At 37.5% G+C, this 72089-nt stretch overlaps 1 protein-coding gene and 1 non-coding gene across 2 annotated transcripts; one reads left to right on the top strand and one right to left on the bottom strand.

Annotated features, from left to right (window-relative positions):
- The first annotated feature begins 43915 nt into the window (after positions 1-43915).
- Positions 43916-43989, top strand: Trnaa-agc (transfer RNA alanine (anticodon AGC)). The gene has a single exon. It is a non-coding gene; the product is annotated as a tRNA-Ala (tRNA).
- Positions 43990-60576: 16587 nt separating this feature from the next.
- Positions 60577-66276, bottom strand: LOC139710265 (uncharacterized). The gene has a single exon (XM_071622197.1). The coding sequence runs from the start codon at positions 66274-66276 to the stop codon at positions 60577-60579; it is 5700 nt and encodes a 1899-aa protein (XP_071478298.1).
- Positions 66277-72089: the final 5813 nt, after the last annotated feature.

The following is a 72089-nucleotide window of genomic DNA, read 5'->3' as shown; positions in this document are numbered from 1 at the left end:
ATGACTTTTGCACATAAAAAAGTGACAGAAACTTAGAATGTACACGCAAATCTAGTTCGGAACACCGCTTGATATAGTCAATCACCACATAGAATGCAAGCCGTATATGTGAGATGAACAAAAGCGCGAGAAACGCTTTGATTGTACCGCGGGATTAGCGATTTATCGATCGGTTTTGGCGGTTTTGTTTGTTGAACAGAATATGCGAAGTTGGCACGCCGTCGACTGAGCCGGACGTGCGAACGTGGCACATAAAGAGTTAAACTGGGGTCCTTTGCAGTTTTATCATGTTGATGTCATGATTTCATTGGAGGGTCCCATAAAAACTTTGCTTCTCTTACTATAGTGGGACCCTCCATTTTCATTGCCAATCCTTAATTAAGTTGTATTAAATGCATCGTATGAATAAAAATGTTTCATCATCTCTTTCTCATTTTCACATGTTCTTTGTTAAATCATGGTTTTTCTTTTGAAATTATGAGAAATATTGTCTGCTTATACACAGTATATAATTTTTCTGCTTGCTTCATGGAAATGAAAAAAAAAATGAATCTTGAATCAATGCGATGTGTAGGCCCTTCGTATCGATGTATATCAGTGTATACTAGCTTGTAAAGCAAATACATTTAGAACAAAAATAGCATAAATATGTTATATACTCTATATTCTTATGTCATGCTTTGTTTTCAATGGAACCTTCTATGCTGTGTTGTTCCAGGTATTTCTATAGGTATATAAAATCTTATTTATGCAGTCATCGTTTTTATGTCGCACAATCTGTTATAAAAAAAATGTACATAATAGGTGGAGTATAATGCAACTAAGTAGTTTTCTTCTGTAATATGCCAATCACATTAGACTTATATCATCATCATTGTACCACTTTTTGAAATTCTGTATGCTGTACCAGATGTTGGTTTCTCTGTTTCAATCGATGACACTTTCCTTGTGTTCAATATCAAATCTTATTATTATAGATAATCTACGATTTTAAAAATCCGTGTAATTTGAATGATTTCGAACGATTTTATCATGGATACTACAGAAGACACTCTTCTAGACATCGTTTTTTAGTGCATACTCAGAGAGAAACCAAAAATAACACTTAATTACCACCTACAGTTAAGGCTTGTACCGTAGCATTGTGGTTGTTGCAATTGTTCTTATCTGTTTCATTGTAAGACATTCGGAAGGGCTTTTCTTCTGAATCATGCCTTTAAGTCTTGAAATATTATATTATAAGTAAACACAATCTTGGAATATTATAATAACATTGTTATATATATTTTTTTTGTATTAAAACGCAGACACAATCTAGGTGTATACAATAAAATTGTTGTAGATTTCCTTGTATTAGAAAGTAGGTAAGATCCAAAGACCTGGGTTAATGCCTAATCGAGTGTTATATAGAATGACCAGAGAATCATACAACATTTGATCCATTTGATATTTATACACAACTCATTATCACGCATGTTAATCTTTAAACTGAGTGAGTAGCTGAAGAGGTTATACTTGTTAGCCAAGCAGTTGTTCTGGTAATTTATTTCAAGTTATATAGAGTAAATGTTTTGTCATCTCGATATTTTCAATTGGAAAATGAGGCTGCGGCACTCAGGGAAAGGAAAAAAATAAGAGACTTTTCTCGACATTTGCATTAATTGCCGGTACATCATTCGTATGTATTTCCCGTTAAGCTTTGGGACGTTAATCTTCAACCCAGTCACTGTTCGTTAATAGCTTAGTCATATTTACTTGTTCAATTTGGATGTTTTCAGCTTCTCGCTTCCCTTAATGGTGTCCTGAATCCCGCTATCCCATTCTGCTGGTTTCGAATCTCAGATTTCAGGGCAACATTGAGAAGTTGGTGTTCCAGATGCAAGAGAAAAAAAAAAGATAAACAAAAAAACCCAGTCAGGAACAAACACCGAACTAACCAATACACTTTGAAAATAGTGCATCGAAGCCAACCCCTGTTCGGAAGGTATTTCTGAAAATATTCGTGAATAAAATAGGGGTCCTTGTTGGTTTATATATAGAGGTCATGATTTCATCATAGCGATATGTAGGCCCTCCTTATTTATATACATCAGTATGAAATACTAGCCTTGAGATAAAATACATTGAGAGCAAAACTAACATAAAGAATGTACTATTATATTTACATTATTTTCTTGTTTACTTTGTTTTCAACGGAACTTTCTAAGCTGTGTTGATCCAGGTACTTCTATGGGTTTAGAACATCATTTACATAGCCATTGACGCATCACTGTTTATGAATGGTGTATTTTTTCTTTCTTTATGAAGCAATAAATTTGGCAATGTTCTTTTAAAGTATGACAATCGCATTAGACTTAATGCATGTATGCCTGCAAACCGTGTAGGAGATGCAATATCATTGTCATCAATATGAATTTGTGCATAAATGATATGAAATTATTGATAATTGTTAATATATTGTCATGTATCATTATGTATAATATCAATTTTTTTTAATTTTCGCATGTGATGAAATCATCACCTTACATAAATATTGTAAATGCAGTAATATAACATGCAAATGTCGAAGAATTTCATATAGATGTAAAGCACCACTGGAAGCCGTGCACCAATAAACAGGGAATCTTCAAATTGTAGATCATCGCTAAATGTCCCCGAAAAGAAAAAAGTACATCAAAGGGAGACATGTAGAATGGTTGCCCATAAAATTATTATGAAATAGAGAAAAAAAAGGAGAAGTGATGAGAGGGAGAGGGAAAGAAAGATAGAGAGAGACAGAGAGAGAGAGAGACAGAGAGAGAGTGATCGAGCAGCTTATATATTCTAGGAATCCCTACCCCTACGCCTGTCAGCCAGTAACCAAGCACGTTTGGTATAATTGTACTGACTGACGTAATATCGCGTTAATGATGCTAAAACCACAAACCCTTGGACGTTACTCTTTTCTTTAATCTTGTTTCTTCTTTCTCGACATGAGGAAAACGATTTAGAAATAACCATTGACGAAATTAGGACCTATAAGAGAGAAAGCAGAACAAAAATTCCTATGGATATTTAAAACACTTTTTGGTTGGATTACAGCTTATCTATTATGTGTAACTCTATTTTAAAGTGTGATGATAAAACAGACTGTGAATGTGGAAACATTGGACTAAGAAATAATAATGATAATGGTAATGAAAATAGTAATGATAATAATAATGCCGAATAAAATAGTGAAGATAAGAATACATTTTAAGAAGTGGTATGTAATTACAATATCAATGATAATTTTGCTCGTATCTTCAGAAAGAAAGAAACGTTCTGTCATATAAATAACAATTTGTAGAATTAGCAAGACACAAATGTGTATTTCTAATTTCTTTTTGCAATTATATGTCAATGAAATGGAGCATTAGAATAGATTAAAAGAAAACAAAAGAAACACCCAGAAGATTGTCTCCTGCGTTTTCTTCCAGTGAAATATATTGAATTATACAAATGTGTATGTATATCATTAAAAAAAAAATGCAAACACGTGTCTGATACCATGTCAAATTTAAGAAGGATGTGGAAAATGTATTAGATATCATAATATCATAGCGCTTGAAGAGGGCTCGTGCCTGATGAGAGTGTTTAATTTCCTGAAAGGATTGGCAGGCACCAACTGGTGAGTACCCAAAGATTGAAAGACAGATTACATTTCAAACTAAATCAATATGTATCTCTGTCGTCAACGAAACCAAACCCGTTAGATAGCGGCGGAAAGTGTTAAACGAATTTCTTTTCAAAGAAAAGGGACATTGAAAGTGATACAATTCCGTGAAATTCAAGTAATGATATCCAACTACATGTTGGGTAAACGTAAGACCATTCACCTCCATTCACCCAGGGTAAATCGTTTTGTGTAGCAAAAAACTGTACTTGAAATAAATATATCTAAGTTCTTTGAAATGGGTAACAAAATCTGTTGTGTTAAAACGAGAGGAAGAAATACTGTTAATTTTTGGAATGACTTGTAAACATGCATCATAGAACCAAACTATGTGTATCTCGCCACAATTTTATGTATATCTTAGTAATCTGTGTAAAAGGGTCAATCTAGTCAATCTACCGTATAAAAGTATTTCCATCTATACGTGATGTTGTATAAAGAGCAAAGATAAAATAAATAGAACATCATTTTTTCCCTATTTCTACGATTTTACTTTGTCCTTCAGGACTTTTGGCTTCTTTTATTTTGCTTGCTTTGACTGCGAATAAGAATTATTAACATGACATCTTTACTTCCTGAGAGTATTTTACGCAATCCTCACTTTAATATTGAAAAAAAAAGCATGATAGTACCATACCGATGAAGATTAGCGTTTGCCAATGTAGTAATCAAAACGTCAGCTTTAATCCATTCCTTGTGTTCTCAGTGTGACGTTTTACATTCTGGTTTGAGTACAACATCATCTTTGCCGTGGAGACTAAACATACGTAAAATCACCTAAAACAGATATCATTTTGGTTACGATTTCCGACAGAAATTCTTATCCGTATGCTTCCAATACTTTTGTTAAAGGAAAGAAATGCTACGCGTACATTTGTAACATTTTCCCTGAGAACTATTTATCAGTGCCTGCAAGCATTTGTGCTTTATACGCCCCTACAAAATATATATATATATCTCCCTCCCTCTCTCTCTCTGTTTCTTTTTCTGTTTTTCTTTAATGACTCTTAAGTCACTCTTTATATTCTTCTTTAATAGAATAAAAAGGACGATGCTATTCCGTAATAGAATAGCAATGTTTAAAAAAATGATTTTTTTTCACTCCTGCGTGAAATTTCGATTTTCATTTGTCAGCAAGGTCAAGAGCCAATCAAATGACCTGTAATATGGTATGTGATACATTAAAGACTTAACATCCCTTTTACATGATTTCTTTTTAAATAAAACGTTATGTCATATTCATAACTATTTGTGACCGTGCACCTCAAAACGAACATAAAGTCGCACACACTGATTTTGCGTGAGGACTGAAAATAAGTGAAATGGGTCAACCTAGCCGAACTTGACTTTTTCATATTTTCTGAAAGAGCGGGTCTACTTTTACATTATGCTTAAATTTGGTATCATAAAACGGGCAGGAAAGTGTTTTTTTTTTTTTACTTTGCCTTTCAGGACTTTTTGTCTTCTTTTATTTTGCTTGCTTTGACTGCGAATAAGAATTAGTAACATGCCATTTTTATTTCTCGAGAGTTCTTTAGCAATCCTCACTTTACAATTGAAAAAAAAAACATTATTGTACCAGCTACCGACGAAGCTTAGCAGTTTCCAATAGAGTAATAAAAACGTCGGCTTTAATAATCCGATGATCCATTCGTTGTGTTTGATATAAGGTTTTACATTCTGGTTTGTGTACAACATCATCTTTGCCGTGGAGACTAAACACACGTAAAATCACTTAAAACAGATATCATGTTGTTTACGATTTCTGAAGGAAATTTTTATCCTTATGCTTCCATTGCTTTTCTTAAAGGAAAGAAATGCGATGCATACATTAGTATTATTTTCCCTGAAAACTATATCAGTGTCTGTAAGCAGTTGTGCTTTATAGGCCCCAAGAGGTGATAAATATCTCCCTCCCCTCTCTCTGTTTCTTCTTCTGTCTTTCTTTAATGGCTCTTAAGTCACTTTTTACATTCCTCTCTAATACAATAAAAAGGACGATGTTATTCCGTGATAGAAAAACAATGTTAAAAAAAGTTTTCACACATTTCGATTTCGATTTTCATTTGTCAGCAAGGTGAGGAGTCAATCAAATGACCTGTAATATGGTGTGTGATACATTAAAGATATATCATCTCTTTTACATGCATTTTTTTTTGGGGGGGGGGAATGAAACTTTCTGTCATATACATATTTTAACTATTTGTAAAATTAGCAAAACACAAATGTATATTTTTCATCGATGACTACCTTTGTTCTTTCAAATTTGAAAATCAAAGTAGACTTTATAGACAATACACGTAAGGTTATATAGAGAGCAATGAGAGTGTTACTTTTCCTTCTTTCTACAATTTGATTTCGTCCTTCAGGATTTTCTGTTTTCTTTTATTTAGCTTGCTTCGACTGTGAATAGGAAGGCTTAACATGCCATTTTTATATCCTAAAAGCTCTTTACTTTTTTCTTTTTTTTTTTACATTTGGAAAGTATGATGGTACTAGCTGCTGTCGGCGAAGCTTAGCGTTTGCCAATAGACTGATAAAAACCTCAGGTTTGATAACGCTATGATCCATTCGTTGTATTCAATGTGAAGTTTTACATTCTGGTTTATGTACAACAGCATCTCTGCCGTAGAAACCAAACATCTCGTTATTTACAATAGCAGAAAGATAAATCCTATTACCTATGTTTCCAACGCTTTTGATAATGAAGCAAATGCAATGCGTACATTTGTATCACTTCACAGAGAAATATACACTTGTATATCAGTGTCTGTAATCAGTTGTGTTTATCATAGGCCCCTAGAGATGATAGCGCTCTCTCTCTCTCTCTCTCTGTTTCTCCTTCTTTCTTCCTTTAGTAACCCTTAAAACACTATTCACATTCTTCTCTAATAAAAAAAAAGGACGACAATATTGCGTGAAAGAAAAACATGATTTTGATAACGGGTGTTTTCACTCATGCATGCAATTTCCATTTTATTTGTCAGCCAGACTGATAGCCAATTAAATTACCTCTAATATGGTATGTGATCATTAACAAAGGAGAAAGGTTTGCGGTGACACCATGTGTATGTAACCGTGTCCTTAACGGTGTCCTTAACCGGATCGTTGCTTGACAAAAGAAGAGCACAGAAAGAGGAGAATTGAAGAGGGAAGCGACATATATAGGGGTCGTAAGGAGGGCAAAACGTGAAAAGTGGGGGACAGTAATGGGCTGGAAGTTGAAGTTGCACTAGTGGAGACGGTAGAGAAGGAACAGAGAGAGTGGTAAGGAAGAACAGAGTGAGAATCAAATAAGTTGATCGGACATCGTTAGGAGGAGAAAGATGAAATGGAAGGGACACTGTTAGGAGAAAGATAAGAAATGGAAGGGAAGAGGAAGAGGGAGAAGATGCACGTTGGAAAATCATGGAGATGGGAGAGAGAAGTGAAGATTCATGAAACCAAGAGAAGAACGAAGTCGGCGAACAATGTGGACTATATGGAATGCGGAATCAATGGAGGAAGGATGAATAATCCCGCGAAGGAAAGGTAAGTCGAGGAGAGATAAGACTATGTTGAGAGAAGGGAGAGAGAGATGAGGAGGGGGAGAGAAAACAAAGAGAAGAAAAAGAAAAAAATGAATGAAGGTCAAGAAAGTAAAGGAGAGGGGGCTTGGGTGGATCCTAGAAATAAATGCTGCAGAGGAGATTTTTTTTTTCTCCATTGATTTCGCGTTCTTCTCTTGGTGTCATGAATCTTCACTTCTCTCCGCGCAAACCTTGAAGCAACACGTGATCATTGACATTTAGTCGTATTCTTTGAGAAGTATGAACTTGTTTTATTTCCCAGTGCTGAAGGCATACATACAGACATGGATTGTTTTGATTTCTATTCTCCCTATCGAATTGCTTCAAAATGCCTTATTTTCACCACTATCATCAAACATAATGAAAAGTATCAATGTGCAGTATATTCATACATCATACCGCATTTTTTTTTTTTTTGCAAATTCATCGGCTGTACATTTCTAAACTGAAAACCTGTCAAAAAAACTTTTTACTAACCAAGGATATATACACCAACATTAATACATTGTACAATGAAATAAGTTGTCGTAATGATGCTTCTGGCATGTCTGGAAAGAGGGATTAAGAAAGCGAAAAGGGACCATTGAGAGTGTATCAAAACATAGACATGTGAGATACGATGCTAGCTGTTAACATGCATATGCTGATTGTAGAGAATGATACTAATAGTCGCCCCTAATCGGAATCTTAAGGAGGAGTGTAAACCACATTTCAGATGTATTTCCGGCGTCCAGTAAAACAATACACAGAATATTTCCATAAGAAACGTTTAGCTATAGCACATCAAAAGCTGACAGAAATTCAACGGCGGATAAAAGAAAACACGTGTTTTATTAATGACAGTATGGGAGTTCGGTCGATCGTATGTACCTTGTTTCTCAAATTAAATCGAGATCAATTATATTGGTGAGACAAATTCAACAAAACTAATGGCAAAGAGCTATGCAAAAGCGTAGCATAAAAAATGTGGTAAAACATGTATAGTTACATAATATAAGGAATAATAAGGAATTGCTTCACAATGCCTTATTTTTACCACTATCAACAAACGTAATGAAAAGTACCAATGTGCAGTATGTACATACGTCATACAGCATGTTTTTTTTTTTTTTCAATTTCATCCGCTACGCAGTTCTAATTGTCAATTGCAAGTGATAAGCACAAAACTCAAACCTTTAAGTAACCAATGATACACACACTGGCATTAAAACAATGAAATACGTTGTAATGATGCTTCTGGCATGTCTGCAAAGAGGGATAAAGAAAGCGAAAAGGGAACATTGAGCGTGTATCAAAACATAGACATATGAGATTGTACGACGATAGCGGTTAAAATGCACGTTTTGCTTGTAGAGAATAATACTAATAGTCTCCCCTAATCGGATTCTAAAGAAGGAGTCTAAACCACATTTTGGATGTATTTCCGGCGTCCAGTAAAACAATACACAGAACACTTTCCTAACGTTTAGCTATAGCACATCAAAAGCTGACAGAAATTCAACGGCGGATAAAAGAAAACACGTGTTTTATTCATGAAGGTATGGGCGTTCGATCGATCGATCGTATTTACCTTGCTTCTCAAATGAAATCGAGATCAATTACATTGGTGTGACAAATTCAACAAAACTAATGGCAAAGAGCAATACAAAAGTGCAGTTTATACTACATCCATAACAAATGTTGTAAAACATGTATAGTTACATATAATACAGATAAGGCAGTACATTTTGGTTCAGTACGGGAGCAGGGGACCGGCAGCATAAGCATAGCTTGATTAGGCTGATTACCTCATTTGAAAATCTGGCTCACGTTTGTTTCTCAAAAAAGAATACACCCACACCCACACATCAGTTTTATTTCTTTTCTACTAATTACAATAATAATATGATAAAGATGGGGAAAAAGATGTGAGTGAGTACTGCGCGAGAGCAGTCCGTGGTTGAATGTTTTTGATGAAATTCACTTCCACCGACATTCACAGTGATGAGGTTGTCATTTTTTTTTATATTTACATATTGTATAGTTTTACAAGCCAATCAAAGCCTTTTGTACATTCCATTTTTCATCATGTCAGGTGAATTGTGTAATTTGTGCTGATTGTATAGTACATGTATCAATACTTTATGTCGTCGTTTGTTTGTTTTGCACGCTAGTCTTAAATGTGTTTTCGTTTTTGTCGAACGATGAAAATAAATAAAATGAAATGAGGTACAATGAAATGTTTATTCCACTGCTTGCAGCAGGAACCTAAAAAAAGCTATTAACACGTAATGAAATCTAGGTGAAAACTGGCGAAGGATACACGGGATACCATCATATTAATTTTATGTTAAAACTGGAAATGTCGTACATGATTGTTATTGCAAATGAATTTAACGACATTTTGTTGTTGTTGTTATTGTTGTTGTTTCTTGATTTTTTTTCAACCAATAACAAGAACAGAAAGCAGGTGGGGTGACTTAGATCAGTCAGAAGTGCGTATGCCTCACTATTCAAAGGACCCCGCTTCGATTCCCGAATCCAATTGAGCAATGTTGTGTGCAAACATACCGTCTCTTCTTGTAAGAGACAAAACACTCTGTCCCTTGGATAGGACATAAATGGGAGGTCCCGTGTGTGAGTGAGTCACGACGTATGCACGTAAAACATCCCGCTTCATTTATTGATCGCAAAAAGCAGGGTGTCTAGCCCGGTGAGGTGGACACAGGTCTCGCCTTGCATTAAACTGGATCCCATGGAAGACCAGCTTTTACAGCTGAATATGAACTATTCAGCCATCTTCTCAGATAGAAATGAAACAAACAGAAGGGGAAAATGGGTGTCACCCTAAAAAAGTTGTAACGGTATGTGCCTGTTCATACTCAACAAGTATTTTAATCACACCTGTATTCTTTATTGTGATTACCCGCAGACAATATTTTGTCTGTAACGGAAGTCGGATTGGTTTGAAATGTGGTAAGCCTCTTCTGATATTACAAAGGGACGGCATGTGTAAATTCCAACACCAGTTATTTAGAAATCATTATCTATAAAGCAAAACAGTTTGAGATTGATACGTATGAGCTGATACCTTAGATACAATTGATGTTAAAAAAAGGTCTCAGAAACAAACAACGAACTTTGGAAACAAAGAAAGATAAGGACATCGATTATTCATTTTAGAGGAATGGGCAGCTCATCCTATAACAATAATATGCGGCCGAGCATGACAAAACCAACAAAGAGTCGCAAGCACTGACTTTGTGTCTGGAGTTAATATAGGTGAAAAAAGTCAATCTTAGACAATATTTTGAGCTTTTTTTTCTGAAAGAGCATGTCAATATGCTGAAGTTTGGAGTTCAAGTTCAAGTTCCTCTCTGATACCTTTAGGAAGATCAAAGAATAAAGATACTACTTTTAAAGTTGACATTTACCATGGACAGTATGTGTTCATAAAGTGTGTTAAATAATAATTTAAGCAGTTAATCCCTTCATTGTTGTTGCTCCGGTGTTTACATCTTGTTATTTTAATCATTCATTGCATAGCCAGCACGAATTGGTAAAGATAATTGCGCTTGAATAGACTCTGCTTTAGAGCCTCTTTTCTAAGTTTACACTTTTGCGGAGTGTGTGCTTTCTTTCAAATATTTCGATAGGTTAGGAGAGTCCGTTTGAATTCAATAATACATCAGTTCAAAGTTTAAAGTCTGCATACTCTTCCAGAATCCGCTCCTAGCTAGAAACCCATATCTTATTATGTTTTGTTCGTTTTGTGATGCAGTCTCATGCTATAAAGCGGAAAAAAAAAACCGAAATATCTCCGTATTATTTATTATGAAACTGACCGATTATAACACAATTACAACAGATGCTTGTAGTTTCTATAGAGACCTGATTATGTAATAATCATTTCCTGTTCTTATTTTTCTTCAGGGTGCGGAAATATGATTGTCATTAAAATATTGTACATTAACATCTCCTTGTTGATGTCGCTGTGCATGCGAGCAATGAGTTTAATCCAGAAGTTGGCATTAAGTGCCTTCAGATCGTTGCTGTCTGCCACCGAGGATGCTACTTTCTCGTACATCTTCCTTTCAGGAGGTGCTGGCTTCTATATTTAGATGTTAAAGACGAAATCAGGAAAAAAAAAACCCCGATAAGTTTCGAATAGGAGAAGACAATATCAACACTCTGTACAATCCTCACTTGATCTTTTATGACAAGTCTGGCTAATATTTGTTTTGTCGATCAAATGAACAGATGCCCTAATTATCATATCGTTTACATGTTTTCCCCCCTTTCTTCACATTTCAATTTGCCACATCACCAGTCTATCTACTTTATACACTTTTGTCTCTCTTTGATTTGCATATGGACAGCTTGTCTACTTCCTGTTTGGTCTACTACCTGTTTCGTATATATTGATGGACAATAAGATGACTTGGACGTGAATGAACATGAAAAACAACAGAATTTAACTACCTCAACATTAGATATTCATTATAATTTATTCTTCCACAAGTTTGAGAAGGTAACACCAATAGTCCACACCCTGTCTGAGTGTGTTTAGGTGTATTTTGCATCATCAGTGATTTTTGTATACCTGTATATATATATATATATATATATATATATATATATATCATATCATATTCTCTATATTTTTTGTACAATGTTGTGAATATATTATGTCATTGTCTGAATTCAAATGCTTTCCAGTAGCTTATCGTTATTGTTCAATACCCTTGCCAGAGGAGAGTCGAACTTTCCGAAATTATAAGGTAGACAATACACCAAACCAAAAGTATATATTTGTCATGTCCCTCGTGGTGGAGGTGTTGTATTTTCGGAATTGATTTTGAAAATTTGATGAACAATTTAGGAAAACTATCTAGATATTTGCTATTGAAAAAAGTAAGAAAATATCCTCAACATGTGCTAAAATGGTCCCCAATTATGTAAAAATACATAACTGTCGAGGGGCAAACAATGGCATGGCATGAAATGTGCAAATTATTGGTTTCACGAAGAATCAGTTTACTTCAACATAACAACAAGGCATATCCATGCAACAGTGCTAATAGGCTAATAACCTGTAATTGAGTAGTGGTAGTGGTGAGTAGTGATGTAGTATTTTAATAATTAAGGAAAAAAATGATAGTATTATTCATTAAAAAATGATAACGGTAATGGAAGTGGTCATGGCATTCATCATAATAATCTACAAAAGAATGAATGATACAAATATGCTTCCTGGGATATTGTCCCACAAATGTGAAATCATAGTAACAAAACAAGGAACTCTTGGCAAGTCAATCACCTAAGTTGGTGATATCACGCACATATTTCTTGTGACTCTGTTCGCTTTGGATGATATAACGGGCTTGTATAACTTAACTATTTAAATAAAGTGAAGTCACTAATAGCACAGGAAAGAGAACGGAATTTCTCAAATATTTATCGGGAGTCAAAGAAAAAGTAGCATGTTAGGATCGTCTACATGATCATACAAGGTCAAGAGAGATTTCAAAATTTATTTCTCAATTTTACTTGTGTCTTTCTGTTAGCACATGCTACTTTGATATATGAGCTACTTTACATCAATTGATAGTTACCTGGGCGTCTTCAGTTTCGTTTCCTATTTCTCTCAAATAATCCACGTAGACTTTCATTCGCTTGCAGATTTTCTCTGTAATGACCAGCAATTCTTTATCCTCAAGTGTATTTAGTTCGCTCCAGAGCAGATGGGCAAAGAAATACTCAAGCAACATCGACCGGTAGCTGCCTGCTACTTGGTCTTTTTCGGCGACCTGAAAGATGTTAAATATCACAGTTTAGGCTTACATGTAACGAGAAAGGCATGATCGTAGGAATGATCAACAAGTAGATATTGAAAATGTGATTATGAAGAAATCTAAATATGCAAATCCTGCAACCAAGTCTATCTTGAGTTATTCATAATTATTTTCTGGAAAGTTGTTCTTCTTCTGTATTTTCCCTAAAGTTTGGGATCATGAAATGAATTGTAAAGTGTTTTTTCAGCAGTTTTTCTACATTTTTTTTTTATTTAAGAGAGGTGTGATCAGGTTTGTTGTAGAGACAAGTTTTTATCTCTTAAAATCATCTGCACACTCTTCACTTTTAAAGGACAAGTTCACCTTCATAGACATGTGGGTTGAGCGAATGCAGCAATATCAGTGGAACACATCAATGAGAGTTTGAGGAAAATCGGACAATCCATTCAAAAAATATGAATTTTTGAAGTTTCTGCTCAGTCACGGCTGGATGAAAATACTACTATAGCTTGTGATGTCATATGAGTACAACTATACAAAGAAAGAATAAACAAAAATTCAAGATATTCTCACTTTTCTCACATAATAAAAGAGCACTCGACTTCTCTCTTTCAGAAGTCAGGGGGAATAACATTACCCAAAACATAAGTCAGTAACAAGTCGAGGAAATATGCGCTTTATTCAAAGAGTAAAGTTTTGCGAAATTCTCTTTTTATTTTCCTTATATCGTTGTACGCATGTGACATCATACATTGTAGTAGTCTTCTCCTAAAGCAGTGATTGCACGGGTATTTTAAAAACTCATAACTTTTGAACGGATTGTCGGATTTTCCCCAAACTTTCAATGATGTGTTCTATTAACATTAACAATCCACATGTATATGAAGGTGAACTTGTCCTTTAATTGTGTGTGTGTGTAGTTGTGACTGAATTAAAATGTGACTAAACTTGATAAATTTATTACTCAAACAGGCACACGGATATATGTGTATGTGAACAGTGAAGTGAACGTTCTAAGATACAATATTATGACTACCATAATAGCGCTGGCTGATTACATGATTAGAAACAAATTATGTAAATTCTTCACATTTCCACTCTTAAGTGCATACGTGTACGTTACAGACAAACAAACACACACACATAATTGATGCTTTGTAATGTCCGTCTTGACAAAATATGGTTATTTGTATATCGGGCATAAGATCGCGTCTAAAATTGTATCGTCTTACAAATAAGGGTTTGCTCGTGGGCTTTTCAGTCGGATATTCAGTTTCTACTTTCAGTTTCAAGGTACAGTCCTTCCTCTCATAGCTCTCTTCTACTCCAGCCACCGATGTTGCACAGAAGATTGTGAAGAGCATGTCATTTTTTGGGTAATCTTCTTTCAAGTGACTTCCGACAAAGTCTTTGAGCTGGTCTTGTATCTGTGAATACGAAAGCAGGCAGTACATTTATTATTGTATAACATTTTATTTTGGGGAATAGTTATTATATTCCGATTACTGGTTAATGATGTCCTACTCACATACTCAGATATGTCAAAACTAATTGGGTTCCTCCTTCCTTACTAACATGATTGTCAAACTGACATAAAATATATGAAGACCTGAATATAAGAACGACCCAAGTCCAATTTTTGGCAAAATTCAGTTTGACATGGGAAATTGTAGCTTATGCATGGACTCATCTTTTGTATAAATGATAAATCCTAATTACCCCCGGAAGTGCCTGAAATGAATGAGTTAAATCTTATATTAATGTAAGAATGAAGGACTTGGGTCATTCTTACATTCATATAATAGCGCCCTCTCTCATCCTTCTCTCATCTCTATAGCAGAATATCATGTATATGAATCAAAGAACGACCCAAGTCCACCACACAAAATGTCCTCTCCACAATTAATGTAAATGTTAATTGTCATAATAATATATGTTCTAATTTGTATACACAATGATGTCTTCCCATCACAGTTAAATAGAATATTATTGGACAAATAAAACAGATATGAAGTTTTCTTTAGTTTACTCGAAATGGCCTTCCATGGACTTGGGTCGTTCTTATATTCATATACTCATATTCCACATTTCTTCTGGACTTACGTGAAACGTAATTAAAATGTACATTGGTTTCATATAGGCCTACTATAGCTGTGTGTTTCCTTTTTAACACAAACGCAAGAAACGCAAGTATCACTTACTTCTTTATCATTGCCTGAGGGCATGAATTCATTTTCATTTGCTCTGATATTTCTTTACGACAATTTTCATAACAACTGTAAAAAGCTAAACATTTAGATTTGACTTACAGCATGAACTTCCTCCTCTTCCTCAATGAAGACCACATTATCATATTGTCGTTTTTCACACTGACGAAGACAGCTGTGGATAATTTGAAGAATCTGTCTCTTCCTAGTACCACGTTCTCCCGATGATTTTAAGTGCTCAGGAAGCCATTCGTATACATGTTTTGATTGCAGGTCTGTTAAAGCAGTTTTCACCTGACAAGAATAATCAAAGTTTCAAAATAATACATGTTTAAGCAAGACTGAAACTATTACTTTGAAAATGTTTGCAACTCTCTGACGCGCGCGCTCTCTCTCTCTCTCTTTCCCTGTTAATAAAGACTAGTGCGGATCTGCACTTCTTTCAAGCAAACCTATAAAGGAGCGGATGAAAGGTGTGTAAACATACGAACCTCTCCTTGATGACGAGAAATTTTCTCTGAAATATAAAAATGAAAGAATACCAGCATGAAATAGAGATTGAAATCCCTGTACGAACCAGAACAAAGACGATGGGATAGAAAACGAAATAACTGTATAAATGCAATCAGATAAATTTGGATTAAGTCCACCATACATTCACGTACCAACTCGGGAAACCTCGAATATCATATATCTGTGTGCATGAGTATGATACAATGAAGAAAAACGTAAAGACACACACACATACACACATACACACACAACGAGGTACACTTACCGCTTATTTCTATCGTGCAGAGGGGGACCCTGGAAATGAACAGTTCAAAATATCATCATTTATACATTTTGATCTCATTTGTGCATTTTTATGGATACAATCGGAATATTAACGTAAGGAAATGCACAGCAAAACCTCTACTATGACACAATCTTATGAAGACAGAACCTAGTCACACGGGTTATGACAAGACGAGCAAATTTCATGTTTGCATAGTAGCAAAGTGATAGAGGAACAATGCAGGAGACTGCCAACTTACCACACTTAGCAAATCTATCAGAGCTTTCGGGACGGGTCAGATTATAGTGTAAATAAATTTGTGCGCTGAGAAGTTTGTTGGATTTTGAATGGAGATGTTTGCGACCGTATGTGACCGTGCATCACCAAACAAACAAAAAGTCGCATCCCTTGATTTTACTTGAGAACTCAAAAAAAGGTGAAATGGGCCAACCGAGTCAATTCTTAGTTTAACATATATTTTCTAAAGAACAATTCTTCTCCTACTATATTCTTGACGGCGGTATCATAAATTGAATGGAAAGTGGGTTTTCAGCACAACCCTTTTTTTGATAGAATATTGTGATTAGGATTTTCTTAGAGGCACCTTTCATTTCCTGAAAATCCTTTGCAACCTCTTCACTTTCAACTCTGATAACTTTTGAAAGGAGGACCGTACTGCTCTGCAAGTTGGCATTTATCATGGCCAGAATGTTGTTATAGATCATGCCCAATATCAGCTTAATCTGATAATCCCTTAATTGTTGGTGCTACAGTGGTTATCATCATTGTTTGTCCCATTCATGGCACAGGTAGCTTAGTAAAGATTAAGCACTCGAATAGACAATCTACTTCACAACCTCTTTTCTCAGCTCACACTTTCCAGAGTATGTATGTGCTTTCTTTCCAATATTTGTATAGAGGGATAATATGTGACCCGCTGCAAAAAAAAAAAAAAAAAAAGGATCTTAAGGTCGCCGACGGCTGAGCCGAGAAAATCGAGTTTGAAGTCAGATCATCAAAATCCGTCAAAATGCTGGGATTTCTGTTTTTACATAATTTTGTACTCAAACGTATCTTCTATCGTCTGCCGAAATTTCGAAGTTAATGATCAACGGAAAGGTAAGAAAATGACGGTTTTTTTTTTTCTGGGCTATGATTTTCCGACATTCAACGGAAGAGAAACTTGTCCGACAATTTGGATTTAGCGCCGCAGCTAGACTCCACCCCTAGCAACAAAGGAGTGATTTCAGTGCGTGGCATCCTGGTTACTGATTGGTCGGTCGTAGACGGCTGGCGCTAAGCTTGAATGAACATCGCGAAGGTTGCTAGAAGCAAGTCAAATGCTGAAAACTGTCCTGCTTCCCCTTGATCATAATAGCGTCGGAAGGAAAACTTTGAAGGCGGATTTCTCGAAACGCAGATTTCCTAAACCACTCGACATGGGCTGATAAAATCATCGATATCTCCGCAACCGAGTACAGGTGTACTTTTATGAGTCATGTTATAATATGACATTGCAGTAGAAGAGTAAGTTGATAATTTTGTCAATTTTAGGAAATTGTGCTCCTCCGATGCAAAGTAAACCCATTGCAATGCCTTGATAAGTCACTTGAAAAGATACAAATCACATTTGCTTACTTAATGTAATGATATCTTATCAAAAAACACAGTCATAATTTGCAGGTTTCAATAGCATGAAATAGGAAACGTGTGTATGAAAAGTAAAAGGGTTTAAAGTGAAACGGCATAAAACTTATTACCTTTCATCACCTACGCGGTCTTCCTGTGGATTGCGTCCTGTATTAAGAATATACAATTGTATACAACCTAAAAACGACTTGCAGGTGCAAACAAGTAGCAGGGTAAATATGTATTCGAAGTAGGCCTATATATTGTATACATTTTTTATATTTACTGAAATCCTGACTGTATAAGGTAATAGTGAAATTTGTATATGCTCTGGATGGTTTGACCGATGTTTTAATAATTACGACCGTGATATTTGCTTTGAGGCAAAAAAAAATGGGGGGGGGGGACAACAACTAATGAACATAAACATGTGACCAATTGGAACGGTGATTGCTGTGAAGTTAATCCTTCAACCTGTAGTTATAGAATATTCATTTATGTTCATAATGTCTGGGTAGATGATATTGAAAATCGACATGATTTCAATTCCTAAGAATATCATAAGTTACTATTTCACTTGATGCCAGAAGGAGCAATAAATAATACCGTCTCATAAATGTAATAAGGAGTAAACAATATCAGAATTTTGATAGTGTAGGAAATTGAATCTTTCTTTCATTCAGAATTGCATTACCAGAATGTAAATACAAAAAAAAAAGGTAATTGGACAACTTTCTGTAAGAAGTATCGTATGAAACGTAATAATACCTATTCATTGCATGGAAAGGTCTTGTAGTAATTAAGAAAAGACAAATCCAACTTCCTAAATGCCCTGCTACTGTCATCAGCTGCGGCAACATTGAATTTTTGATTTCTAAACAACAACAAAAGCGAATCATTAAAAAAGAAAATAAACAAGAGATTACAATCAAGCTCTCGGTTTTCAAACTTACTTTTACTTCGAAACAGGAGAACGCAAACAACTGCCGTTGTGATGGCTGAGACTGCAATCCCGATAAAAATCCACAACGCTGTTAAAATCCCCTCCTTTTCTGGCTCTGAAAAGATATGATGTATTGAGTGAGTATGGCTCAGATGAAATGGACTCACCTTACCTATACAAATATTGGAAAATAGCACACATTCCAGAAAAGTGAAACGAGAGTACAAGATCTATTCAAGCGCGTAATCTTCACCAAATCTTGCTAGCTGTGTGGTGAATGGGACAAAAGAGGTGTAAATCACTTGAGCCAAAAAAACAGAGAGAGAGAGAGAGAGAGAGAGAAAGAAATTAGCAGATTAGGCTGAAATTATACAGGCTGTAAATCAACACATTCTGTTCATGATTAATGCCAACTTTCAATGCAAAAGTTAGTAGACTTGAAAGTGAAGAGTTTGCAAAGGGTTATCAAGAAATTAAAAGGGGCCTCTAAGACATACGTGGTCTCACTACTCTAAAATCAAAAAGCGTTGGAGGAAAACTGCAGAAAATTAACTTTCCAATTCATTTCATTATCCCAACTTTAAGAATGATGTAAAGGTATAGCTATTTCAGAAAATATGAAAAACCCACTATTGACTTGGTTGAACCGTTTCACCTGCTTTGAGTCCTCACATAAAATCAAGGGGTGCGACGTTTTGTTTGTTTTGTGATGCACAGCCACACATAGGCGTAAGACAGTAAAGTATTCCACTGGTCAGCTGGTCAGACGCAGCTTCTTCTTTCTCTTACTTTTAAAGCTTTCGGCCATACATGCTTTCATCAGGCTCAGATAGAAGAAAAACCACAGAATGACATATAGTCCAGGCTAGAAGGCACCCAACCTTGTTTTTTGATATATACAATGTTTTTTGATGGTTTCTTGTCATTTCGAGGGTGCTGATTCCAAATCCGATTGATGCCACTCGCGTAACCTTGAGCATTTTCGGCAAAATGCAAAAATCCAAAATGGCCGCCAGTATGCTAATTCGGCGGTGATAAACATAATAATGTGCATTATATGACAAATTATTCCACCAAACTTTGTACATTTCTGTTCCTAGAGTTACTCCATCTGCATTTGCAAGAGAATTTTCATTTCATATAGCTTCATTTAGTATTTAAAGCTCATTTTTTATTCAAAATGGCCGCCATTCCTATGCTTATGATATGTACTATATGAATGGCAAAACATAATGCATGAGAATATAGAACAAATTTACTGTATTTCCAGTCCCGTACCTACTATATATACGCTGTCATAAAGTGTTGCATGTGTAATGCAAATATGTTGGGTGTCACTTACAATATTGAGGGCCTACATGTATATATTTGAGCATTTAATATTCATAAACCTCACTATGTTTAACACAATTTTTTGTCTATTTCATTTTCTCTCAACAACGAATATAAGTTCACCAAACGTCTCGCAAGAAATCAATATACCATCATATTCTATACACGCAGGTTGAATATAAAAATGTAATACTAACGCAACATATCAAGAAGCCTAGATGCATGGTATTTATCAACTAATGTTGAAAATGGAGGGGAAGCTAGAAAGCAAAGCTTCTAATATTCATTCCCCTAAAACCATATTAACAAAGTACAGAAAAATCATATACAGGAAGTGCAGAGATACATAGTTGCAGACAAAAACATACCGGACATTAATGACACAACTAAAAACCCTTTACATTGTAGATTTTTTTTTCCAGCAAGGAGTTGGGGGGGGGGGGGGTCGACGAGTTTGAAATGGATCATAGCCTCCATCACTTTGATATGATATAATTTAGAAGTACCGCCTTGATGTTATAGAGCAAACTTGATTATCTTTTTGAATTAAAACAACGACAAAAACTTGTGAAGGCATAAACGAAACTGTCTAAACGCAATACCGTACAAACTATTCATTAAACATCAACCAAGGAGCAATGTGAGATACGTCTTTCAGTTCTCTCACAGTTCCCAAGTGTTGATAATATTATACACTTTGACATCATGATCTCATTCAGTCTTGTCTTAAAACTAAAACTGTCATTTTTATTGTCTTTAAAGAACCCTTTAATTGGACGTTTGGCAGCAGGTGCATCAGCCCCAAATTTGCAGAATTCTCAGGCTAAAGATGCATATTAGTCCTGCAATTCCTTTAATTGCAACCACATCTAGTGATGTTCAGCACTTCCTCAGGGGTCAGAGGGCAAGTATTTGCCATAGAAACAGAATGAAGACATGAAGACTTGCTTGATCACTACAAGTTGAAGCCCTATGGCTTTGTTGCCAGGCCAGAGACAGTGTTGCAGGTAACTTAGATGGTGTCAGAGATGACTTCAGACCAGCATCTTCACCAACCGATTTTGGGGTCAAAGCTTTCAAGTTACGGGAAGGAAATCTATAGGCTTGTGGGATTTCAGACGCATTGATGGCAGATTGTTCAAGGGGGCATTTCATGAAGCGTTTTGTCAGATCTTTTCTTTTTGACTAACTGTTATAAGCTACTAAAATCATTCCATCTGATTGGCTGAGAGCAAATTTGTCAGACAAATTTGTCAGACAAAACGCTTCATAAAATGCCCCCATTCTATCGCGTTTGGAAGGTCAGGGTATGCGTTGACAGCACTAGTGACACTTAATTGCCATCCTTTCCTTCCAGCGTGAGGGAGAGTGATCGAGTTCCAGTGAAGGAGGGTAGACTTCCTTAGCCTATGCTTGGAAGGCTTGCCACAGAGGGTTACCTTGAACATAGCATTGGCAAGGTGGTTACTAAGATGGAAGGCATGGGTCGGATGATAATCTTATAAAGGTTGGGGCAAAGTCTCCAGAACGTGAAGAACTCCTCTATTGTCTTGAGATGGGTCAGTACTCGGCTCATGCCATCCAATGACTTTCTATGAGACGCAAAGGCAAGATCATCTGGAAACTTCCTACGTGAAGGGAATGTTATGTCACCATGTATATGGTAAAAAGAGCATAGTGGAGTTAGTTTACAGCCACCATTAAGGAGGCCATCATTCAGAGTCCTAACACTGCTGGTCTGGTTACCTAGAGCAATCCTGAATCTGCAAGTGCTCAGAAACTCCAACCTCAAGTACCTTCTAATCTGGAGATTCTCCCGCCTGAAACCCCTAGCAAACGGGAGAGTCCAACTTGATGTGCGCGAAGTTCCCTGCGGCCGTGGGGTCCAGGGCCCGCTTGAGCTCTGGAATCTCTAATAGGGTTCTTAATGTTCTCTTGTGCTATCTAAGGCTTATTTTTCAACATACGAACACACAAAGTAAGAAATCATTTCAAGTGGGAGACACAAAGCCAGGGCAGGAGAAATTAAATCTCAAGCGGGAGAGCGGGAGATTTTGCAAAAAGGGGGCGAAAGATCTCCCGTCGAAAGCTGGAGAGTTGGAGTCTCTGAATGCTGAAGATTAAAGACAAGCAGTGTGAAGTTGCTATAACACTGCTTTCAGAATGAGGCAGCACTGTACAGATCTCAGAGTCTCTCTTGACATCATATACGCAAACACATTCACTCAGAAAAAAAGTGGTGGTAGAATTTATGTACCATGTATAGTTCATCTGGGTTAACATGAAAAAACTTTTGGGCATTGTGTTCATTTCAGAGATTTGACAACAGGAAGTGAGGTGGTCCCTTTTTTCCACTTTCCCCTGTCTCGCTTTTAGATAATGTAGAACAGGACAGGTAATTGGAAGTTTCATTGTGTCATCATCTAGGATTCAGCCTTCTAATTCAATAAACCAGCGTGAATATTACGATGTTGAACATCTCAAGGCAAGTAAGAATCAAATTGTTCATGTCTAATAATTCCAGATAAACGATCTTGATGTTGGCGTCAATTCAAACTTTGGTGGGTTTTTCCAGGTTTCCGGATTGAGGTAGCAAATCTGGATGTTCGCATCAAAGAATAAAGCAGCTTTTGTAAGTAATAATCCTCTAATTTATAATCAGCACACAAATTGATAAACAGTGTACCTGAGTGACAGAAAAAAAAATGTTTTTTTTTTTTCCATATACACTTTGCCGTTCATATTGTGCAGGGGTATATGAGTAGCTTCTACTTTGAAGTTTTGTATTAAGAAGAATATAATAAACCTAAAAACACTGCATTTTCTGTTTGTTTGCTTGTTTGTTTGCTTGTTTTGCTAGTGGAACTCATCAGATTTGCATGGCACATGCAAAATTTGATAAAAGCGTAGGTATGTGACTGAAAATTCGTCTTCTATTTCTATGCATATTTTTGCCATTCATATAGTACATGAGTATAGGAGTGGCGGCCATTTTGGATTGAAAATAAGCTTAAAATGCTAAATGTACCTCTTCAAATGAAAAATTTCTTGCAAGTGCAAGTAGAATTACTCAAGGAACAAAAATTTAAAAAACTTTAATGGAATAATTGGTCATAAAATTGACATAACTGGGATTATCATGGCCAAATTAGCATATCTGGCGGCCATTTTGGATTTTTGCATTTTGCCGAAAATGCTCAAGGTTACGCGAGTGGCATCAATCGGATTTGGAATCAGCACCCTCGAATTGACAAGAAACCATCAAAAAACATTGTATATATCAAAAAACAAGGTTAGATGCACTTTCTATGGAGCCTAGCCTGGACTAATATTGTGCCAATGCAAGGGATATACTATTAGCTTGGCTCATATAAAACAGTATCAGTGCAAGGGCCCTGTATTCATGTCATGGCATATGCATTATCATACCGGGTGTGCCCCCCTCCCCCAATAAAGCGGAACGGTGGATTTTCAGTACGTTGCCTTCAAAAAGTGATATATATTTTTTTACATCATTAGAAAGAGCATCTTCCCCAGAAAACAATGGTATCAAAATCATTACATGTGGTTCAATTCTTTTTTTTTTATTAAACGCCCAATTCTGTGAATGCAGTCATTTTCAAGTTTCGCTGGATTTTGCGACGTATGAGCGAAGAATTTGGGTGCGACACGTTGATCCATGTCAACAAAAGATACACCTACAACTTAACTTAACACACACACACACACTAACACATACACACACAAACGCGCGCACACATATTTTTTTTTCCTTTTATATACGTACTTTGTTCAGGTGTATCGATCTCGTTTTGCTGTGTGGCATCTCTTTCATCAGGCTGCACTAAACTAAGGAGAGTTGGATTATCTAGCTGCTCTTCTCCATCAAAGTATGTTTGACCACACTCATAGCATCCGCCGTCTAAAGTGATCACATTGTGAATGATCAGATCAAAGTTTGCTGTCACAGCAACTCGGCTTTCGAACTTTTGTGGCATCGAGTCACTGTAAACCAATACTCCCTCCCTGGGCCATTGTGTTACCAGAACTTGAAGTGACTTATTCACACACGTTGATACTGGCTGTCCTGAGTTCAATGAATATTTCCAGTATCGGCTATTGATGTTAGTTGCAAACTTCAAGTTGCAATGTGTGACGGCTGCCTGTCCAACCGTTACCGACGTCTCTCGGTCAGTTCGTGAAGTCGCTACTTGTTGAATAGAACGAAAGGAAATTTAAAAAGAAAATGCGAAAGAGAAAAAGTTATAGTGAACTTTTTGTAGACGAAGCTTGGTCTCGAGCATCTTATTTTTTTATCTATTCAGTTTATTGTAATTTATGACATTCTTACGTCGAGATGTTATTTTTTTTTATGCAACTGACTGGCAAGTTGCCCTATCATGGGTATATAGTAATAAATCTACTAATCAAATTGGTGCTTATTTACGTCGATGAAGGGCAATTCGCCGGTCAGTTGCATCAATTCATTTTGTTTGATGGTGTTCGCAGCACCTTCTTTTGAGGCAAAATTATAAGGAAACGGCATGCGCAATGGTGAAATTAAAGATATGAATTTCAGAAACCAAATAATATCGCATAATGCAGGCTTAAAACAATGTCCATCAGTTGAACATTGTACATAATGTTCTAATACGATCAAAAACAAACAAAACAAACAATCAAGTACACAGTAACACTTAAGCAATATTGATCGCGAAACGTTCTAGAAGGAATGCGCTTTATCTGTATTTACTTTCTAATGAAAAACAGGCAGATGCAGATGCAAGATGAGATAGGGACAAGAAACGGGGATGGGTGCTGAACAAAATAAACGTGTCGATCATTTTATATATTATTAGTTTCAGGAGTTGAATGTATAACAATATCTTGTAATACGGTAATAACCTCTCAGGCAAGATACAAGAACATCTAAAAACATAACACAGTATAATTCGTAAAATATAAAATCAGTTAACTACGGACTTTTTCTTTTCGTTTAAATTGAGGCAGGAGGTACAGGTCTCCGAGGGAAACCAGTAGTACGGTTAATCGTGTCAGGTCTGTTCCGTTTGTGGTTTCATAAACTAATTAAGAAAATATATATGAATTCTATTTGTGGAAATTATTTCCTTTGCCTATACATTTATGTCATATATATATTGTTTTGGGTTTGTTTGGTGTGTGTTGCGAAAGATAAAGGAAGAGCAACATCTTGCAGTTATAGACAAAAATGCTGCATATGAATATCAGCAATCATGCATCTCGAAAATGGCAAGCGATTACAAAATAACGTGAAACCTGATGTGAAGACCTTACTGTAGAGGTTATTTTCCTACATAACAATGCCATTAGTGAAACTTGAAAAAGCGTTGGGTAGGCCTACGTGTTGGCCCCATGACGGGCTGTTTATTGTTTAACCAAGATGGTTACCTTATTCCTTTTTCAAATTTGAACGAAAAGTTCAGCGTTACCATTTGTGAACTTCTGAAGAGTAATTTTGGAAATTTGGACTTCGACCATCAAATTTGTATTCAGTAATGACTGATGGAGAAGATTTATAGTATAAGACGTGGAGGATGTGGAAATGAACAGACCTCGGGGACTTTACACCATTAATGCAAACATCATGCCCAGGGGGAGGGGTGTGTTGGGAGCGTATGAGTCACAGACCTCTACCCCCCCCCCCCCCCCACAACAACAACAAACAACAACAACAACAACAACAACAACAACAAACAAACAAACGGAAAAACAAACAAACAAACAAACAAAAACAAAAGCAAAAACAAAACAAAGTACTTGTATTATCAGAAAATTAACTATTAAATCAAAATAAATTCTTTTAATTGTTGTGCTGTGAAACAAGCACAAGGTAACTGAGAATATATTTTGGAACAATATTAAACGGAACGCCTTTGCGAGTACACATTTTATCAGCCACCGGACCACTCATCTTCACATCTCCACCCGCCAACCTGTCACGTACAAATTTCAGCAATACATAATTGTTATGCCTCGCGCAAACCAATGCACCCTGTAAATGCGCAATGCCCTGGGGGAGAAGGGCGGGGAGCTAGCGCGGACAAGTCTACCTACGGTCATTTTCCCATCAGGAGTTGCCAGGGAACCGGCAGTACCTCTTGCTTTTTTGTTTGTCATTTCTTTTTTTTTTCTTTTTTTACATTTTGTTTCTAGCATTTTGTTTCTCAACAAATATTATATCCGTCAACCTGCTTGAAAGAACAATTAGAAAACATTTTGTTTTTGTTTGTTTAATAGATACTTTATTTTCTGCTAATCAATTTATCAATCAGGAAATCAATACACATAGGGCACATAATCATGAATAAGTGGGAAATATACAAAATGAATTCAAAACAGAGTCGTTTGACTTGCATAAACAAGGATATAAAAGGAAATTAATGATACAATATACAGTATAATGCATGTCTGTGCAGCGGGGATTACAACAGCAATTATAATTATGGAGCGATTATGAAGAGGGCCGCCATTGTAAGCATAGCTTGAAAAGATTGTTTCGCAACAATGCAATACAATACAATACAATACAATATATACAATGCAAATTCTGCTGCAGAAGATAGCAGGGGAAAATAAACTCTGATGCGTGATGGTGGTGGATGTGCGTGCAAGTGCTAGAAAGTGCACAATGGCAGATATGCTGGTAAGTAGAATAATAGAATTGGTTTGCTGGAAGAGGGAACGATATGCGATGTTGCTATTTGGGAGACCAACATCATTAATCATAATTATGAATTGAAGACCTGAATATAAAAACGACCCAAGTCCAATTTTTGGCCAAATTCAGTTTGACATGGAAAATTGTAGCTTATATGCATGGACTCATCTTGTGTATAAATGATAAATCCTAGTTACCCCCGGAAGTGCCTGAAATTAATGAGTTAAATCTTATATTAATGTAGGAATGAAGGACTTGGGTCATTATTACATTCATATAATAGCGCCCTCTCTCATCCTTCTCTCATCTCTATAGCAGAACGACCCAAGTCCACCTCACAAAATGGGCTCTCCACAATTAATGTACTCTCTAAAAAAATCGAGTGAAAATTTTCACTCTAAAAAGAGTGAATACAAAAAAGAGTGAATTTCGAGTGAAATTGGAGTGAATTTTGAGTGAAAATGCTCATTTTCACTCATTTTAGAGTGACGTCAGGGATCACTCCAAAATCTTCGAGTGATCCCTGACGTCACTCCAAAATGAGTGAAAATGAGCATTTTCACTCAAAATTCACTCAAGTTCAAGTTCAAGTTCAACTTTATTTTCAATTCCATTAAATAAACAGGAGAAATTATATTCAATGCATAAACAAAACAAATTTGTAGTAATTTCGATAAACGTACATCAACAAGATACATGTGATGATGAGTAACGACATACAATTGCATTTATAAGGTATATACATATGCATATTACACGAATGGTAATGGAAATGGAGGGTCCCACTAAAAAGCCAAGCTTGTACGATATGGGACCCTCAGAAATACATAAAAAGCAAATAATGGCTTCATGAAACTACAAACAAATATATGAAACAAAATCAAAGAAACCAATGTCAACTGACAAGAAATGAACTAACAGGAAAGAACGAAAAAAAAATGGGAAAAAAAATGAAACTGCAACACACGCCATCGTGGACACAAGCAAACAGATTTCCAGGATGTATAGGAGTAGTAATACGCACCCTTCAATGATATTGTGAATATAAGGATTGGGTACATATACCAGAAAAACTACAAAAGCGCGGACATATTAAAAGCAAAGAATAGACACAATGATGCATTGTTCAATGACTGTCATATTTGAGGAGAACTTATATTCGACAGATTATTTTACTCTCATGATAGAAAATAATTGATGTGTAATGATTAATGCATAAAAATAAGTGATAACTTAATTGAGTTAATGAAACAAACCTAGTTCGGTTATATGTTATAAGATTTCAATAAAAATAAAATCAATTTATTCTTGAAAGAATTCAAAGTTCGTGCTGTTAAAATATCATTAGGAAGTGAGTTCCAAAACTTTGGCCCATCATAAATAAAGGTGTTCTGAGCCAGAAGAGTTCTGAAAAAGGGCAAATGAAACTCATTCAAACGCCTTGTAGGGTAATTGTGGACGGACTGATTTCCTGGAAACATTGTTTCAAATATATTTGGAAGATTTTTTTTTATCATAATTAAACATAAATTGTCCTAGGTTATACAGATACAAATCCTGGATTTTCAATATTTTGTTTTCAAAAAATAACGGGTCAGTATGAGACAGAAATGCAGTATGACATATAATACGGAGTGACTTCTTTTGTAATAAAAGTAATTTATCTAAGAATGTTTGATATGTGTTTCCCCAAGCAAGAATACCATAATTTAAGTATGGCAATATGAGAGATGAATATAATGTAATAAGGGACGACAAAGGAAGACAAAATTTAACCTTGTTGATTATACCAATATTTCGTGAAATAATTTTACATATACTATCAATATGGAATTTCCATGAAAGCTTATTATCAACTGTTATTCCCAGAAATTTAATATGGGAAACAATTTCCAGTGGAGTCCCATCAAAAACAATGTTAACAGGTGGTTTCTCTATACAGTTGCTAAAAAACATATATTTTGTTTTTTGAAGATTGAGAGATTATTTATTTGCCTTTATCCATTCGGCGACATTTTCTAATTCAGAGTTTATTCAATTTCACTCGAAATTCACTCTTTTTTGTATTCACTCTTTTTAGAGCGAAAATTTTCACTCGATTTTTTTTAGAGAGTAGAATGTTAATTGTCATAATAATATATGTTCTAATTTGCATATACAATGTTGCCTTCCCATCACAGTTAAATAGAATATTGTTGGACAAATAAAAAAGATATTAAGTTTTTTTTTTAGTTTACTCGAAATGGTTTTTCATGGACTTGGGTCGTTCTTATATTCATATACTCAATTATTTGTTTTTAATTCGTATTTGAAGTATACTGTAATAAAATGTGCTTCTTTAAGTTTGCTTTGAATGAAAACAAGAAAGGCACACTGTTTCAACTCCTCGGGAAGAGTGTTCCATGTATCTGGACCGTCATGTCTGATCGACTTTTGAGCTTTGGATTACTTAAATGAAAATCATGGGAACGACGGGTTGGGTATGAGTTAATATGGTCATTGGTTACTAAGGCATTATGAAAAATGGTAATAAATTTCGAGTGTGTTTATACATAAATATGGCAGTTAGGTATATATGTATATCATAGGCCTTTAGAGTTTTTAGGCGATAAGGTATGGGATCAGTGTGAGCCAAGAAATTTGAGTGTGTGCATATACGGAAAGCCTTTTTCTGAAGAATAAAAATTGTGTTTGATTTAGTTTTGCTACATTTGCCCCATACAATATTGCAGTACATTACATAATACGGTAAAAATGAAGTGTTATATAATATCATTAAAATCTGATCATTGATTAAATACTTTATTTTCCTTAAAACACCAGTTGTTTTAGATATTGCTGTAGTAATATTCTAGACATGAGTATTCCAAGTTAGATTGCTATCTAGGGTCACTCCTAGAAACTAGGTTGAATGTTTCTCAGCAATGTTTATATTATCAATATAAATATACATTTTCATGTGGGAAGGGGGACACACCGTAATCCTTTGGTCATAGCTGCAGATGACATTATGTTGTTATTGCTTTAAAACACAGGGGAAATGCAATGGAGTATGACAAATTACATTTATGTTGCAAAAGACAGAAACAAACCAGCAAACTATCCCCCCCCCCCAAAAAAAAAAAGAACGGTAGTTATCAGCCCAAACACAATATAGCATTTTTTGATTTTTTTTTTTACTGTTATAATTCTGAATAGTGTTCTTTTGTAATGTTGCATATTGCTATTTGACTTGGAAAACATAACTCGTCATGCGCACGGCAGATTGTTGTTAGCGCACTTCCGTGCGCATGGTAGATTGTTGTTAACCCTACGCGCACTCCCACACCCTAACGACAATCTGCCATGCGCACTCCCACACTGTAACGACAATCTGCCATGCGCACAGACTGTAACGACAATCTGCCGTGCGCACGACGAACTATAAAACTGCCCCCCCCCCCCAGAAAGCAGTAACTGCATAGCTGCAGAGCTGAGATTTTTGCAGATTCTTTAAAAACATAGAAACATTAAAAAATAATTTTGTGGTATGATTATGCACCATACCTAGTTGTCTAACAATACCTAGGAAAAAATTATGTTTCCGTTATTTTTTAAATATTATTTAGGAAAATTTAGTTACTGCGGTGACTCACCCTTGATTCTGGGTAGTTTCCCCACGGAAAAAAGCAGTAACTGCAGACGGCCAGGAGTCTGCTGTTTTCCCCATGGAAAAAAAGCAGTAACTGCACATGTCACATGACCATAGTGAGGAGAATTGTTACCACCACCAGCTTATAAAGTTCCTCTACTTTCTGGTTAGTCTAGATCTATAAGATCTAGGACCTAACGTTAAACCTAGACTAGGTCTTGTCGATTGAATGGCATTCTGTGTAACAATAAGGTAATTGAACTTTGAAGTGCCCGGCCTGGCCCCTGACACATGACCCTGGACTAGACAATAAAGTATCAAGTCTCTTCGTCTTAGCTCCTAGTCGAACTCTGACGTTACACTTAAGCTAGACTACAGATCTATGCTCAATTTTAGTGCTAGACCTAGATCTAACGTTACATTAGGCCTACTGACATGTTGTCTAACACTACGTCTAAACAGTATGTTAACACTACTCTGTAACGTTAGATCTGGTACGCGGTAGACCTAACTTTAGGGCCTACATCTAACGTTAGACTAAACGTTAGTGTATTAATACTAGTGCTCATCTCCCTTTGATATAGTTTCATTTCACCTAGATTTTCTGGTTCTGGCCAAAGCCATGGCTACCATGGCTTTTCCTCTGCAATTCATGATAGATTTGCAGGCATGCCTGGACTGCAGAATTTTTTCAGTCACTGTTTGACTGCATAGTTAGCACTAGACAGAAAGATCCGTCTGTCCGGAGGACTCTTTTATATTTTGCCATTAACGCTGTCCCCCGTAGACAGACGGAAGGTTGCAGTACCCATTGCTGTGTGGATGTTCTTAACCACTGTCTCTATGGAAAATTGGGTGAGGTACCTCACCCTTCTCGATTGCGTCTAATTCACGGCCCTAGGTCGGCAAATTTAAGCTTGTATGGTGAATTTATTTTTTTATGAATACGTTACACTCACCAGATTAATGAATAATCCAACATTTTAGGAGAATTTTCAACGTAAAACACAGCCTGTCGCGTCGTCACATTCAAACTGCAGAAACATACACTATGAATCTATTAGCCAATCACATGCGAGGTAGTTTCTACGTGTTTGTTTTACTAAAACACGTACCTCGCATGTGATTGGCTTAGCAATTGTTACAGATTCAAAATGGCGACTTACTGCTCGCGAACGGCGATGTTGCGATATCGATAAAATTTCTGCATTATAACCGAGGTTATGTGAGTATTTCGATTGCACAATGTGAGAAATTTATCCCAAATATTGCTGCATAATGTGTCATGTCATGTCATACTTGTTTGAATGTAAAAAAGCTGTCTGAAATTTGGTTTATCGTAACGTTTGATCTGTGCGCGACTGCTCCACACAGGAGCCGCAATCATTGACTTCGGTCTGTATACGGAGGGGATCCGTGAAGCCAGACGCAGTCTCCGCGGAACATTCCCCGACGGACAGATACAGACCGATCTTTCGGTCAAAGTTAGCACTGGCATGATCACTCAGACTGTACCAGACCTGCCAACATGTACTGTGCAAGTTATGACTGTGATGTGATGCAGTAGCTAGTTACTGTATGTATGCTGCAGAATTTATGCGCATGCAGCTAGCTAGCTGCACGCGTATTCTGCACTCTGAGCTCGCTGAGTCTGCCAAGTTTGCTAGTCTCCAGAAAGAAGCTTTTTATACAACTTGTCATATGATTCCCTGCGGGCAGAGTCAAGTTACTGGTGAAGCAATCTTTTTATATCTACTCCCCTAAATTATGGAAGAAACTGCTGTTTATATTGTTTAAAAAAAAATAGTAGAATAAAATATAAACGGTAAATTCGCTAGGGGAAAAAATATACAGGAAGGACTATACCACAGAGTCCGAATGATTAGACTAAATTGTTAGTTACTGCTTTCTTCCGTGGGTTTTGTTAGTTAATGCTTTCTTCCGTGGGGAAACTTGCAAAGTTGAATCAACAGGATGCAGTTACTGGTTTTTGCAAAAGTGAAAAAAATTGCATTTTTGGTCACTTTCTTCTTTTTTTTTTGCGAAACTGACCTATCAACATTGAAGAGCATTGGGTAAACTATTCATTTTTTGCAAAAAAAGTAAACATTCATAAAAATGTCAGCTACTGCTTTTTCCGGGGGGGGGGGGGGGGGGGGGGCAGAAAAGTCGCCATTGTCATTACACAGTAAGGGAACTAGTTCTCGACCATTTTCTTTTGTCTTTACTATCATGGGTGGTTATTATAAACTTCTCCGTTATAAATTGTCATTTATTCCAAAACATTACACTCTAGTGTTTCACGTTGTATCTCCAAAGAAAAGAGATTGACCGGTGTTGATACCAAAGTGTTATGTTTGCGATTATGTATATGTGTATCAATTTCGTATTAGTAAGATATAAGATAATGAAATTTAACGATAAAACCTCAAATTAAGTGAACATCAGTCTTTATTCTACGGAGGACTGTGTGTTAATGGAATTTAATGATAAAAACAACGATCAACAGTGCTTGTTCCTAAATGGCTAAAACATATCATTGAAATAACAGATTGATGTACTTTTGTGCTGGTAGCTTTCTATCTCTTTTCCATTTAAACAAACAAATAAATATATAAATATATAAACCAACAAAAAGTCACCAGACATGGATTTTTAGTTAAGGGCAGATTCTGAAAGAGCAGACTCTAAGCTTTAAAATGATGGATATTTCAACTGAAATGACGTTCACATAACCTACCTTAATAGTAAAAAGAAAGCACACGCTATGGAAAAGTGTGAACTGAGAAAAGAGGCTCTGAAGTACACTGTGTATTCAAGCGCTTAATCTCTACCAAGCAGTGCTAGCTGTGCCATGAAATGGACAAAACACAGGATGTAAACCACTGGAGCAACAACAATGAAGGAATTATCAGATTATGCTGAAATTGAGCATGTTCTATCAACACATTCTGCCCATGATTAATGCTAACTTTCAAAGAATTGGCGTCATCCTTTCAAAAGTTATTAGACTTGACAAGTGAAGAGTATTTCAAGACATGAAAAGTGGCCTCTAAGACTTTTCCGATCGTTCTACTCTTCTCCCCAAAAGGGTTGTGTAAAAACTGCTAAAAAGACACTTTCCCATTCATGTTACAATCCAAAACTGAAGAATAATGTAGAAGAAGGATAGCTTTTTCAGAAAATAATTATGAACAACTCAAGATTGACTTGGTTGAACCATTTCACCTTTTTTGAGTCCTCACGTATAATCAAAGGGTGCGACTTTTTGTTTGTTTTGTGATGCATATATACAGTACATAATAAATATAATAATATATGTATATGTATATATATATATATATATATATATATATATATATACTGTATATACTAGAAGTAAACAAATATATAATGAACAAAATAGATTAATAAAACAATGAACACTACCTGTGAGACCAAGCAATGCTAATAAGCAAAGTAGGGAAGTGTGCAGCAGCAGCAGCAGCTCCATTCTGTGTTGGACATCGTGGCCAGGAGGAATAAACAAAAAGCTTTTCTTTATAACAGACAATAATAGAAATTAGAGAACAGAGTGTCTGAGATGAGATATTCTTTTTTAATACAAAATTCCCATAACCAAGTCATTATCTAACCAGCTGAATTGTCTCAGATTACAAAAAAATGTCCCGAAATAATTCGATTCCTGTTATTGCTTGTGCAAGAAGCGCGTACGAGGAGATAGTGAGGGAATTTTGAAAACAAACAAACACACACACACACACACACATCAGTTCACTCCCTTTGGTTTTTTGTTTTTGTTTTCTGGAATGCTGAGACTGACAACCACTACGATTGTTTCTTCAGACTGTCTGTTTTGTATGTATTATATTCACATATCTTCGCTCTTTCAAGCAGTGACATTTCCCTTGCATAGCATGCTATTATTTCCTCTTTTTTTAATCGAGCAGTCTCCACCCTACGGGGACTTTGTAACGTAGATTTATCGCATCACCAGTGACAGGCAAAATTCATAATGTAACTAAAATGGCAGAAAACGAACGTAACCACAACAAAAAGAGAGAGAGAGAGAGAGAAAAGAGGAAGTCTACATGATCTTCTTTTTCATGTGGATATACAGGATTTACCTGATAAATGTTCTGAAAAATTTGTGTGGTCCTGAGATAGAAATACACTCACATCATGAATACATCATCAATAAAATCACAGACACAACGAAAAGAAATTATCATTTTTAAATGGGGCTTGGAAACGTGTGAGAAGCAGAGGATACGTCAATGTTGAAAATTAAATGAAAATGTAATTGCGTATAACAAAAAAAAAACACCAACAACTAATTAAATGTCGCATTTAATTACTTTTAACTTACTTTTAGCTCAAAATAGTAAAAAAAATGAAAAAATAATCTTGATAAACTTTCTTTTTCTCTTTCTTTATTCATTCATTTATTTATTCAATCATGAAAGGTTTTTTTTTTCTTGCCTGAAAATCAATTTCTGTTTTGAATTATCATGAAGTTTGAGATCATAACATCAATGGTAAATATCGTTGTATTCACTTGTTTTGGATCACCGTTTATGTAGGGGGAGGGTATGATATAAGTAGGTGTGTCTTTGAATTCCCAATTTGTTTCCGAAAGCCCCTTGATAACATTGCATTCTGCAGAAAAAAAAGATTAAAAAAAAACAACTTCAGTACTTCAAAACAATTGTTCAGTGCAATTAATGTAAAGTTATGCATTGTTGAATAAGCAGAAAGTAAACGATGATGTGGTTTTTTTTTTTAAGTCTAGGATAAACCCGAAGGCGAGACCGTTTATCAAGAATGCTAAATGTATATCCTTACAATAGGGGCCTTGTGATTGCGAAATTTTTGTACGATTGAATATCTTGCGTTACAACTAAAGTAGGCCTAATCCATTAATCAGTGAGAAATGATAAATAATAGTGATAAATAATAGCTCTAAGAAACCCTTTATTCATTCATTGCCTTCAATTCTCACCTGCATAAAGATAATACAACAGCTTGGAGAGTTATTATAAGCTATTAATAACATGTACATAATGTTGATAATGTGCAGAGCATTCCAAAGCTGTGTAGTAAGTCCTTTATTATAGTTGCAATAGAGAAGGGCCAACATGCTTTTTATGATTTATACATTTTCTATTAATTTCACACAAAAGAGGATAGAGAAATTAGTCACTTAAATAGATCACAAACTTCAAAGCATATTCCTTCGGTACACACGTCTTCTTTTTCTTCTATACTACTACTACTACTACTACCGCTACTACTTCAGCAACTAGATTCAATTTTGTGGTGTTACGTTTCTAAACGTGGATGCTGCTTGGGTTTTCTGCTCTTTCGAGTGCATACCTGGTGCTTGTTGTGCAAATAAAAATACCCCTATTGTTGCCTAAGGGCTTATATGGCTCAACAGACTTCTTTTGGCTAAGGATTACAGGCATTTTAAACCGCATTCACAAAGAAAAAAACCTGCTCATATATAGAATACATAATATACAATAATAGAACAGATGAAAATCTATCTAACCAATGCACACAAAATGTGACTTACCTCTACAAGACGATTTGGCGAGTGGGCTCGATGTTGTGATTCACATACAATACAGCACATCAGGCAAAGAAATGCTGTGTGATGGAATGATGTGTCTTGATTATTGATTCATCATTTCCAAACGCTGTCTGGCAGCTTGTTTGCCAAGCTATAATTTGCGTCATGGGATATGAACGTGTAAAGCACTGCGGTAAACAAGAAATGGACATTGACCACGTTCAACAGCTATGCACCCCCTATCAAACATTCTTAAATCAACAAGTCATGTGGCTGCTGTTGCATGTTGACAATGCATTCTTACAGTAAAGGGAGGAAAAGAAAAGAAAACAAAACATAACGGAGACAACCACGGGGACTCAGATATCGCGGCGGACCTTGTACTGAAACAAACCCGACAAAAAACAAAAAGGAAAACAAGAACTTGAACTAACATGTTAAAATCACAATGGGTTTAAGTGCATTGAGAAAGAAACAGCAAAACCCGTTAAACTCCTGAACAGTTGGCAGAAGAAACAGCTAAACATACTGGACTGTTCGACTGTAATGCTCCCTTACATCTCTTGTTAACATCCCCTTCCACGACCACAAATTCTTCATCCGACAGGTGTAAACACCGAATGGTGAAACATCTGTTAAAATTATGTAATTAGTTTGTCTTGCATGACAAACTGTATATCAGGTCTCATTGAAACAAGGGATGCCCATTCTATGTGGGATAATAATGTGGGATATAAATCTCTTGAAATGTTTGATGTGTAGAAAGGACATTAAAGGACCTAACAACACTCTCCCCCTCCCCATAAAAAAACAACATTCTATAAAAACTACTAAAAAAAAATCGAAATAAAAAAAAGCTCTTTCTTCAAAAAATCCCAAAATAATGCATAGTGAAAAAGGAGAAGAGTTCTTTCAGAAAATATCAGGAAACAATGAAATAAAAACAAAATCATCCCATTTAAATAACCGTCGATATTGCAACCATTTTCAGTGTACTCGTAAAATCGGGGTGCGCTTTTCATTTTTTTTTTTTTTTGTTGCTGCTGTTGCGATGCACGGTAACATAATGTAGTTAGAAATTGACCACAGTCATGGTCATTATACAACGCCGTACGTGTAGTTTTAATGGGTTCATGGGAAGAAAAAAAAAATGTGACTGTTAGAAGTACTTTACAGAGTAAAATTCAGATACTGCATCTTATGCCCTTCCCTGGGCATGATTCGAGTATTGTGGTTTGATTAGAAACAAAACAAAAAAGTATTGTTTGCAGACAAAATTCCCCTCAATATTAGTTACAATTTCTGGCTCGATAGCGTGACGAAATTGCACCCGCCAGGCTATCATTTCCCCCTTCAAGGAATACGTTGTAAAGGTGCATACTTGTAATAGTGACATGTAGTTGGGGCTGTTCTTCCTGTCTGTCTCGTCGGCTTTCTTTACCTACTATCGGTCTCGTGGGCTTTTTTTTTTTTTGTTGTTGGCTAGTGTCGATCTAGCGAGTCTGTTTTGCGTACTGTCGATCTCTTGGGCCTTTGTTTTTCGTAATGGCGAATGGGTTGTCTTACTCGTGAGCCGTATAACTCATGGGGTGCAAGACTGCTCGTCGACCTACAATAATTGATGTCGGTCTTGTGGACCATGATCATGATTCGTGGTAGTCGGTCTCTTGGAATGTAGTCATCGAATTCTTTTGAATATGCAAATCAAAGCCTTGTTGATGGGATAACAATGAGGATTATTCCCTTTTCCAGGCTATCCTTACCCAAAATAAACCCCAAAAAAAAAAACAACAACAACAACAACAACAACGAAAAACAAACGAATTGAAAACAAATAAATAAAAGAAATCGAAACAGAGGGTTGCAGTTTGTCTCAGAGTGCAAATACGTCGTCCTCGTTCTCGATAGTTCTTTGACCCGGGCTCAAGTACAGTGATTACATTGCTAAAAAACAAACAAAAAAAGGAGAATAAAAAAGCATAGTACAGCCTCAGTTTCAGTATAGCTGAACATATATTGTATGAACACAAATCTCACCGCCACACAGAAACACCCGATCGTTGAGAACGGGGCTAGGAAAATATTCTTACAAGTAAATGACATGACTGTTAAGTTGCTGTATAAAACATTTTATTGAACAGAATACGAAGCTTGAATAAAGAAATGATGGTTGTATTGGTTATCAAACTAAAACATACGTTTGTTTCTACAAGGATTACAGCTAAAAATTAGAACAAAATTATTACGTAACCAACGGACAAATAATAATCCAAGGTTTCCAAACTGAAGCAGAACACTAATCTACAGTAAAATGGCACATTGTATAAAGCGTATAAGGTCATAGGGTATATAAATCCAAATTAATTGCGGATTAGAAACCTAGTTGTATTACTATTATCATTTCTTTTGTGAAACATTAGTCACATTATCTTTCAAACCGCGTTTTAATCGGGAAATTTCAGACATATACATTATCCATTTTTACACTGTCCTTTCTCATGACTAAATGTATGATGATTCATAAAATTGTGATTAATTACATTCATTTTCTATGAGGATTATGTTTCTTTATACATGAGACAGCCTCTGTTATTTTTATGCCTTTGGTGGTGTTTGTTTGTTTATTTTTTGGGGTCAGTATGTTTTTATTAATGATGTAAATTTTGTTGTTGTTCTGTATCGTACCGGGTTGTTTGCTGTAAAAGCATATACAGGCTCACTGAAAAAAAAAAAACAAAAAAAAACGGCCCTTACACTGAGAGCGGTATTTTTCTCAGTTTACACTTTTTCTGAGTGTGTGCATTCTTTCCAATATTTAGATAGGTTAGGAGAGTCCATTTGATTTGAGTAATACATCATTTCAAAGCTTAAAGTATGCTCTTTCAGAATATGCTATCAACTAAAATTTCATGCGTGGCGACTTTTTTTTTGTGTTTTGTGGTGCAGGGTCACATAATATTATAACATCACTATACCACAAATAAAATACAATATAGATCGAAAAGTTAAACATTAGAGTAAGAAAATATCACTTGCAGTCATGGAATAGACAAACTGTGGTTACGCTGTCGTTGTTCAGTGATATTCATGACTTACTGGGTTATGTTAAGGAGATATTTATGATAAAGCAATGCTTATCAAATTTACAGAAAAAAAAGACATCAAAACTTTCAAAAACCCCTCCCACACCCAAGTATAATATCAAGTCATCTCTTGAAGTAATGTATTTTCTGTTTGAATTTCTTGTATGCTGTCATTTTGTAATGCGCAGTAGAGTATAATATTATAGTAGCTGCGCAATATAAATGTCCTTTATTATTATTATTATTATTATTATTATTATTATCATTATTATTATTATTGTTATCATTATTTTTATTATTATAATATTAAAAAAATGTGTAATACACATTCGATGGAGCGTAAAGTAAGTAAGACTATAGAGAAATACTAAATTCGTTCTCATTTTATATAGTTGCCCCTGTCCCACACCTTCCCCGGCCAGAAAAGTGAATGAAATGCTGTCACCCCGCCCCCTACCCAAAATATTGCTTTTTTCGAAAAATACACATTCGAAGAGTATAAGAAAAAAAGTTCAGCACCAAGAGTCAACCGATGTCATGAGTATACACATGGTATGGGTGCCACTTAAAATGACCATTAATTGTGGGAGAAATTTCATAATTTGACCATGCAGTTCTGCCTCTCCACCGCTCCGACTTCGTTGTAGCATTCCTTCAGGTAAAGGCGCTGCAGCGTGGCAACAGGAGTAGTGTGCCTTCCCACGAGTCTCTGTGTTCCCATGCGAGTTTAAAACGGAAAACGTAGAAGGACGTAATTGTCCGCAGCATCCGTAGCTGTCCGTAAATATCCGTAAGCAGACGAAACTGTTGTGATTCGTTAACTTGCGGTTAATTTCGGATATTTACGGTATACGTAAGCGTACGCAAACGGACGGTAGGTAAATTTTTTTGCGGATGGTCTGCGTCCAAGCCACGGGTAGTTACGTTCATTTACGGATAATTACGTTTGGTTACGGTTACTCGCGTAAGTTTGCGTCACTGGCGTCCCTCTGCGAAATTTTGAACATTTCAAAATTTCGCAGGTTTGGCGACGTCATTTTGCGTTTCTTTACGGATGAGTTACGGACAGTTACGTCTACATACGTCCCTGCGGATGCCTGCGTCCACGCTGCGTCCCCCTGCGTCCACTCATTCGAATCTATCCGCGGCGGACGTAATCCATCGTAAAGCATTGTGTGACTGGGGCATAACAAGCCCGCGTAGTTTAATTACCCGGAAAGGGGTTTCAGGGCCTAAACTTCGTTGCGGGTGTATATAGGACTTACGTGCGCAATTCCGGGTAATTACGGGCGAGATACGTACTAGGTACTGTCATGTGCGGTCATCTGCGGGGACCTAAGGGTAGCAAATCTTGTTCTTCGCAAGTGGCACTCAACGCTTGCCCAGAAAGATGTGACACGGCCTGTGTTTAAGTATTGACTCTCTTTAGTATTATATTGCGTTTTGATTTTCATGAACACAGACAAAAGGCCGCCTTGAGAATTTCATTGAGGAGACCATCAGATCACAGAAGAAACAAGATAGACCTGTCAATGACGTGCTCTTCTCCCTCTTTTGCGCCGCCTCATTGGCTGGGATGGCTACATACGAATACCGGAAAGAATGCACCATCAAACTTAAACAGGAAGACCTTCATCACCAAACTCATCCGCCTGCAGATGCGCAACTTGACTTTGTAAGAATTAAGATTACAAAAGAAAAAAAGTTACTTACATGATTGCTTTGTACTCAACCCTTACTATAGACAAAGGCAAAACAGATTTCTTTTAAGAAATCAAAATGTTGATATTCTTGAGCTAAGTGCATCCACATAAGATGTCTAAAAAATGCATGCCCACAATTCGCTGTCCTAGTTTTCGGTTTGTTTGTTTGTTTGTTTGTTTTCATTAAAATTACATATTATATCTATATACTGTATATGTATATATATATATATATATATATATATATACCTTAAACAAAGTTCATGCTTTATTCACCAACCGCTTATTTCTGCACACAAATTTTCGCTCTTTCTCAAGTGTTGATGCTGCAAGTATCAACATTTGAGAAAGAGCGAATAGCTCGAAAATTTGTGTGCAGAAATTAACCGTTGGTAAATACAGCATGAACTTTGTTTCAGTTTTTGGGTTTTTTTTTTTATCTCGCCAACACATAGACTACCTACTCATATATATATATATATATATACAAGATTTTTTTTTTTCATTGAGGTCAAAAATGGAATGTGCAATGTCAATGATGTGCTTGCTGTTCAGTTTTGAGGCATTAGAATATGAAAAAATGGACTGGATGTAAACATACATATCTCCCGTGAGAAAAGAAGTGAATTCCTTCAAAAAGGAAGAACGGTGAAAGTTAAATGATGTTCGCACTGAAATGTGTTCCCATTTGTGTGTACCTTATCTGAAGTATAAGTGTGTACACACGTATTGTCATGAAAAGACTGAACACACTTTTCGAATAATTGGCATTTCCTTTTCAGAGCACCACGCTTTAAAAAAAAAGTAAGGGCAAAGAGTCGTTTGCGCTAACTGTGCTCAAGTAAGCGGGTCAAGATAAAAGTGATAATAATAATAATAATAATAATAACAATGATAATAATAATACTTCTGCTACAACTACTACTACTAATAGCAATAATAATAACAATAATAATTTCGTATTTTCTCAGGATAGAATGTTTAGTGTCAGTTCGCATTATATTCAATTTTCCGTTGTTATTTCTTATAGTATTATGCAGTGTATTGTGTCGGACATAAAGCTCTACTGATCTTGAAATGTAAAAGAATAATTTACACTCTTTTCAACTCTGTGCCCCTGTGCGTAATGTGTGTATTTGTTTATTTTACAAAAACAGGCTTGCATAATATGAACACCTTTTTGATGTCATCCTGTGATTTTGTCATTTGACAGATCAGCGAAAATCCCATGGTTGCCGGAAGCTACCGTTCATTGGTCCTCGAATATTTTTTTGGTCGTTTACTCTGGGATGAACTTCAACCATATCATGATGAAGACTTATTCCAAATTACCAAGGAGATTTCCAAGCGAACACTGCTCTACATGAAGTTTCTGAATGACAGCAACGCACGAACGGGAGAATCTGTGGTGAATTATTAGACCTACTGCTTTAACGGGGAGGGGGTGGGCTCGCCCCCACTTGTTTTGCACGACACATGAAAATATATGGGGTGTAACCACTCTCCCCCCCCCCCCATTTTTTTTTTTATCCCGGAAGTGGCATCCGAAAAAAACAACAACGATTGAATGTGGTTAATCTTGTGTCGATCACCCAATGAAATTTTAAGTATAAGCGCCGATAAGTTTTTGTTTTCTTTCTTTTCTTTTTGTTTTCTGTTCTTCATCTCGTGCATGTCACCTGAATTTTTTTTCCTTGCTTGCTTGTTATGTATGAAACCCGGAAGTGGCACCAGAAATACCAACTGCGCCTCTTCCACTTTTTTATCATTTAACGTGGCGTCGTCCGTACGTTGGAAGTCTAAGCGGCATCTAAAGGTGTTCACCGGCTAAGATTCGCAGATTCCATAAAACACGGGTTGACCGCCGCGAGTGTTCCGTTTCAACAGCCATTTCTCGAAAAACTTCTCAGGGGACCTGATTATAGTAACCTACAGAAAATCGGCTAGCTTGCAGCGGCAACGAGTCATTTTATTCATTTATTCATTTCATTCACTATATTATGTCTATCCGTCCGGTGTAGACACGGTTATGTAATATACACGTAGGTTTTAGTTATTGACTATAGGTAGAATGTGTTTGTCTTCTATATCATTCTGTCGTCATATCTTTTGACATCCCCACCACAATACAAGGAAAGTTCAGACTCTACAGTTTCAGTACGTTCTCATAAACGAAAGAAATTGATTTGTATGTCTCTTTTCCATTCGCCTGAAAACGGTTTCTTTTTGTGTTTAAAATATATTTTCAATTAGAATAATTTGATATCATCGTAAGAGTTAATCGTACTATCATTACAAATAAGGACAGCAACGTTTCTTCTCCACCATGTGTCACACGATTGAGTTGCATATTTAAATGAATGGTTCGATAAACCTGTGTGTTTTTCTTTCAACTATACTGAGCTTTACTGATAGAGATAGAGTGTTTGATATTGTATGAGTTTGTATACCTGTATGCTTCTGCTTTTTAATGTTCTTGCGTATTCATAGTCAGATGCGCATGTGGTCTTCAACGGGGTATCGCGTGGCTCAATCGGATTAATGTCTAGGTTAAGCAAATGATAATAACTTCTTACCAACGGCAGCCTTTATGGGAAATCTAATAAAATCTAATGACTAACAAAGTGATATCTGAGGAATTTGTGAAAGATTTCTCTCATCGATGTTATTCTTTATCATATTGAATATGCCTTGCAAATACATTCCCTTTCAGACACAAGGGCGGGTTTGGATACTCGTAGCAAAACCGAACGAATTAATGGTAGTATCTAAAGTAACCTTTCGATGTTTTATGCATGCACTAATCAACGCATAACATGAATCAATAGCACATATGTAACGCGATAAATGGGTAGCAATAGAAATACAAAAAAAAAAATACGTAGGAGACATTAAGGACAGTTCTTAAACTTAGGTTCATTTCATCCTACTTATACAGGGATCAAAAGTTATGTTCTTAATGGTCGCCAAAAGCGTAATAATTTTTTTGTCCTTCTGAACAATATTTCATGTTCACGTCGAAAACAGTCATTTTAGCTTGATAAAGTGAAGGTCAGAGGTTCAAATGTTCATGTTCAATCGCAAGGGGAAATAGTCCTTTTGCGCTAAAGCCGTTTTAAACTTCTCCCTGCCGACTTTTTTTTAGAGGTGTACTTACTTTATAGTATTTATTTTGTCACTACTTCTTTTTATTGTTTTCTTTGCCATGTAAGCTATCAGACTTCTCTTTGCTTCTGACATAGTTTCTGACCACACGAGCAAAGAGAGTTAAGGGTTTGGGACGAACACCGATCTAGGGCTTTCAATAGCTCAGTCGGTAGAGCACCGGTCTAGCAATCCGGAGGTCTCGGGTTCGAATCCCGATGAAAACCCATTTTCTTTGCTCAAAGTTTTCACTATATTTATATATATATATATATATATATATATATATATATATATATATATATATATATTTGTGTGTGTCTGTGTGTCTATTGGTGTGTATGATGTTCGTATTCAGGTCAGCTTAATACTATAAAAATGACCATTTGAGTATATGAATATAAGAACGACCCAAGTCCATGGAAGACCATTTCGAGTAAACTAAAAAAAAAAAACATCATATCTCTTTTATTTGTCCAATAATATTCTATTTGACTATGATGGGAAGGCAACATTGTATATGCAAATTAGAACATATGACAATTAACATTTACATTAATTGTGGATAGGCCATTTTGTGTGGTGGACTTGGGTCGTTCTTTGATTCATATGGACTTGGGTCGTTCTTTGATTCATATACATGATATTCTGTTATAGAGATGAGAGAAGGATGAGAGAGGGAGCTATTATATGAATGTAAGAGTGACCCAAGTCCTTCATTCTTACATTAATATACGATTCAACTCATTCATTTCAGGCACTTCCGGAGGTAATTAGGATTTATCATTTATACACAAGATGAGTCCATGCATAAGCTACAATTTCCCATGTCAAACTGAATTTGGCCAAAAATTGGACTTGGGTGGTTTTTATATTCAGGTCTTCATTTGTGAAATCAAGTTTACGAGAAAATATTTCATCAAAAAAATAATCAATGTCACAGCGCTCACTTGCTTTACATGATCTGGAGGGGCGTAGTAATCAGCAAAGTGTGGAATCGTCTATTAAGGTATTTGTTATGTTTCAAGAAAAAAAAGGCACCAATTAAACAGCTATCTATTCCTTCAAAATTACATTGTTTTGAGGAGAATAAGCATATTACAATTCTAGCCAACAATTAAATCGAGGATCCATCGCTGCGATATGTTGTCTTATTGAGATAAAACTAATCGTATAGGCCAAGTATCGATTTTAGCCGTTGTCTTGTGTTACAAATGCCATGACAGGGCTATCATTTGTCCTGTGTTGGTATAATAACGACCTCTTGCTAACACTAGTACAACGAAAACATCATTGAAAACATCACTGTAAACTTGTGCAAATACTACTATTCACGTTAAATATCAAACCAAGAGCTCATAAATAGATAAAGCACGTAATACACGCTGCTTGGTTTATTGCTTTATTTGCCAGTTTCGTAACTAATTTCAGATGCTCACTTCATGTTTACATTTCATTGAGGATGAATTTTGTGTATTGAACATACTGAGCTTGTTGACTTTTACGTAGTATTGATGAATTCTATTGATACCCGTGGTCTCTGCTCTAGTTTGGTAGTGAAAAGAAATTTTTTAGATATATTAGTGATAAAAAGAATTAATAAAATTATGTTATCACTTGTATGTTTATGACTCACGTGCCATCCAGGCTATAAATGTTTGAATGTGACGAATGTTTAGCCTTATGTAATATTATAATGCAGTACGCCTTATGTACTATTATGATAATAATGTAAAGGTATGTCTTTGGTGTCATAAAAGTCAAGGTAAACAGAACAGTTTGGAAGAAAACAGAGGCAACCAATTTATTAACTATAGGTCTGGCGCATATATTATGTTATCTCAAAAGGATGAGCAACCCACACACTGTGTTTTAAAAAAGTGTCCAGTGTACCATCCTTGACATTACTGAATTGTCTCAAGCCAAATTTGTCAAATCCTCCCCAAAATGTAAGTAATTATTATATTATTTTCTCCGTGCATGCGTCTTGTTTTCATTTGTTTTCATACATTAAACTTCTTTTGACTTTACGTTTGGATTTTATGTCTTGATAGGTACACAAGAACATTCATCATCTTGCACACCTCATCTATTTAACATTTATATAGCCATAGATTTAAAACAGCGAGAAGAAGAGTCGTTCGAGAATTAGAAGTCGACATTGATCCGCCGTGATGATAGTAAAATCGTTATGATTTGCATTGCCAATTTTCATCAAGCAACTAAATGAGATTTTGATGTTGTTGTTGTTGTTGTTGTTGTTGTTGTTGTTGTTTTCGGGTTGTTGTTTTTTGGAGGGAGGGGGGGCTACAAAGCGAAACACATATACCTGTTAAAGGTTGTTTTTTTTTTTCTCCAAAGGATTCATATTTGCTGCGCTTAATACTTTCGCTTCCCTCAAAATAATTTGGATATGTGTTACTGACCTTTTATTCTGATTTGTTTCTTTCAGCAGCTGAGTCGCAATACAAAATGTCCTTGCTCTTTTCCCTGTGCTTATTGGCATCATTTAGTTTCGGAGGTGAGTGTTCTAATGATGAGAAGATAATTTCCCTTTCTGCTTCACAGTACGGACACGAAATCACTGGCAGAACATAGTGCATATTTAACTTGACCGATATTTCCTGTGATTCTATCTTGCATCATGCAATCTTAAAAAGGTACCTACCAGTTATTATCCCTGAGTCGAGTTAATTCTTAAGAAAAAGTGATGTATCATTGTTTCATATCATTTCTGTTTTATAGACTGTCTATACATCTACGACACCAGATCACACAACTACAGTCAGACCATTATGTTATGGCTGCTTCGTGCGGTTTCGCACGGGTGCGTGCGGCTCCGTGCCATTTCGTACGGCCTCGTGCGGGTGCGTGCGCTTCTGTACGCCCCCGTGCGACCCCGTGCGACCTCGTGCGCCTTCGTGCGCCCTCGTGCGCCTCCGTGCGGCTGCGTGCCAGTCAGTGCGCCTCCGTGCAGCTGCGTGCCACCGTCGAGTGCGTGGCACGGTACCGTGCGAGGTGTTGGCACGGTACCGTGCGTGGTGTTGGCACGCTACCGTGCGAATCCGTGCGAATCCAGCATCCTGCTAGTCCCGATGCGGGACTCTTTTCTTTTTTCTCATTCTCTCATACGCCATCATTGGCGGTAGCGCGAGGTCTTCTCGATCGCGACAGTCCTCGCATCGCGCGAGTCCACTAAGGCCCCCCCCCCCCCCAAAAAAAAAAGAGAGAGAGAGAGAGAGAGAGAGAGAGAGAGAGAAAAGTTGTATTGGCGTAACATGAGATTTTCAAATAGGGTCGGGCGGGCTGATTTTTTTTTTACGTGCATTTTACGTGTACAACTCGTGCTCAGTAAACAGTCACAACTGCCGCACCGAATGTGCTGCGTTCCTCTATTCTACAAATCATTTATGGGGCCGATTTTACTGGAATTATACCCCTTCACAGAATTAAAAGATGTTGAAATCCCTATCCTGAATGTTATCACTTCATATTTTACTATTTTGAATGAGATAAGATAGGTGCAAATTGACCTCATGTGTACGATCTTTTCATCGCACACGGCGATCTCTATACAGTCCCACATATAGAGATGCGCGTAAGTTCTCCACAGAAGAACCTATGGCGAAACGCTGCACAATACTAGTACATTGCAGTCTGAATGCAAAGTATACACTGTATAAATCTTGATAGAACTAGCAGCACCCGTGGAAAACCACGGGTCTTAGGGGTTTTATTATTTTTTCCCCTCATAATAAGGATTATATACGATTTTGGACATTTCTATTGATGAAATAAAAGAAAAGTTTTCTCATCCTTTCGTTGGTAAAGTGTGCTCTCTTCTACCCATGACCACCACCCCCACACACACATTTCCACCCCCCCCCCGAACAAAATACAAAAACAAATATTCAGAGAAAAATAACCAAAACGACAAAAGCAAAACGGTATAGCTGAGCTGAGCAGGACCTCATATATAGACCCCTAGTGTTTTTGTTGCTATTGTACTGAGAGAAATAAAATATATTCGTCTTCATTTGCTCTCTTCTTTTTGTTTTTATCACCAAACCTTGGTTTAATAGATCATAGAACACCCCCCTTTTTTCCCCACGTCCGCACATGTCTTATGAATATGTATGTCTACATATTCTAACCCGTTTATCTCCTTCACCCTGTACATTATCATTACTGTAATTATTATTATTATTGTTACGATTTATATTATTATTATTGTTGTTATTATTATCATTATTGTTATTATTATTATTATTGTTATTATTATTATTATTATTATTATTATTATTATAGCAGCACCCGTGGAAATCCTCGGGTCTGAGTGGTTTTATTCTTTTTTCTCATGATACGATTTTGTACATTTTTATTGAAGAAATTGAAAAAGGAAAGTTTTCTCATTTCGTTAATTGTGACGCGCTGTCCTCTAAATGACCACCCTTCCCAAAAATTTAATATTACATTTGTAGTACGTGCCCTGCGATCCAGTCCATTGGTTGGGATCGTTCCCGCCATCATTATCATAGTTATCATTATTATTATTATTGTTCTTGTTATTGCTATTGTTATTTTGTGGGAGGGGAGATCATAGTCATTCGGTTTTATCATTTTATATTATTCATTGACATGGGGATGAATCAAGGGAATTAAGGAAAAAAGTTTATCGGTCAAGGATAGTGAATATCTTTTTTTCCGTCATGTCAAGGTTACTCTACGACTGATATACATTTCAAATAGCTTCATTATCATTGCAAATTCATTTTAAACATCAAAACAATCCTGTACCTGTTTGTGTCTCTTCCGCCCACTCTTAAGTTATAGATCATAGCATCCCCTCCCCATTCATTTGCATTGGCCTATTGTTTTATCATCATTATTTCAGTGTATTATTGTCATTGTTATTATCATTATTATTACTAAAATTATTAATATTATTTAGGGGAGAGGAGAGAGTAGACAGATGGTAGAGTCATAACATAGGAATGATCAATCAAAGGAGGCGGAAATGTTAATTTGTTAAGAATTGTAAAAATCTGTATCCCCCATTTTTCTGCTCTTGATAAAAAGCTTTTCTGAAGACAGTCCTGCGCAAACTGTCCAAAACTGCTCACTGCACTAACATACGTAATCTTGTGCTGAGGACTACTTCATATATAGACCCCTAGTGTTTTTGTTACTATTGTGCTGAGAGAAATGAAATATTTTCGTCTTCGTTTGCTCTCTTCTTTTTGTTTTTATCACCAAACCTTTGTTTGATGGATCATAGAACCACCCGCGTATCTGCTTCAGACTGTACATTTTTGTTATCATTATTATCATAATCATGAATGTCCTTCTTCTTCTGCTTCAGACTGTACATTATCATCATTATTATCATCATTATTGTTATTATTAGTATTATAACTATCACTATTATCATTTTTTTTTATTATTATGATAATTATCATCATTATAATCATCATTGTTATATTTGAGGAGGGAGAGATCATTGTCATTGGAATCCTTGGGTCTCAGGGCCTCATATTTTTTCTTTAATATTTCTTTTCCCACGTTATGGGAGAAAGAAGAATATTTTTGTCGTCATTTGCTCCCTCTTTTTTATTTTTGTCACCAAAACTTGGTTTGATGCACCATAGAACCACACATTTGATGTCCACTTGTAACTTCAAAAATTGGCGGTCAGCAAAGCGAGGGTTTCCCCCGCGTCCGCTTGTCTCATGAATATTCATGTTTACAGCAGCCATGCATGCATGCAGTAAACGAAAGAACAGCGGCGCGTGTACTCTGATATGGAAGGGTACGATCGGCAAGGACAAAATTTAAGTGGATATTTAGCCGTCCTGAACAGTCTGAGTACAATGATACCCGACTTGAGAGTGAACAAAATGACATACCTGAGCTGCATAGTATCCTGCAGTTGTGCAAAATACAATAAAATAACAGCGTTCGTTGTTTTCATTTGGGCACGCCAATAATGGCGAACGTCGCTGTACGTAAATGCCCTTGTACTTGTATGACCGCGCCGTGTATTATACCATAATGAGTGTACATATCACGCGCACCCAGATAGTGTTTCGTGTGACCATCGTCAATACATACACAGGCGCAGGCCACACACTGGCATACCGTACCCACCCGAGAGTACATTGTGTGCATGCCTGCGTGTCCGCCGGAAGATGTCAGAAATTTCGCTGCACCCATTATCTTTAGTATCCCACTGTCTCTGCAAGCTAAAAGATGCACTACTGTGTATCGAGAAAGTAGGAGTCCAGCGCAGGATTGGTGAATATTAAAACATTCGGCTCTTTCGTCACGCACAAAAATGCATTATGCATCTATCTGATTAATTTTTCTTTTTCATCCTCGACGTCGACACGGAGGCTGAGAGGGGACGAAACCCGCGCCATTCGATGCAGGATACTCTCCTGCGGCCGACGGCACCGGTCGCAGCTGCCCGGAGGCGTTTTTTTTAAAGACGGCACAGATTGGGGCATGGCGCGTGTTAAACCTATGGGAAAAACGTTGGGTTAGGGTTTTTGGTTATGGTTAGGGTTAGGGTTAGGGTTAGGGTTAGGGTTGGGGTTAGGGTTAGGGTTAGGGCTAGGGTTTGATGGTTAGGGTTAGGATTAGGATTAGGGTTAGGTTTAGGCATAGGGTCCCCGATAAATTTGTAGTTTCCCCAATCTGTGCCGTCTAAAAAAAACACGCTGCCCGGAGCCGACGGCTCGGGAGGAGATAGACAAACCAGCAACGCCGGAATAAAACAAGAAATACAATGTACATAAGGTCGCGACAACAACAACAACTTCGCGTATTATATATATAGATACGCGTCCGTGTGGGAAACAGATGACATACTAGTACTTAGTACTGATCAAGCGAGGCTATGCGAGTCGAGTCGCAAGCTAGATCTCTTCCTCGTACATCCGATGTCCCCAGAGCCTTTTCCACTTCCGGGTTTTTGCGATCGTGATCGCAATCAACAAGATACTTGATATCGATAGCAAAAAAAAATAATAATAAAGAAAGTAGGGTCGGGTGTGTTACGCCAATACAACAATTTTTTTTTTTTTTTTTTTTTTTTTGGGGGGGGGGGCCTAATTGCTGCCCTCGAAAAAAAAAAGATCTGCACGGGGTCTCTCCTTATACTACACGCCCTCAACGACGGTATTTCCGTGTGCGATATTGCTCATACCATACACACCATACTAGTACACACCGTATACGAAGGCAGTCCAGGTACTGGTAGTGGACTAGCATCCTGCGTGCGAATCCATTGGGGGCCGTGCGTGCATGCATTGTACATAAATATCCCCTTTGTAAGTGTGTGCTCATGATCATGACTACTACTACTACTAATAATAATAATAGTGGCTACTTGTATAGCGCACAGGTCCACTTTTCAGTGCTCATGGCGCTTCAAAAATGAAAAGATATCATATATTTACATGCATATACATATTCAAACATTTCAACAAATAAGAAAATGGTAAACAAAAACAATCCCATATATACCAAATAAAGAATACAACATATACCAATTAAAAATACAATATTGATCCAATATTAATGACATACAGCAATTACAGTCCTCAGTATGAAAGGAACAGATAAGTTTTAAGTTTGGATTTGAATGACTCTGTCGATGACAGTTCCCTTAACTGAAGAGGTAACTGATTCCACAATTTTGGTCCCATAACGGAAAAAGCACGATCACCATACCCATGTTTTACTCTGGGTGTTTGGAGTAAGAATGCATCTGCATCTGCATCTGCATTACTAGTATGTGTGCGCCTGCGTGTGGCTCCGTGCCCATGCCTGTTTGCCTGCAAGCGATCGCGAGAAGACGATACTGCAAATATATATATATATATATATATATATATATATATATAGATGTGTGTATATATATATATATATATATATACGTATGCAACAATATGTGTACATGTATGCATATATGTATATATATGTATACATACATATATATATACAATATATATATATATATATATATATATACTATATATACTCCACGTGTTGGCAAAATTTTTAAATTTGTTTATATGAAATTGTCATATAATATGCTTTGGCCGGAAATGAAATAAAAATGAAATGAAATGAAATGAAGATGAAAAGATAATTAATAAAATTGCAACAGAGTTCATGCTGTATTCACCGATGGTTTATTTTTTGACACAAATTTTGACCTTTCTAGCACTCAAGTATCAACACTTGAGAAAGGGCGGCGAGACGCTCGAAAATTTGTGTCAAGAAATAAACCGTAGGGGAATATAGCATGAACTTTGTTGCAATTTTGTTACTCATCTTTATATATATATATATATATATATATATATATATATATATTTGGGTGAGAATTTTGTATGTAAATACCTATAGTGTATTCATATATGACTGTGTATGCGTATACTCTGCTTTATATATATATATGTATCGATATATATATGTATATATATATATATTCATATATATATATATATATATATATATATACATGTATATATATAACGTTCAGCGGTATGTTAACCTTCATTGTTAACCATAGATGAAGCATTCCCCCATCTTGCCTCAACACACACACACACACACACACACAACACATCAGACATTCAGTGCATGCGACCTTACACCCAACAGACTCAGAGATGTATACTCGTAATTATTAAACCTTCTTCTTGGCTCCACCAATTTAGTTGATTGGTATTTATTTTTCTCATATCATTTCATAATGAATTCGAAATGTGCCTGAAATCTCAAATGCACATATTATCATTTCGACTTGTACATGTAGGCTACATACATGTATGTACTTGCATGTTAATTTTCTGTTCATGTTTTCTTCATAAAACGTCCATTAAACAACTACAGTGTAATAAAGAAAAGTATATAGAACATGTTTTCAAAGGACTTCTGTCTAAGTCACCCACTAGTAAGAATTGTGAGTATCTACATGTACACAAACATTAACTCAGGAACAACCATTGCGATTCACAGGTTACTTTATACGAAAGAGGTTTCGAATTATATCTCAAATTTATATCGATATTGTTAAAGAAAGGTTTGCTTCATTTTCAAAGTGAGGATACATAATTATATACAATATGCAGCACAGGTCTCTCATCCAAAGTAAGAAAAAGTTTCGTAATGAAGGATATGATTTAAGTGACATAGGCAATTCCAATACTTATCACAAGTAAATACAAGTACGGGCAACATCCCAACCTCGTCTCTCAAACCCGCACGTGCTACTTTATCTAATAATACATGTGAATTTCAGTGTCATAGCGAACAGATATCCACGATAAATGTACAGTAGTTTTGTTATATACATGTCATGTGTAGCCTCAGTGCTCGTGCGCAGATGAACAGTGTACAATGTAGAAACACACAAGACTAATGCTAAATAACTTGATTTCGTGAAAGCAATTTCGTTGGCTTTTCCATGTACACAAAGGTACTTCTTCTTAACTCATGTGCACCTTTACTATTGTGAATGTACTTGTGTATAATGCGATGAGTCTTTGCAGTAGTTTGTGCATTGATGTTTACCTTAGCAATTTCTTGTCATTCATTGCATGTATACGTAAACATAACAGTTTGCAGTTGTGAAACTTCTACATGTACAGTACTTCCGCCTGTCAATGGCTAAAGTCTTGTAACATGCCGACAGAAATGTTCTGTATTTTGATGGACTAAACGTTGGGTACTCATGCAAACACAGCTACCCTGGTCAGCCTGATACTGAGTTTCCCGGGCATGAACGTACAGAAATGTAAACAATCCACACATTCATCAATCGCATGCGAAATAAATTGTATCAAAGTTTCATTATGTTTCACTGAAAATTACGTTCATAACAGATTCGAAAGTGCAAAAGCAGCATTGTAAAATTCAACAGACAATTATGCCAAATTTTCGAGGAGTGATGGAAGAATGCTACATAAATGATAACACGTTCATGTACACAGTATACTACATTTTACTCATCGTAAGCTGTATAAAGTCAACAATCCACAATGAACATCTTATTGTACACTATAGTACAGGCTTACACTGCACGTCATACGTCGTAGTTTAGTTTACAACTCAACAAAACGCTTTTCCTGGTCAGTCAACAGGTTCGAAAGCAGAAGTATATCGTAGGCCTACATGTACATTGTAAAGTACACTTGAAATTCATATTGCACTACACGTGTACATGAATTTCCTAATCAGGTTCAAGACATACAGCTACATGTGTATCTGTCTATACATTATGTCTTTCTATCTATCCATCTATGGAGCCACCTCCCTACAACAACAAATATGTTTCATTACACTGTATAACAATATACGTCTACAAACACTGTTGGACGCACCCTTCGTTGCTGGTATCGTACATGTAATGCATACTGCGAATGAAGTTTGAATCACGTCATAAAAGTATATTACAGTTCATTAAAAGTACAGGAGAACAGTAATGAAAACTCGTAAGATACACATCGTCTTCCAATGGCAATAATAAGAATAATAAAGATTAGAATCAAAATTACCATAAACGTGATAAGAATACTAATAATTTGATGATAAAAATTGCATAAAATCACAATGTCATAACTACTGACATCAATTTCAACAATAACAATTATAATAAAGAAAAAAACTAGAAGATTCCTTGCAACTCGACGGAGTTTTCTCACATCAGCCTTTTGACTGCGTACAAAGTTACAATGCGGTAACACGTCATGACAAAGTGTATGCAAAAAATCATACATTCCACAAGAAAAATTCACGAAAAGTATAAATGATTCACGTCAGTTAATGTGTGCAAAGTACAATTGTGTAGATGCGTTTAACTACGCGAATTGTCCCTTAGAATTGAAAATGAGGACACCCCCTCCCCCGTCAATATTCTCAAGGAACAATGAAGGAAAAAACACTCCTAGTAGTGGGTGGAATCCCCACCACATCGTATTACCTCGGGAATTACATGACGTAAATTCCCGATCTGCCGATCGATGAGTTCTTGGGTGAGTACCTGCTGCCAGTACCTCTCCAGGCCAACTTTCAGTTCCTCCTCTGTTGTCGCCTTGACGTGTCTCCGCACAAACCACTTCATGTGGGCCCAAACATGCTCAATTGGATTGAGGTCAGGAGATTCGGGTGGGGTAGGGAACCATGAAATGTGGTTTGTGCGGAGAAATTCGACGGACTTTTTGCTCCGATGTTTCGGATCGTTGTCCTGGACGAGACGGAAATTCCCGTCAGGGAATGTTGCCTCGGTGAATGGCAGCAGGTACTCACTATATAACTTCTCGATGAGAAATTCCTTCCTCATTATCCCTGTGAAGATTGCCAGTCGCGTCGCCCCATGGTACCATATTCCTGCCCATATGTTCACCTTGCCCATGTGCTTTGGACGATCAAATTTCCTTGGGGCCTCTGTACCCCTGCGCCAGTAAAATCCCGACCCGGGGCGATTCCTCTCAATGTACACAGTACATTCGTCTGTAAACACAACGTTGCTGAAAGTTTCCTGCGTCTCCACCATTCTCAGGCAGTATGACAATCTCGCAGCCTTGTTCTTCTGGCGGATCAATTGACCATAACATGGGCGGGTCCTCTTCCAGCCAAGTTTCTTTCTGGCCTCGTTAATTGTCTGTTCAGCGACACGAACCCCGAAATCAACTTCCAACTTACGCTGAATTTCCTTAGCGGAAGTTTCGTGATCTTTTCCCATCATTTCGTCGATGAGCATCCTGTGCACCTCCGTCAACTTTGAGGGTGCACCGGATTTTGGACGGTCACCAGTTGACCCGGTCGCGAGGTACCTCTTGATGGTTCTCCGCACTGTCATTGAGCTCACTTCGACCAGGGATTCTCTTAGTTTTTGAAAAATCTCTTTGGCCGTCAATCCTTCGTGCCACCAGTGTATGACCTTCTCACGGTCGGCATTGTTCAGACGTGGCATGGCGGTGCCACGTATAAAAGTAGAGTATGTTTATAACATAGAAACGACAGAGTACACGTCACTCGCCCTGCGTTTTTCGATGAGCAAGGAAAAATAATCCACGAGGCACGCTGACTTCCAGATAATAAAAAAGAGTCACGCCGGCTTTTTCTTTACAAGTTGAGAAAATTATACACGAGTCGCGTTAGCTTTTACAAGCTGAGAAAATGAAACACGTGTCACGCTGGCTGAAACAAGCTGAGAAAATGATACACGAGTCACGTTGGCTTAAACAAGCTGAGAAAATAATACACGAGTCACGCTGGCTTAAACAAGCTGAGCCAATAATAAAAGAGTCACGATGGTTTTTACAAGCTGAGCAAATGATACACGTGTTACGCTGGCTTAAACAAGATACACGAGTCACTTTGGGCGACAAGCTGAGAAAATGATACACGAGTCACTTTGGGCGACAAGCTGAGAAAATGATACACGAGTCACTCTGGCTTAAGCAAGCTGAGTAAATAATAAACGAGTCACGATGGCTTTTACAAGCTGAGCAAAATCCCGGTAATTATACACTTGTCACGCTGGCTTAAACAAGCTGAGAAAATGACACATATTATAGTCACACTGGCTTTTACAAGCTGGCCAATTAGCGCTGTCCCTCGAATACAGTAAAAGGGCAATTGACTTTGAAAACGCTGTTTATAAGGTGTGCGAGATCACGAGAAAAATCCATTGTTAAAAGGTGGATAAAGCAGAGATGAAGAATCAATAGCGTCTTACGTGTAAGACGGCCAACAATTAGCTGGACAATGAGCGCTTTGAAGCTCCACTTTTTATACTCCGTCATACTAATACACTGAATGGGCCATTGATTTTGAATACGCTCTTAGGTGTCCGACATCACTATAAAAGTTCATTGGTGAGTGGTTGGTGAAACAAAGCAAAAAAAAAAAAAGTCAAAAGCGTCTTAGTTTAAGTCGGTCCCAAAGCTGGTCAATTAGCGCTGTACTTAAGATGCTGCACCTTTATTTCTCCCTTTAATACACTGAAATGGTAAGTGATTCGGAATACGTTCTTCGGTGTCCGACATCAGTATAAGAGCCTAAGCGAGTAAAACAAAAATAAATCAATTATCGCGTCTTACGTGTACTCGCGAGAAGGTAGCACGCTTTACCGTCCTCACAATGGAGGTGAACGTACACGTGTATCTACAGCGTCCGGCAATTCAACTGCTTATTTATATAATCGGTACTTATGTCCGGACGCCAAAAGCAAAAGAAAAACAAACAAACGAACAAACAAAATAGAACAAAACAAACAAACAAACATAGAGGACTGAATCTTGGGAACATGTACCATTTAATAATTGAATGATTCGAACTACAAATTTTGTTCGCTAATGTACGTTCATACTGCCTAATGAACACTTTTGATATACTATTATAAAGAGAAACAAAATGTTCGTTAACGTTTATCAAAGTCATGAATGGATAAGTGTTAAAGTTACACGTGATGAGAATTTCCACTCGAAATACTAATTCTATTCAGGGGCGGATCCAGGAATTTCATACAGGGGATCACGCCTTTGCAAAATTAAAGGGGCGCGGTCGCATCGGTCCTTCGTGTTTATTTCTTTTGTTTAAACCAAAAATAAGAGGAGTGTCCGCCCGGTGCACCCACAGCACTGAGTTCTGTGTGCGCACTTACTCTAGATCCACCACTGCTATGAGTAATGGAACAATAACACTGGACTACTCAGCCCGTCTGTCTTTTTCTTCTCATTTGTCCTTTTTTTATATTTGTGTATGCCTGTTCTTTGTTCTTCATTTTTTCTCCTTGATGTTCCCAATCTTCTTGTGGGTTGCTTATCCACTTATCCAACTTACCTGCCGGCGATGTATGCACTGCAGTCATGATTAGGGTGACTACAGGCTATCCGCAAAAATAAAATTCTTTCATGATTGAATGATATCAATAGCCACTATAACCCACTCGGCTGGGCTCGCTACACCATACAGCGAGAGGGTCTTGACAAAAGGCTACCGTGCGTGGTGCTGGCTAGCCTTTTGGCAAGGCCTCGTGGCTGTGAAAGAGACTAGTTGCGAGAGAACCGGTGAATGCGAGACTTTTTGGCAAGGCCTTGTGGCTGTGAATAACAGCGAGACAACGGATGAACGTGAGACCAGGGAGGTGGAACCCACCTCCCTGGTGGCGTTTTTTTTAAAGACGGCACAGATTGGGGCATGGCGCGTGTTAAACCTATGGGAAAAACGTTGGGTTAGGGTTTTTGGTTATGGTTAGGGTTAGGGTTAGGGTTAGGGTTAGGGTTGGGGTTAGGGTTAGGGTTAGGGTTAGGGTTTGATGGTTAGGGTTAGGATTAGGATTAGGGTTAGGTTTAGGCATAGGGTCCCCGATAAATTTGTAGTTTCCCCAATCTGTGCCGTCTAAAAAAAACACGCTCCCTGGTGAGACCGAGCGCTACTCTCTCTTGCGTTCATCCGTTTTCTCGCAGTTCTCGGTGTGCCGAATTAGACTCGATCTTCAGCCACGAGACCTTGTCAACACGCTAGGTGCTGGCCAAAGAGGTTCTAGCTGGCACGCTACTGTGCGTGTGGCTGTAGTGGTCGACAGTACAAAAACACCAACAAAGGTTTCTACGGGAATTATGCTTTATTCGAAGTTTCACATTTTCGTTTCACTTGATTCCATAATCATTTCCATATGTGTAACTCCGTTCTTAGTTCCATTCATGATTTCTTGCATAATTCGGTGCATAATTCCGTGAAAACTGTTGAGTAATAATGCATAGTAAAGAATCATAAGTACATGTACATCAAACCAATTATCAAATTCATAATTATATAAACAGAGTTTCTCAGACGAAAAGTCTCATAAATGCCTTAGACTTAATCTATTCACTTCACTATAACATTTTTGCGATCAAAATTACATGTGAATTGACGAATGAAAATGCAGACCAATACCATAGGCATCTCAATTCTACTACCTCATTTATCATAATGATGCACATGTAGATGAACTGACTCAAATCTAACATACATCCACGATCAAAAATGAATTCTTACTTGAACTGTCAAACCTTCAATTGAAATAATTATCAATATTTTCTTACTTATTTACTTTGTTTTGTAATTCTAGATTCTAAATTCAACATCAAATGTGTATACATACATATACATAAATGCAAATAACAACATAACTTTTCAGAAGTTTTATGGGTGTGTACAGATATACATGCCCTACTACACAGCAACTGCAGTGTACCTTACACTCACATCAACAATATATTTTTATAAATTCAATTTTATTAACTGTTTCTAACTTTATACTTTAACAAATCATGATTTTACTTAAAGAAAGCAAAACTAACCTCTTTGCCTGCTTTTTGCAATGTATTTTGGATCCAATTCTTCAGTATTCCAGCAGAAAGAGGATCCATGTTGCTCACTACAACCTGCCTGTAGTCCAGTCCATATTGACTTCTACAGGGTGTGCATGTGTGTGTGTAGCAGCTGTACATTTAGCTGTGCATACACATGCATGGTGCTATGTCAGGTGCATTGTCTAAGAATGTGCTACTACATAAAGTATGTCACTCTGTACAAGGGTCAAATTGGCAACAGACTAAGTGAGAAAAATTTCAGGTGTACTTTCACCATTTTTCATTCAAACAAAATAAGACATATATAATTTTATCACCATTTTCATTCAAAGCAGTTGCCAATTTGCAACCAAATTACTGGTCCAATTAATTCTAAGTGTTGCCAATTTTAACATCCTCAAACAATTTTGCCTAGGGTAATGATTCATATGAGCCAATCCAACATTGAACTATGATACTTTCATCACATGGCTCCTTTAAATTAAGAATTAATTTACCCTTAACGCATTCATTCAAAAATGAAATCAAACTGCAGATAGTCCTGATTATCTTTAACATGACACAATATCATAGAATTGCCAAATTGAGCAATCTTGTGACATATCATTGAATGCATGTAATACTAGTACTTGTAGATAAACACATGCGAACATTCAATGCACTCGTATTAAACTGACTGAATTCAACTCGAATTCACTATAATTGAAAAAAAAAAAAAACATTTCTGCCACTTAGGAAATTGAGTAGTTTCATGACTCATATTTCTTAACTGATGAAACTGCAAGTACACACATTCATAAGTATGCATATTTCCCATTGTTTTATATGAAAATGTACCTTTGGCTTAAATTGCACGCATACTCAATACACACAAAGAGGGGGAATTTACATCTCATCAACCCTTTCCTTATTACTCTCAAGTTTACGTGTTATTCTGCTCAAAATTAAATCGTGTAATGTTTACCTTCATATCTTACTAATTATCGTCTCAATTTCATACCCTTTCGAGAGTACAACATGAATGCAATTTCGTAGTAACCTTTATAACATGAACAAGGTACATGTAGAACACATGAGATATTCTTGACCAATTGATATATAATCTATTATATTTAGTCTCATTGTAGTACACAAAAATGGTATAGTCTTGAATTCAGACCCTAAACACAAAAAGGAAGCATTTAAATGAGAAGTTCACACACTTTATATTCTTCCAATGAGCATCCATTGTCTTTTGACTTCACCACAACAATGGAATGTATTAAATACTTATTGGTATTCTTGAGTTCAGTCTGTAAGTTGGATTGTTCACCAAATTAAGTTCCTGATGGTGAATTGGAGTTCAAATCATCACAAATGTCTGAAATTTGTCCATTTGAGGCTCAGTCTATTTCAAATAGTCTTAAATTTCAGTCCTGTTGGCTCTTTGGCTGGGAATTATTCCTGGTCTACATTAGAAACAAGGAGAACCAGCTTGTGAATGGGGCGATCAAGGTAAGTCACTGGGCCCTTTCGTTTTCCCTTATTGTCTAATTTCGTGTCCCCTACTGCCAGTTTCACCTTACGAACCAAGTCATCCTTCGATTCATATACCTCAACAATTCTTCCAAGAGGCCATGAATTTCTCGGAGCGTTATCATCCTTGATAATCACTACGTCTCCTACTTCCATGTTGCGATGTGGCTTGGTCCATTTCTGCCGCGCCTGCAGCAGATTGAGGAACTCTTTCCTCCAGCGACTCCAGAATTCATTAGCTAAGTGCTGGACTCTTCGCCAGCGTTTCCGCGCATAGACGTCCTCACGACAGAAGCTTCCTGGAGGTGGAAGGATGATCTTCGTCTTTTGAGTCAACAGATGATTAGGAGTCAGTGGAGTTGGATGAGTAGGATCATTCAGAAATTCAGTGGTTAACGGGCGACTGTTCACGATGGCTGCTGCCTCACACATCAAGGTCCTCAGGGACTCGTCGTCTAGTTGCTGACCCGCCTGATGGAGCAGGACATCTAGGACTTGACGTATGGAACGTATTTGCCGTTCCCACACTCCGCCCATGTGGCTTGAAGCAGGTACATTGAATTTGAAGGCAATGAAGTCGCATCCTTCCTTAAGGAGAAGGTCCTTTACTTGACCCTCACTGGATTCAGCACACCGCTTGAATTCTGCCTCGGCACCTACAAAATTGGTTCCCCTGTCACACCTCAGTTGCTTTACAGGGCCTCTCACAGAGATAAACCGCCTCAGAGCGTTGATGAAGGCATCCGTGGTGAGAGCATTCAGAACTTCGATGTGCACGGCTCTGGAGGCCATACACGTGAAGATCAGTCCGTAGCGCTTTAGTTCCTTTCTGCCTTCCTTGATCAACCACGGCCCAAAGCAATCAACTCCAGCATACGTGAATGGTGGGGCAGGGGTAAGACGGTCTTTGGGCAAGTCCGCCATTTTCTGTAGTTGCGGTGGTTGTCTGAGTCTACGACATGTCACACATTGGAAGATGAACTTTGCGACGAAGTTGCTGCAACCCAAGATCCAAAATCCCTTCGTTCTGAGATGGTTGATTGTCATACCCCTTCCTCCATGAGCAACATCGGCATGACATTGGGATACGATTAACTTGGTGAGATGTGTCTGAGGTAAGATGGCAGGATGCTTGCTTTCGAATGAGATGTCCGACCTTCTCAGACGTCCTCCCACTCGTAAGATGCCATCATCATCTATGAAGGGGTCAAGATGATGCAGACGGTTAGCGGCCTTGCAATGACGTCTTTTTTCTCTTTTGCTGTGACGTTCATTACCCTCTACTGCTTTCATTTCACCAAGGGTCTGTCTTTGAATCAGCTTTATGATTTCTTTTTCCGCTTGAAGCAGTAGTTCGGTACACAGCGGTTCCATTACCACCTGCTTGGAATCACATTTTCCATCTCTTTCGTCCCGTCGTGCTTGGCAACGTTTCCGTAGGTGCGATCGGAGACGAAGACAGTTCGCCACAGCTCTTTTTGCCCGATACCAGCTGGATAGATGATCAAATCTTTCAAGCTCCAGACCGTTTACTTCCTGCAAAGAGGCATGGGTCTCACACTTCACTTCAGGATCTTTAGGAAGAAAGACAGCTTCCTCTTTCGTCTCATCTGGGATTTCCTTTTCCCAAAGGAAGTCTGGACCAGTGAACCACTTTGATGCTTCAATTTGATCGATCGTCAGTCCCCTTGAAGCACTGTCGGCTGGATTTGTTTTTGTGCCGATATGCCTCCATTGGGAAGATGAAGTTTCGTTTCTGATCTGGCACACTCTGTTCGCGACGAACACATGAAATCGTCTTGTCTCGTTCTTGATGTAGCCTAGGACTACTCGACTGTCAGTCCAAAAGGTCTCTCTGTCAATGTTGAGATCTAGTTCAGTACGAAGAAATGAGCTCATTCTCACGGATAGGGTTGCTGCGGTGAGTTCCAACCTTGGTACGGTGACAGTCTTGATTGGGGCAACTCTGGCCTTGCCTATCACCAGTGTACAGCGCACCTCTCCATTCTCGTTTGTCAGTCTCAGGTACGTACAGTGGCCATAACCCAAGTTGCTGGCATCACAGAAATGGTGTAACTCTGCATTCTTGATTTCTCCAAAGCCTTTGGGTTTATAACACCTGTCGATGGACAGCCTGGCAAGTTGGAGAATGTCAGCTTTCCACTTGTCCCACTTGGATTGCAGTATGTCTGGTAGTGGATCATCCCATGCAGCGGAACTCCTGCACAGCTCTTGCAGTATTAGCTTCCCAGGCAACAGGAGGGGAGCTAACAGCCCAAGGGGGTCAAACACTGACATAACGGTCGACAGAGCACCTCTCCTGGTCAGTGGCTTGTCTTGGAAGGTCATCCTGAAGCGGAACTTGTCTGACTCAACACACCATTGAACCCCGAGTGCTTTCTCGATAGGAAGATGGTCATGTAGAAGGTTCAATTCTTTAACTTCTTTAGCTCTGTCATCTACTGGAACTGATTCTAGTACCTTCCTAGAGTTAGAGACGACTTTGTGAACATGTAGTCCTCCATGTTCACACATTTTCTTGGTTTTTGAAATCAGTTCAATGGCCTCTTCCTCTGTAGCTACTGCTTTCAACCCATCATCAACGTAGAAGTCCCGATGGATGAACCTGGCCGCATCATGACCTATCTCATCTGCCTTGTCTGTAGCTATCTGTTTCAGGCCATAGTTCGAACATCCAGGGGAAGAGGCAGCCCCAAACAGATGCACATTCATGTGATAGTCAACGGGCTCTTGATGGTAGTCTCCATTTGGCCACCAGAGGAAGCGTAAGTAGTCACGGTGCTCCTCGTTGACATGAAACTGGTGGAACATTTCTTTTATGTCACACATGAAGGCGACATTCTCCTTCCTGAACCTACAAAGAACTCCGGCTAGAGCATTGGTAAGATCAGGACCCGTCAGAAGGTGGGAATTCAAGCACTCTCCCTTGAATTGTGAGCTGCAGTCGAAAACCACTCTTAGTTTTTTCGGCTCCTGCACCCCATGATGAGGAATGTACCATCGTTTGCCTGATTCGCCTGGTTCCGTCACCCTTTCAGCATATCCCTTCTGAATGAGGTTATTCATTTGCAGGACGTACTGCTCGTAGTAGATGGCATCATTTTCAAACTTCCTCTTCAGGTGGTTCAGACGTTTGAAGGCCACTGATCTATTGTTAGGCAGTAAAGGCGTCTTTTCCTCTTTGAAGGGCAGTGGCATTTCATAATGCCCACTCTGTGTGATGTGGATCTCCTTCTCCATCATCCTAATGAACTTCACGTCATTCTGTGAATAGGGTTTTTGTTTCCTATCTGGTTTGAAGTCAGCCTCTAGAAGTTGGATGACATGAAGGGGAGCTATTTCTTCCTTCATTGTCGTTGGACACACGAAGATCACTTCTGATCGACATCCTTGTAGCTGAACCTCTTCAGGCACAACTCGCACTGCTGTACGATGGCTCACACCAATTGGATCGTTGTGACTGTCAGCATACTCTTCGTTCACTGTGCCAACAATGGTCCAGCCAAGGTCTGTCTGGACTGCGTATGGACCTCTATCATCGGGAGAGTGGATGACAGCACGTGGAGCAAGAGCTTTAGCACAGTCGTAGCCTATCAGGAGCCCAATTTCAACATCTTGAAGAGGAGCTATCATGTTTGCAATCCTGGACAAATGTTGGGAGGATCTCGCCATATCAGGAGTGGGGATATGATGTCTATCTGCTGGCATAATATCTCTCGTGTAAGTAGGAGGGAGGTTGATTATCTTCTTGGAGTTGTTGAAAGCTTTCACTTTAAGACCAGTTACCTTTTCACTTGCTATTCTCTCATTCGCCTTGGTCATCGTAGAAAGTAACAGGTTCACCTCAACTCCTTTAATTCTCATTGCCTCCTTCGTTTCTGTGAGGATGAATGATGTATCTGATTGAGTATCCAGCATAGCGTAGACTAATCTGTCCTCATGGCATGATTCATGCGAAAGCCACACAGGAACTATCATTGAGGACTTTGTTGAATGACTGGAGTCCAAATTCAATGCACACGATTTTGATTCCAGCATTTCCTTGACATCCCTTTCTTTCTTGGCATCCTGTTGCCGTTGCTTCCACTCTTCATCATGCAGAACAGTAGGATGCTTTCCTTTACAAGAAGAGCAGGTCTGTCTCTTCCTGCATTCCTTTGATAGGTGTCCCCTCTTAAGGCAGCCGAAACAGAGTCCATTCTCCCTGACGACCTGTCTTTTCTTCTGCATCGTCTCTGCACTGAAAGAAGAACATTCGGCGAGGTGGTGCTGACCCTTGCAGAAGATGCATGAAGGTGGCCCTTTCGCTGCAGATCCATCTCTCTGATTCCGATGCTGGGTTCCTGTCTGCTGAAAGCCAGAAACAGCTGACTTCCTCCTATCCTTTGGTGTCTGCAGTGACTGAAGAGAAGTAACAGGGTCACACGCGATGACAGCCTCTTCATCGATGAAGATAGTGAATACAGTGAAGGGTGGGAATGTTCCCCACTGTTGCCTCCATTCAACGACTTTCCTGCTCCATTTCACGACCAGCCAATCTGGGAGTTTCCTCAAAAGCTTCCGGTTTTCTCTTTCATCATCGAGATGACTTAGATGAGGAACATACTTAGAAGCTGTGTCACACTGCTTCAAAAAGTCTCCAAGTCTCCTCAGTCCGGTTGCATCTCTCGCTCCTATCTTCGGCCAGGAGTCAAGCTTGTCACGATAGGCATTGGATACCACAAAATGATCTCCGTATCTCTGTTCCAGTGCCCTCTTAGCCTCATTGTATCCAGCAGCATCTCCGATCATTGAGTAACCTTGCACCAAAGATCTCGGCTCACCAGTGAGATACTTTAACAGGAAGTAAAACCTCTCTCCAGGGGGAATTCCTCGATGTTCAATCAAGGCATCATAACTTCTCCTCCATAATGTATAGTCCAGCGGGTTACCTGCGAATATGCCAGGCTCGGGAAGGGGCAGTCTGTTAAAGCAGAGCAGTTCCTTCAAACTGTTAGCGAGAACATCGTGAGTACTGCGCTGGTCTGCTGGTTGCTTTTCTTGTGATGAAGATTTAACGTCATCTTTCTTGGGGGCACCTTCCACAGGGGAGGTATGGTCCTCCATCTTAATCGGTGATTCGACTGGGAGAGGACTGACTTCTTTGTCAACTGAACTAGCTTTTGAAGAGATCGATTCTTGATTGTTGATCCAGTCTTGAACTCTTCTTTTCGATGAACGGGAACCTGATTTTGAAGACAGAGTTCCTCCTTTCAACTGTAGGATGATCTTCAAGGTCTCTCTCATTAAAGATGTGTGCTCCTCTTCCATCTCTTCCAGCTTCTCTTCAATATCATCATCTGTATTTGCTGAAGGAGCTAAAGCTGTGAGCTGTTCTTGCGCGGAAATGGCCTTATCCATAGCCTCTTGCACTAGGTTGCGGGATTCTTTGATCACCTCGACTTTGACGTCATCTTCAACCATAAGTTGTCTATGTTTATTTGCCCTTCTCCTCCAAAGTCGAACGGCATCTTTCCATGTCTTCATGGTGACGTCTGTTTGGTGTTGTAAACCCTTCTCTGTGGGTCTTCTATCCCGTCTGCTACCATCTCCTTCCGACATGATGAAGTTCTCTTAATGGTGGAAGAGTCACACGTAAATGAAACAGTTTCCTAATCAGAAGCAACCTTCATCGTACTGGTAGTGATCTCATTTTTCAATCGTAGGGCAATTTCATAGCACGAGCTGCGAAAGTTTTTTACTGAAGGTGTTGTCGTTCATAGTTTTCAGCCAAGAGTTTTCGCAGAGAGTTTTCACTGTGGCTGTAGTGGTCGACAGTACAAAAACACCAACAAAGGTTTCTACGGGAATTATGCTTTATTCGAAGTTTCACATTTTCGTTTCACTTGATTCCATAATCATTTCCATATGTGTAACTCCGTTCTTAGTTCCATTCATGATTTCTTGCATAATTCGGTGCATAATTCCGTGAAAACTGTTGAGTAATAATGCATAGTAAAGAATCATAAGTACATGTACATCAAACCAATTATCAAATTCATAATTATATAAACAGAGTTTCTCAGACGAAAAGTCTCATAAATGCCTTAGACTTAATCTATTCACTTCACTATAACATTTTTGCGATCAAAATTACATGTGAATTGACGAATGAAAATGCAGACCAATACCATAGGCATCTCAATTCTACTACCTCATTTATCATAATGATGCACATGTAGATGAACTGACTCAAATCTAACATACATCCACGATCAAAAATGAATTCTTACTTGAACTGTCAAACCTTCAATTGAAATAATTATCAATATTTTCTTACTTATTTACTTTGTTTTGTAATTCTAGATTCTAAATTCAACATCAAATGTGTATACATACATATACATAAATGCAAATAACAACATAACTTTTCAGAAGTTTTATGGGTGTGTACAGATATACATGCCCTACTACACAGCAACTGCAGTGTACCTTACACTCACATCAACAATATATTTTTATAAATTCAATTTTATTAACTGTTTCTAACTTTATACTTTAACAAATCATGATTTTACTTAAAGAAAGCAAAACTAACCTCTTTGCCTGCTTTTTGCAATGTATTTTGGATCCAATTCTTCAGTATTCCAGCAGAAAGAGGATCCATGTTGCTCACTACAACCTGCCTGTAGTCCAGTCCATATTGACTTCTACAGGGTGTGCATGTGTGTGTGTAGCAGCTGTACATTTAGCTGTGCATACACATGCATGGTGCTATGTCAGGTGCATTGTCTAAGAATGTGCTACTACATAAAGTATGTCACTCTGTACAAGGGTCAAATTGGCAACAGACTAAGTGAGAAAAATTTCAGGTGTACTTTCACCATTTTTCATTCAAACAAAATAAGACATATATAATTTTATCACCATTTTCATTCAAAGCAGTTGCCAATTTGCAACCAAATTACTGGTCCAATTAATTCTAAGTGTTGCCAATTTTAACATCCTCAAACAATTTTGCCTAGGGTAATGATTCATATGAGCCAATCCAACATTGAACTATGATACTTTCATCACAGTGCGGGTCGCGATTTTTGTTTTCCCCAGTATGGGAAAAGAATTTATTAGTCTTGGTGACTTGGATAGAGAATAACTATCAAGTCTTTGACTTTATTACTCTCTCTAAGCCTGACGGAATACAGCGTTACAAACTTAGCAAAAACGAAAACAAGATGTTGTGCAAAACCCAAACTGGGGTTCGAACCACCGTCCATCTTTTATTCAGTGGTAACTCCATGATCAGAGCCCTAACACAGGGCTCCACACTAACTTTTTTTTTATTTGGTGGCCCGATGGGGCCACCAAAATCATCAATGTCAAATTTTTGGTGGACAGAGAGAAAATTTGGTAGCCCCCAAAAAACAATGAAAAACATTAAAATTCCTGCCCCCCCCTTTTTTTTTTTTTTTTTTTGATGTGTAGAATATTGAGTTTTATCATAGTAAGAATTGGAAGCTGGACATTATCTACTCATAAATAAACCTTAACAAACTCGCAACACTCACTCTCACCTCCCTGCTCTCAGGCACTCATTCAGTCCTTTTCATCCATCCTTCTGCTGAATGAATCTAGTATACGTAACTTTTTTTTTTTCCTCGGGCAGGTCATCTTTTCAGGGAAGAATAACTGGAACCTGGTAAGGCAGGTTCCCGAGGGAGCAACTGATACCAGGTTCCCAAAATGAAGACAAGGGTGCCTGCTTTAGTGGCCTAAAGTCATGTTTCTTTGTGTTTTAATGCTCAGAAAAGTGGGTTTAATAAAAAAAATTAGAGTTAATTCTATTAGCATTTGTTCTCTTTCTGTTTGAAAATTGCGTGTTTCACAGTATTATGTGCCTTTTCCTGATTTAGTTTTTTGCTTGTTCTGATGTGAACTCGTACGAACATGCACATAGCGATCAAGGCTGAGATCAGTTAGATATGTGGGTTCGCTTTTAGTTCCCCAGTCACCTCTTTCAGGTACCTGGTTTTGTGTAGAACAAAAGATTCTGTGGGCTCATCAGCGCACGCTCTATTCATACCTCGCACCCGGTCGATATTTCCATCGTTCATTGGCACATGTTATAGTTGACCGTGGATAGGGGGATGCCATGTACCGCTTGACTACCTTCACAGCTGGATTACCAACCTGTCTGCCTCTTATCGACGGGCAAAAAGGTCTCGTTTCATGCAGGGAGGTGAGAGGAAATCGCCTCCCTGTTTCATGTAAGCACCCAGAGAATTGCGGAAGGAATGACGGCCCTCTGCATAACCGCTTCCTAGCTACATTGTTATTGTAATCACCGCTACATAGGATTGCATACTGTATAGTAAATCAAATCATTAATTTTCTTTTATTACCATTGTTTATGCAAGTCAAACGACTCTGTATTAAATTTACTTTGTATAATCATTTATTTCCAATATGTTACTGCTTATGTAAGTTAGGTATGCTGATTTGCAGAAAATAAATAGTATTATATCAAACAATCAAACAAAGATCACCTTACAAGCCTACATCCTTATCCTACAGACGTACGTATGTAGGTTATTAGCACTTTCATCATTATACAGATTGATTCAAACTTGAAGTTTTTAAAATGTCAGCAAAATACTTGCAAATGGGCCCATCAAGGAGCTTAGACACATGATCAACTATAACCTGCAAGGGTCGATGAATTCAATTAAAAATTAGCTTACGCAAGATTTAGATTTCAGTCGTTCTGGAAAATGTGCACTTTTATTCAAAATGTTTAATAGCTCAATGAATCAATAAACATTCATGCCTATTATCATGTTTACCGTGCATTGTATCTTATCTCTTTCTTGTTGGGAGCGGCTGCAGTGCAGTGGAGCGTGTAATAGTCTTGGCGCACACAGACTTTACTACACACAAGGGTTTCTGCCTAGTGCGCCTGTCGTGCCTGTAATACATTGGAAACTTGTACTAGGTGTTTCAGAAAACATCTTCCACTCGTGATTCTTAATAATTCATAAACTATATATCAGATAACACTAGGCGTTTTCACATCAGCCCGATGTTTCGAGATAGCGCGCTATTTTCTGACTTGGGAAATTTTCCCGCTAGCGGTATAGCGCACCAGTTGATACTGTTTAGCGTTCTAAAATCATTGAGAATGATTTTCAAGCTTTAAAAGTATGACGAATAATTGTGTAGGACCTGTATTTCCAGTCGAAAAAACACACATACACACACACACACACATACACATACACACACACACACACACATACACACACACACACACACAAGCACATTCACAAATTTTAAAATGAAAGAGCAAGCTTTATGGCACACTACAAAACGATGTAATCCTGTACAGTGGAACGCGGAACGGCAAACCCAAAAGTGTCAAAATTGGTAAAACAAGAATAAGAAAACACCAACACAACAACAACGCAACACATGCATTTGCCATTATATGCGGAGATGACGCTGTTCACGTCTGTCAGTGTTCCACACTCTTTCATAAGCTCATTCAATAAGGTAATGGCATACAAATATTAACTGCAGTTTTAGTTTTTAGTTTTGGATACATGACACTTCAGCTAGGAACCGAGTTTTTCAGTTTCTTATGCATATCATAATCACACACAGAACAAGCGTTCTCATTTCGGAATTGCGCGTAGACATCCCTATCTGCCTATAGTCTATACGTCACCCACATTGTTCATTGTAATTTGTTAGGGTTTGTTTTGTTTTTGTTTTTCCAAGTATAGGCTCATCTGCTCAAGGATCACATTGATCTGTTCATTTATGTACATACATGATGTGAAATTGAAAAAATTGTCAGGATTGCCCCTCTAAAAAATGAGAGGAAACAAGAATCTCTCTTATACACTCCGTTCCGTCGAGAAGTTACATGTACAGTCCAATGTATACGTGCGCTTTGTCCAAGACAATACTTCCATTTGAACATGAATCCTTCTTGAAATACAATATGCCTAGCCAGCACAAGTATTCATCAATGATTTCGACAGATATGACAATGTTCAGTGTGCACAAATGAAAAAAAGGGGGGCATACATTATATACGCAAATTATTTTTCTTTGAAACCTTCTTTACTTTGTTCGCTTTTCGTGAGACTGGATCTCATCTTATTCTCTTGACTTGACTCTGCCACTAATCTTGATATTTTTATACCTTTTTTGCCAATTACATATACCCAAACTTAATCATGAATATGAATAAAGAAATGTTCTATCACGTGCTGCAAGTAACAATTATTCAATGAGTTACCCATTTGTATTCAAAAAGCCTCCTCATTGCAAACATTTATGAATCGTGTACGCCAACATCAATCTCTCAAGTCTCATTTGATATGAACCCTTTGCACTAGCAAAGTGTATGAACTTTGAATACATCTTTTTCCTCTGCTCGTTTTATGTTCTTTCCTATGTGTTTTATGTTCTTACAAACCGATTGCTATTTAGCCGTATCCCATTTACTATAGTGTGTTCGTTTTGTTAAATTTACCCACGTGTGTGCACATGTAATGTTGCGATGTACAGCGACACAGGACTCCCTTGTAAAGCAGGCCTTTGTGGCACTGAATGGGACTACTTGACCTGCTTTTAAAGAAGACTTAATAAATGAATAAATAAATAAATAAATGACACAATCTTAATGATATTACCTAACCCTCACTAAAAGAACGCCCTGTGCGATACATTGTATGAAGGCGGGTTTACGCCTCTGAAAGCCGTCATTCGCGTCCAGCCTTCTAGAAAGTTTTGTTATTGGAAACTTTTCTGGAACTACAAAATTAATGCCTTACTCGAGATTTCCTCTTCTTATAAAGCTATTCCAAGTCCAACACAATGGACGATGTACACATACATGTATAGTAATACATATGCATATACGAGTACATACACATACATTATTTCAAGTGCTTTATAGTAAGTGTGAGCCAAATCGGCTTTGGGTGAAAACCAGCGTTGATTTTTAATAGTGCATACACTTATTGCTGGTGCGAACACTGCCTATGGCCTTATTCTGATACTTAGCCTCTAGCGAAATAACTAGGCCTACAATCTTCAACTCTCTATACTAATGCCATAATATTATGTTACCCTGATCGATTACATGTCTAAATGACTTCAGTTATTCTTCGAACTTAGGAGACGAACACTGACGACAACAACACACGAACACACAGCTGGGGAATATACATTGTGCGTGTGGTACCACCTCACTGGCGGCATAGTTCAAGGGTCCTTTTCTGCTCTGTTCAATGTACGCGTGGCACGCATAGACAAGAACAAAACGTTTTCTTCTTTTGTGTTATAGCATCGGGGACGATTAGTGAAATTCATCAAGATGAAAAAGCATAAAAGACTTGACCACCAGAAGAAAGCTGACCCTCTCGCTT

Source organism: Diadema antillarum, unplaced genomic scaffold (assembly GCF_040938485.1).
Source record: "Diadema antillarum isolate AM-2024a unplaced genomic scaffold, OU_Dant_1.0 seq00001517_RagTag, whole genome shotgun sequence".
In the NCBI taxonomy this organism is placed as follows: domain Eukaryota; kingdom Metazoa; phylum Echinodermata; class Echinoidea; order Diadematoida; family Diadematidae; genus Diadema; species Diadema antillarum.
The sequence above is the reverse complement of the archived record's forward strand: the minus strand, read 5'-3'. Positions and strand labels throughout refer to the sequence as shown.

Bases quoted from the DNA above. Each gene is read 5' to 3' on its own strand.
- LOC139710265 (XM_071622197.1), bottom strand. From the start codon at position 66,276: ATGTCGGAAGGAGATGGTAGCAGACGGGATAGAAGACCCACAGAGAAG.